This window comes from Cupressus sempervirens, chromosome 8 (assembly GCF_028749045.1).
Source record: "Cupressus sempervirens isolate cs-2001-9-10 chromosome 8, ASM2874904v1, whole genome shotgun sequence".
Lineage (NCBI taxonomy): Eukaryota > Viridiplantae > Streptophyta > Pinopsida > Cupressales > Cupressaceae > Cupressus > Cupressus sempervirens.
The window spans coordinates 819,080,672-819,152,760 of NC_143125.1; the positions used below are offsets into that span (position 1 = coordinate 819,080,672).

General features: G+C 33.1%; 1 pseudogene; it reads left to right on the forward strand.

The window, feature by feature from the left end:
• The first annotated feature begins 33,047 nt into the window (after positions 1-33,047).
• Positions 33,048-35,582, forward strand: LOC149544910 (uncharacterized; annotated as a pseudogene).
• Positions 35,583-72,089: the final 36,507 nt, after the last annotated feature.

Consider the following 72,089-nt stretch of genomic DNA (forward strand, 5'->3'; position numbering starts at 1 on the left):
CATAGAAATCAACAGGGTTACAGATTTATTAAGGAGGATATCAGGTAAGAATGAGATTTAAACTAGACATAGATGTCTATTTACAAGTTGAATAGATAGATCAGATATCTAAATATACAAATAGGTATCAGATATCCATATGTGTTTTGTTGATTCATAGATTTACCCAATGGTTAAGGCACTGATCAGTTTATAGGATTGTTAGGTCTTACTGTTGCATATCTAAGGTTTTGCTAAATTCAACATTATTAATCAAAAATTCTTTCCCTTTCATGTTGAAGAACCTAAATATTTAACCCTCACTCAGCTTATGAATGTCATAAATCTGCATTTAGCTACTGTAGGTCCATGTCATTTCATAAGTCTTTAGGAGAAATAAAGGGTTTTAATCTGCTTAATAGATTCAGGGATATGTTTTTGCACTGGTACGGTATCATTTGAATCTGAGGTCTACCCACCTAGGTTTACGAGAGCCTGAAGTAGAAGAAGGGTCATGCCTTATAGTTAGCTTGTTGTCAAAAATGGCATGTTGAAAATGGTAGTTAGTTGCCCCTATATATGTCAGTTTCTAGTAGGATAATTAAAAACCCTCCAATGTTTTCAAACACCAACAGATCATTTGATGAATCAATAAAACATTTTTTTCTCTCCCTCCTTGATGTTGTTCCTTGTTTTTTTTTTTTTTTCTATATTAAATCTTGTAGGGTGGATTAGATAGTTGGGTGTGCCTTTGGACCTAGTTCTTCTATCTCTTACTACATTAGATTCTTCCCTTTGAGACATAAGCAGGAAAGCCACAAAAAATAAAATTCAAGGACTCATCTCTTGAAATGGATTGCCTTCTTCTCTTTGAACAAACAAAAGATCCATCTACTTCTATAGAATTGGCAAAACCACTTAGGACTTTGATTATATGCTTCACGATGATAAATTGGGTGTTTTCCTTGCTCCTTTCCACTGCATAGTTGTTAAAGAAGGCAAATTGATTTTTTCTACAAGCTAAGGCATATAACGCAAATAATAGAAGGAAGAAGATGAGAAAATTCTATGAATAAGGGAAAAAAATGTCAAGGATATATAGAAGTGAAAATTCAAGCCAGTAATTCATCCAATCACATATCCTAACTAAAGCTGAACATATCATGATAAGTATTTTGGGGATCTTGTTGAAAGAATAGAATATGTACCAACTATCCTCATAGATTTTGTGCATAGATGCTTGCTTTAGTGGATGTCATAGCTATTCTAACTTCAATCAAAGAATCAAACCTTGGCTAGGATGTCTAGGTTTGAAACAAAAAGGTTAGCAATTTTCTTCCTATAGTTGAATAATGTCCTCCACCCAATTCCATAGGCACCCTACCCTACTTGGCTGATGGTGGAGTAGTAGTATAATGCCCCACCAAGGAATCCAAAAGAAATAACGTAAAGTTTTACTAAGTTTGCTAAAAAAAATAATTTAGAGATAATGTTCATAGAACAACAACTATAAAATAGCAGAACAATAACATATAATCATACATAAGCAACACATAACATATTACATTCCTTAAGGATCTGAAGACATTGAATCACATTTAAATTTAAATAATAATAAATAAAATAAACAATATATCCACATGAAAGATTAACTATAAGTTCAAATCCATTTAAATAATATACATTTGTTCTGAATGCCACTTGGCAATAATTGGAATGCACAATCATCCAATATACATGTCACAGTGTATGAAAAGCTCAAAGAATATACATTTATAAAATAGATTACATGATCCCTTTAGGATCCATGAACAAAAATACAATACAATAAGTAAAATCATCCATCATATAGATATAACCATCCATCATAATACACAAAGATAGAATGAAAGGAAATGCAGAACAAGGAACTCCAACCATGGTATCAACAGATAGATCTCAAAGGTAAAAGTAAAAAGCACTACCACCTAACCTCATGGTAACCCAAAAAGGTCAACTCCCACCACACTGAGGAGATAGTCTCAAGTCCCAACCAGGATAACAATCCCAAAAAACAAAAGTAATATCTAGGTCAAGAAAAATCCTAAAAGCAATCTAACTCAAAGGTTCTAAGATAAAATGACATCTAAACCTAGAGGCTATAAAGAAATGTAGGGAATCTATGAAGCTAGTGGGCAAGTGTCATCACATGAGCCAACTTTAGGGTTACTAAGCTAGTCTTTAATCCTCCACCCCCTAGTGACTCTATGCAGCACTAGTATCCTTTTGTATTGACAAGGCATACTAATGATGCACTGTAACAACCAAGCATCCTCTCTACTCCTATCCTAGTCTATAATAGCACTTGAGGCATGGGAAAGGAAAGAAAAAGACTCTTATTACATTCATTTTACTCTCATTTAATGTAGTTTTTTCACTTATTAACTACTTACAATGGGTTACCCGTCAGCCTCTTTAGGGCCTCGGCCTCCAATACAAGCCACTTCCCAACATAACATATAGATAACCTACCCCAAGCATAGAAAAGTAAAATGGATCACAAAAGAGAAAACCCAATGCATTAATTCTCTAAACAAGCAACTAACAAGTATAGAAATCACTTGGTCAAAGTACAACATTACTAATATGATCATCCTAATAGGACTAATCCAAGAAGGTATGCATAAACCAAATCATAACATCATATGTAATCACCAAAACAATACTTCTCGGCCTCTAGCAAACATCCTAGGACTGGTCAACACTTTAATTAACCCCCTATTCTGACATATAAGAAAACACTCAAAAATCAGTATAACTCATAGTTTTTAGATCTATGAGATTTTCACAATCCATGAATATGAGTTTTAGTTTCTGGATTCGATTGTGTGTAGTTTTTTATCATCAACGTTTCAGATCATACTGCATGATCCATCATCAGGATGCCAGAGAAGATGAAGAACAAAAAATGATGATGGATCATGTAGTATGATCTGAAACGTTGATGATAAAAAACTACACACAATCGAATCCAGAAACTAAAACTCAAACTCATAGTTTTGTTTACTTTTGAAGACAACTAGTCTAATTTTATAGTAAGGTTTAAGTTTCCATTTTGTTGTACATTTTTTGGTCTGATAAAGTTTACTATATTCCCCATATAACTTAACCCATTTTCACATTTAAGTATGAATACATCATAACCATAAACTCATAAAATAAACATTATCTCTATAAAGATCTTAAATAATAATTATTAAATAATTAGTTGGCAATTATTTAACATTATTAAATATTAAATAGAGAATTCCCATAATCAATTTCCTTTTATAACATTCTATCAATAATTAATTAATTATGTTTGAATAAATTAATTAAATTAATTGTTTATAGCAATTATTTTGGTAAAACCCTAAATGAATGATCATATTTTAATAATTTAAGAAAATTATTAATAAATATATTAATAAAACCTATTAAAATCTAACTTTTAATTAAATTACGATTTAACTAAATTAAATTTTAAATTTATGAAACTTTATATATTAATTAACTTAATATTTAAATAAATTAAATATAACATAAATTAAAATTTAAATAAATTAAATTTAAAAATTAATTAATAAAACTTAGCTTATTTAAAGGCCTGCCGGTCTGCAAATCCTACGATTGCAGTGTAACTACTATCGCAAGTAGTAGTACAGAGTACTACTACTATGTGCAACAATAAGGCCTGTTGCGCACAACCTTAAAGGTCGTGGGTAGGGGTGAGGTGTGAGGTTTGGTGGCCTCGCCCCCACCATAATTTATTTTATTTTATTTTATATTTAAAATCCCCCCCACCTACATATTAATATGTATTTTTTAAAAAAATTATAAAAAACAAAACAAAACAACATTTCCATAAATTCATTTTTTACTTTTTTTAAAGAAATTTATGAAAATACTTTGATAGGGAAAATCCACATAAACTAGTCAAATTTATATTTTAAAATTTTGATTTCTTTTCAAAACCCTTCCTGATTAAATTATCAAGCTTTTTAATTTCTTTTAAATCCTCACATACAGATAGAATTAGATACGAATATCAATGAAATTCATAATGAAAGGTTCATCATCAACAAAATTTGAAAATTAGATTTAACAAACATGATGTAGACAGGAATTTTGAAGAACACAATTCATTGTGCGAATAGAACACAAGATTCTACCTGAATCTAATACTAATACACAACTATACGAAGAATGTGAGAAAATCCTCTTTCCTCTGAAACCCTTCTTTCTGAAAACCCTTCCTCCAAAATCCTCAGTCCCTGGGAAATGAACTCTCAATCTCTGATAAGGAGTTCTCCCTTAAATTCAGGGCACTAATTGTACAATCATGCGAGGGAACTCATTGATCACAATCTTTTTAATATTTTATTGTTTTTTGGATCTTCATGCACACTTTTCACAATTTACAATATCTTTATTAAATTAATTTCTCTTTCTCTTTTTAATTAAATTTTGAAGCATCTTTTGATATAAAAAATTATTAAGTAATAATAATATTTAGCATTTATTTAAAAATGACCTCCTAAGTATATGGGTATGTCTAGGATCATGGTCAACCAAACTATGCTCTTAAGTCACAATAAAAAATCAAAAAATTAGGGTTATGTCAACTTGACATGCAATTTTCTACTTTTTATTAACTTTATATCAAAATGTTGAGAGAAAATAATCTCTAGAAAATTGAATCTAGTTACCAAACTACAAGAACTTATCTCAAAAAATAAAAATTGATTGGTCAAAATTTTGAATTTTAATGCAATATTACAAAAATTTCAGAACAAAAATAAGAAGTGGACATATGTCTAACTACCTTAACCAAAATCAAATGATAATATTTGTTAATAATATTCTAGATATAAGTAATAGACTCATGCCTTGATGCGACACATATTTTTGAGTATTTTTATTCTAAATAGATAATAATTAATTAATTTTTGACTTTAGTATTTTTAGAATAGAAAAACTCTCATGTTTGACTACCTTAACTAATTCAAAACTCTGCAAAATTCAAATTTTCATTTTTTTTCTTTATAGTAGAAGAAACATAGAACGCGATGCACTTTTTGGATTTAAAAAATGTTGTACCATTTGAAACTTATAGTTGTTTTTCAAGTAGTGCATTAGTCAGCACTTTATATGTAACTCCATTAGAAAATAAATAATAATTACTTACTGAACTCATAATTTTACAAACTTTACATTTATGGAAAGATAAGAACATTCTTAAGAAACTTTTTTTATTTCATCAAATTTTGGTGAAAAAAAAGTCATTAGCTACATGTTTGAAGTAAAAATCACATAAAAACAAGCCAAAAGCACATTTTTGGGATTTTTTTTAATTTGACCGTATAGGTTTGGTATCAAAAGATATAGTAGACCTTATAAAGATATTAATTGTTTTAATTTAGTATTAGGGTGGGTGGGAAAAAAGTTGGAATAGATTTTGAAATGGTTTGAGATATTTCAGATTTATAGATTTTTTAGATTGCCACATTTTAGCACACCATGATCCTGCACATACCCATATTATTATTAAATTAAATTAATATTATTACACTCTATAGTTAGAATTATAAATTTCTCTTTAAACTTAATTCTTGCATTTAATTAATTTCTTAATCAATCAAATATAATTAAATATAGAAATTATCTTAATAATTTTCCATTAAATTAAATCATTAAATATTCTTTTAATTTGATTTAATTAACAAAAAAAATCACCATAGACCCACAAGACAAAATATGAAAACCTATCATAAAATACAAGATACAAGATCAAACTTAAGGTTATAATCATCAATTTAGGTCAGATAACAAATTCAAAAGGGTAACCATCTCATATACTTGTCCTAATTTCTAGGAAAATTCATTTTAAGGTCAAGATATGGACTCAAGAATTTATCTTCTCTCTCTTACCTTTGAGATATTGCAATAGGGTATGCTCATCCTAGCAATTCAGGGAAGTCGATACCTGGTACTTACAATTTGCATAAAATCTACACATGTACAAACACATATATTCTAAATTAAGCAAGCAATTACAGAAAGTGGTGCATGATGTAGATCCCTACTAGCAAGTGACTATGACCTCCTTCCTTAACAACATTAGAAATGTCATATATAAAGAAAACGTACAAGCACACCATACACATGCAAGTATGGGGTAAGTATCCATAGAAAACGTGTACAAATAATCCATCTAACTAACATCATGAAATAATTGGAACCATTATAAATAATCATCATCAAAGTATAATCATGCATACATTAAGTAACTAGTAACAAAGTAGTCTCATCATATAATCAATTATGTATGAAAGTGGTATCTAATCATTTGGAAAATAATGTTACTAACCATCAAGCATAAATCCTAAATTGACTAGTAAAGTACAGGTAGGCTCTACACATGGTCCTCAACATTTATTAATTCTTGTTGTAAGATTAAACTTATCAATCCATTTGATCTATATTTTTTCATTTGACTAAGTTAATAAACTAATAAAATAAAGGTATTAAATCTTAGTACACCCAAACATAATACTTAATGACTAATATTTATTTTTAATAAATTTAAAACATAATTTTTCTGATTTCTCATTGGTGTGAGCAATGAGAAAAAAACATTTTTCTTGAAAAGAAATACAAAATTTATAATAAAATAACAATAAAACTTTACATTATTTCGAAGCTTCCTCTAAATGTTCTAGAACATGTTGTGCTTGACAATGCAAAGAAGTGTTTTAAGCTTTCTGTAGGTGTTTCTAATTTTAGAATTAGATCGATGCTAAAAATTTTTCCCATATTTCAAATAATTTTCAAGTTTATTATCAACTTGTTTCTTCCCTATGAGTGTTTTAATTTTCTATAGGTGTTTTTTATGCATGCTAATGTTGAGTGAAAAGATAGTAGATATCTGGGTAAGAATTCCAAATCCTTCTTTGATAAGAATTTTGAATCCTTCCTTCATATGTCTCTGAGCCCAAATTCTGTATTTTTCAATTTATTTTTTAGCATTTAAAATGAAATACTCACATATGTTCATAAAGGGATTTCATATTCAAAATCTCTTTGAGTGCTAAAAAAAATTATGCCTAAATTTCTTGAAGAAACAAGGATTTCTCAAGCTCAAATTTATGTAGCATGAAAGAACCTTTTTATTTTGAGCTGAACCAACTCGGGATAGTCTTTTGTCAAGCATTTGATAGAAGAAATTCCTAAACTCAAGTAGATTGGGTTGACATATTTGAAAATTAAATAAGTCGACATAATGGGTGATCACCAAGATTTCAAGAAGTGAGCACAAAGATACAAGCTTTTGTAATTTCTCATCAATCAAATCACCAACCCGTAAAAGAAAACAAATCCTTAAAAGATAGGAAACCCTTAAAATCATTGGGTATATTATGTAATCCAGAAATAATATTTTTTCAAAACCCTAAGAATCTCACAAGGAAAAGGATAATATGTACTTTCCTTCTTCTCATTCCCCTATAATGAATAAGAGCTTCCCTTTCATGACACAAATTGATGCTTTAAACGGTTAATGTGAAACTACCTTCAAATGATACTTTTTGTTAGAATATATAGTACACTAATATAACTAAGAGGAGGGGGGTGAATTAGTTATCCAACTATTATCATAAACATCAATCTTAAACTACCTTAATCATATGAGTAATATAAACTAAAACCACAATAAGATACTTATACAAAATTAACACCAGATATATTAACTAGGAAACTCTTGATCGGAGGGAAAACCCCTATGGGGATGGCCCACAAGATGATGTACTAATATAAATATTCCTTATTAAAGAATAGACCCTATTAGGAGTTTGTTACGACATTCAGTGCATATGATTCCCTATTAGGAGAATTTGAATCCTTGTTAGGAGATTCCAACCCTATTAGGAGCTATGCCAACCGTGTTAGGAGTTGTAGAAGATAGCTAGACCCACTACCCAAATAGCTTCAAGGTTTAGACTAATGAAACCATTGTCCAAATGATCTCTATATTATTCCTTGCAGAATAATAGAACTAAAATGTATTTCCTTCCTCTATTCTATCTTTTCAACCAAACTTCTTCTCCTTTAGATCTTCTAGATCTCATACTATGCATCTAATAATCCCTTGGTTCACTTACTCACATTCAATAAGCCTTCTATTCCCTTTTGCACTTTGCAATTGCTTCACAACATACTTGATCCTTTTGATCCAAGATACATTAAAAATAAGGAAAATAACTTTCCTTTATACCATATCTTTGAATGCAATGTAAGGTAGGAGAATCCCTAAAGGAGATGTCCTAGACTCTAGTTATAAAATCACACAAGGAAAACACAACACCAAGAAACAAAAAAGCAAGATCCAATACCAAATTACACTAATATATTCATAAAATATAATTGATTATATGCGATGTGCCAAGTCATAAGGTCTTCTTGGTTATGGCCAAATACAAAGAAAGTAATAGTTCTATAAGATCCCTCAAAATCCAATCCAAACATTAGCTATTCCAGATCCACACTCAAGTAGAAACCCTCAAGGAAGATCTCAACTTGTACTTGCAAGCCCACTAAGCAATCCCCTTGTTTTCCAAGCCATAACTACTAGCTCTTCTCTGAATTCACTCTTCAAGCTCCTCCTCTTCTCCATGGTGGATGAATAATTACCAAAGGCTTCCCCCACAACCCTTACTTATACCAATCTAAGCTACAAGTTGACCCAGAACACAAATTAAAATACAAATACTTAAATTAAATGCCAAAGTCAGCCTCCAACAATAATTAAATGCCCAAAATTGATATCTAAGTAAAATCATGATATCTCCTAGAATAAATGGAATTAGAACTCGTGCCTCAAATCATAGTTATTACTCTACACCCTCTTCAATCTCTAAAATTTTCATCCTCTAACTCATTGTGAAAATTTAGTTACATGGCTTGCAATAGGCACCAAATTGCTAAGCAAGGTCGAGCTCCTCCCAAACCATGCCGAGCAACCAAAGACCATGTTGAGTAACAAAATCATGTTGAGCAACCAAAGACCATGTCAAGTCCTTAGACCATACCAAGAAACCAAAGACAATTTTGAGTAACCAAAGACCATGCCAAGTCCCCAATCCATACCAAGAAACCAAAGACCATGCTGAGCTCCCAATGTATGTCGAAAACCAATATCTACCAAGCTCCACAACACTTAACCAAAATCCCTCCAAACATGCAGGATAGCATGAAAAACCAAGATGCTCCTGCATCAAACACCATAAGTTTGAAAAGATTTTCTGGTAATTGGAAGAACATCTTTTGGGATTCAATAGATAAATTCCAAACTAGTTCTTCACATACATATCCTTTGAGTCTTCAACTTGTACAATGTTTGCCTTGTTTTTCTTCTTCTTCACATCCACCATAGGTGTTCCATAGGCTACTTTCCATGGTGATATCCATCCTTCTCAAAATCTACCAACTCAACTTGGCTACCAATACTTAGGTTCCTACTATTGAGCTATTCATTTTGAACAGGACTCAAGGAAAACTTCCTACCACCTTTCTCAATAGTAAGCACATTCCTAACACAATCATGCACAACCCTACAATCATACTGCCAATGTCTACCAAGTAACACATGACAACTATTCATATCCACAATATCATACAATACTTGATCCTTATACTACCCAATCTGGAAATCAACAAGGCATTGCTCCCTCACTTCCAAAGCATACTCACCTTGAAACCAAAAAATCCTATAAGGATAAGGATGTATAATTCTCTTCAAACCAAGTTTTTGGACCATCTCTTAAAAAACAAGGTTATTAGTACTACCACCATCCATAATCACTTTACAGACTTTACCACTAGACTTACAATGAGTTTTGAACAAACTAGTCCTCTGACAAGAATCCAATGTCCTCTCACCAATAAGTACTCACTAAGCCAAAAAACTTTCTCATTGCTCGTGTTGACTACCTTGGACTTCAACCTCATTCACAATAGTAGTTGTCCTCCCAATTGGACAGTCAAAAGATCTATGTCCTTCTTGGCCACACTTGAAACAATTAACTTTGTATCCACTTCCACCTATCCTTCTTTTGGTTTAGCTTGTGCTAAACTATCTTGCTTCTCCTTCCCTTAGGAACTACCTTGATTCTTCCTCTTTAGCTTCTCCTCTACTCTCAAAGAATATTGATAAGCATCCTCAACTAAAGAAATATTTAGCATACCAACCTCATCCTGAATATTGAATCTCAAACGATTAATATTCGTGCTACCTTCTCCTTTGATAATTCTCTATGCTTAGACCAAATATTCAACTTGTAGAACTCAACTGTATAATCTTTCATAGTCATATCCTTAAATTTTAGATTCTACAACCTCTTAAACAACTCATGTTCATAATCAATAGGAATAAACTTATCCTACAAGTCAGTCACCATCAATTACCATCTAGTGATCGTCATTTCACCTTCCTCTTATCTGTCTCTTTGTAGTTTTTTCCACCAAAGAGTAGCATGTCCCTTCAACTTAGTTTGTGCCAACCTTACTCTAAGTGGATCCTCAATATCCTCAAGCTCAAAGTAGTATTCCAAATCACTAATCCAATCAATTAGGTCTTCAAGATTCAAAGTACCTAAAAAATTAGAAACATCCATGTTATGCTTTAGCTTTAATTGAGATCCATGTCGAGAAAACTAACCAACTCTATTTTCCATAGGTCTCTCCATACAATCAGTTGTAGACTCACCACTTGATTCAAAAAATTCAAAGTCTTCAGCAGCTTCCTCATAACCATCTTTACTACCCACATGTCTATGTACACCACTTAAAGCACTTACAATTTCAACAATCATGTCACTTTTCATCGATGCAATCTCAGATCTAAACTCTTCTCTCATCTTCTCTAAGATACACTCTTCTATAGTATCAATAAGATCAAAAATTTCCCTAGGGTCCAATTTTGTTAGAGGCATCTTCCAAAATTTTAGCAAACACTAAGCAAAAAATCCACCAATAGAAAGATCAATTAGCTACAAAATCAACCTTCGTCAACCCAAGTCTTGGTGCAAACAGCCTCAACTTCAATGATCTATCTACACACTCAAGAACAACCTTTGCTCTGATACCACCTAACATAGTGCAAGGAAGGAGAATCCCCAAAGGAGATGTCCTAGCCCCCAGCTATACAACCACATAGTAGAAACACAACACCAAGAAACAACAAAGCAAGATCTAATACCAAATTACAATAATATATTCATAAAATATAACTGATTACATGAAATGTGTCAAGCTAGAAGACCTTCTTGGTTATGGACAAATACAAAGCAAGTAATAGTTTTGTGAGATCCCTCAAAATCCACACCAAACACTAGCTGGTCTAGATCCACACTCTGGTAGAAACCCTCAAGTAAGATCTCAACTTGTGGTCACAAGCCCACCAAGCAATCCACTTGTTTTCCAAGTTGCAACTACTAGCTCTTCTCCAAATTCACTCTTCAAGCTACTCCTCTTCTCCACAATGGATGAATCATTACCAAAGACTTCCCCCAAAACCCCTACTTATACCAATCTAAGCCACAATTAGGCATAGAACACAAATTAAAATACAAATACATAAAGTAAGTGTCAAAGTTGGCCTCTAACAACAATTAAATACCCAAAATTGATGTCTAAGTAAAATTGTGATATCTCCTAGATCCAATGGAATTAGAACTCATGCCTTGAACCATGGTTAGAAGTCTAGGCCCTCTTCAATCTCTAAAATTTTTATCCTCTAACTCATTGTGAAAAATTAGTAACATGGCTTGCAATAGGCATCAAATTCCTAAGCAAGGCCAAGCTCCTCCTAGACCATGTTGAGCAACCAAAGACCATGTTGAGTAACCAAACCATACTGAGAAACCAAAGAATATGTCAAGTCCTTGGACAATTTTGAGAAACCAAAGACCATGCCAAGTAACTGAAGACCATGTCAAGTCCCCAGTCCATGCTAAGAAACCAAAGACCATGCCAAGCTTCCAGTGTATGTCAAACACTAATATCTACCAAGCTCCACAACACTTAACCAAAATCACTCCAAACATGTAGGATTGCAAGAAAACCCAAGATGCTCCCTACATCATATACCCTAGGTTCAAAAAGATGTTCTAGTAATAGAAAGAAAAACTTCTAGGATTCAACACATAAAATTCAAAACTAGTTCTTCACATACATTTCCTCTGAGTCTTCAACTTGTACACTCTTTCCCTTGTTTTTATTCTTCTTCACATCCACGATAGGTGCTCCATTGGTCTTCTTTCCATGTTAATCTCTATCCTTCTCAAAATCTTCCAACTCAACTCAGCTGCCAATACTTAGGTTCCTCCTACTGAGCTCTTCATTCTGAATAGGAATCAACGAAAACTTCTTGCACCTTTCTCATTAGTAAACACATTATGAACACAATCATGCACAACCTTGCAGTCATAATACCAAGGTCTACCAAGTAATACATGACAACTATTCATATCCACAATATCACACAACACTTGATCCTTATACTACCCAATATGGAAATCAACAAGGCATTTCTCCCTCACTTCCAAAGCATGCTCACCATGCAACTAGCCAATCCTATAAGGATAAGGATGTCTCATTCTCTTCAAACCAAGTTTCTAAACCATCTCTTCAACAACAAGGTTATTAGTACTACCACCATCCACAATCACTTTGTAGACATTACTAGTAGACTTACAATGAGTTTTGAATGAAGTAGTCCTCTGACAAGAATCCAATGTCCTCTCACCAACCAGTACTCGCCAAGCCAACAAACTTTCTCCTTGCTCAGGCTAACTACCTTGGACTTCAACCTCATTCAAAATAGCAACTATCCTCCCAATTTGACATTCAAAAGATATATGTCCTTCTTAGCCACACTTGAAACAATTACTTCTGAATCCACCTCCACCTATCCTTCTTTTTTGTTCAATAGGTTTAGCTTGAGCTGAACTATCTTGCTTCTCCTTCCCTTGGGAACTACCTTGATTCTTCCTCTTTAGCTTCTCCTCTACTCTCAAAGCATACTAATAAGTATCCTCAATTGAAGAAATATTTAGCATACCAATCTCATCTTGAATATTGAATCTCAAACCATTAATATATCATGCTACCTTCTCCTTTGAAAATTCTCTATGCCCAAACCAAATAGTCAACTTGTAGAACTCCTCTATATAATCTTTTATAGTCATATCCTTCTATTTTAGATTTTGCAACCTCTTAAACAACTCAAGTTCATAGTCAAAAGGAATAAACTTAGACTACAACTTAGTCACCATCAATTTCCATCTAGTGATCTTCATTTTACCTTCCTCTTCTCTATCTCTTTATAGTTTTTTCCAACAAAGAGCAGCATGTCCCTTCAACTTAGTTTGTGCCAACCTTATTCTATGTAGATCCTCAATATCCTGAAGCTCAAAGTAGTCTTCCAATTTACCAATCCAATCAATCATGTCTTCAAGATTCAAAGTACCTCAAAAATTAGAAACCTCCATCTTATGCTTTAGCTTCAACTAAGATTTAGGTCAAGTAAACTAACCAACTCTATTTCCCATAGGTCTCTCCATACAATTAGTTCTAGCCTCACTACTTGAACAACTTAAGAACATGTTGAGACCCCAGACCATGCTGAGCAACCAAAGAACATGTTGAGACCCCAAACCATGCCAAGAAACCAAAGACCATGCTAGGTAACCAAAGACCATGCCGAGTCCCCAATCCATGTTGAGAAACCAAAGACCATGTCGAGCTCCCAATGTATGTCAAACATCGATATCTATCAAGCTCCACAAAACTTAACCAAAATCACTCCAAACATTCAATACTACAAGAAAACCCAAGATACTCGTATATCATTTTCATAATAATTTCTTGAGTTAGCCTTGAGGCTTTCCAAATAATTATAATAAGATAATTAATGAAATTACAATTACAATATCACTATTGACTCACATTCTATACAAAAATTCACATGTGTCACACTAGGGCTTGCACACTCACTGACATCACCAGATGACTATCCTTTGTCACTATGTGACTGTGTACTTCTTCATTACATTTTAGATGTAAGATAGCAATCAAACATTAGAACATTGTTTTCTAGTACTCTATTTCTGCACTCCTCTCAGTAAATTAAGTATAACTACCATATTCCATCGACTTAGACTCTGTGCAGTTAACCATGTCATTAAGACATAGTCTGAAACATGTCCTTAATTATGCATCACCAGACAATAAAACCATTTTTAGTACCAGTTAGATCTCTAACTTTTATTCTTTTGGTCTTTACAGAAACCATGCTATGTTGACATCAATGACAAAAATAGTCATGAATGCAACATATCAATACTCTCCAATGCTTAGGATACTCCCCCAATGTAGTATCATTAGAATTCATGCTAACAATCTCCCCCTTTGGCATTGATGGCAACATAGATGAAAAATGTCTAAGTTCTAAGAACACCAAATTGTACTCTACTACTACTATTAGCAATTTCTCAAATCCTCTTCATCAATATGAAATACTGTAGCTACTAGAATTGGTGTTAGTTGTTCACATGCTAAAAGATCTCAACACAATAGATGCAAATCCTCTCTCTTGATAGACATTTATCATTCACTTCACACGAAAAGATCACAATACATCAGATGCACATTAGGTGCATATTCTTTCTTCTTTTACATTAATCTTTCTAAATCTCCCTAAAGAGATATCTCTTCCTCATGCATGCTTATGAGTTCTTCTCCCATATTGCTTAGGAGATGGTTTTCATGCATATGTTCTCCCCCATTGACATCAATGTCAAAGGCCTCCAAACAAATACAAAATATCAATTGTTACATACCAATTGTTATAACTACATCTTCAACTCTTCAATAAACTCAAGTGTCCAAAGACATTGTTCAATACCAAGAGTCCTCAATGACTCAGTGCATACCAATTACTTCCCCATATAGGAAGCATTAGTATTCAGTCCATTCTAACCATAGTGTGTTGTATCACTAGACTGATGCACTTTCTACATCATATACTTGGAAGTAGGCATGGGCAGAACCCCAAGCATACCTCTTAGTTAGTCAAAAATATCTTTAGGCAAAGGCTTCATAAAGTTATTTGCAATTTTATCTTTAATACTTATACTCCAATATTATCTCCTTTTCTACTACCTTATCTCTCAAAATATGATACTTGATAGATATATGCTTTGTCTTAGAATGCAATACATGATCCTTAGACATAGTCACTATACTTGTGTTATCACAATAAATGATAACATGTTTTGTAAACTCAATCCCTATATCCTTCAACATTTTCTTCATCTGCATAACTTGATTATAGTTATTTTCTGTTGCAACATATTCTACTTCAATTGTACTTTGAGAACTACACTCTTGTTTCTTGCTCAACCAAGAAACCAATCTTCCTCCAAGAAAGAGTGCTCCACCACTGGTGCTCTTTCTAGCATCCATACTACCTTCCCAATCTATATCAATATATATGCACAAATTAAATCCCATAATTAGATGTTCCTTTCAACTATCTAAAGATCCTCTTTACTATTGCATAATGATACTCTTTAGGATCAGCTTGGAATCTATCTACAATCCCAACTACACTTGCTATATCTAGTTTGGTGTGATTCAATTATTGAAATCCTCCAATCATAGATCTATAAGGTTTCTCGTCAACTATAGGTGTCTCATCTTTACTAGATAACTTATGACCAGGTATCATAGGTGTACCAACATGTTTGCAACTCTCTAATCTAAATCCTTTCAACAAATCTATCAGATACTTGGCTTGAGAAATGAATATCCCATCTTTGTTCTACACAATCTGCAATCTTGGGAAGAAGTTCATCTCTCCTATCATGCTCATTTCAAACTCATTTTTCTTCTCTTCAACAAACTTATCACTTTCTTTATCATTTCCTCTAAATATTATGTCATCCACAAATATTACAATGTTAAATAAACTATTATCAATTTTTTTGAAATAGAAATCACTATCTATTGTACCTTTAATAAATCCAAGCTTAGTCAAATACCTATCCAACCATGTATACCAGGTTCTAGGTGCTTTATTTAGACCATGCAATGCTTTCTTTAGCCTAAATGTCATCTCTTTTTCTTCTATCAGAGGGAATCCATTAGGTTGCTTAGTGTAGACTTCTTCTTCAAGTTCTCTATTTAGAAAAGCTAACTTGGCATCCATCTAATAAACCTTGAAATTCTTACTCACTACATAAGCCAAGAACATCCTTACTGCTTCCATTGTGGCTAGAATTACATATGTTTCCTCATAACCTATGCCTTATTGTTGTGAGTAGAATTTGTGAACAAGTTTGGTCTTGTTTCTCACAACTTCTACTTATTCATTCATCTTATTCCTAAATACCCACTTGGTTCCTATTACATTCTTATCTTTAGGTCTAGGAACTAATTCCCATGTCTCATTCTTCTCAATCTAATCCAATTCTTCTTTCATTACTTGAATTCAATGATCATCCTTACAAGATTCATTTGCACTTTTAAGTTCCACTTGAACAATAATACACAATTTCTCATTCACTCTATTCCTTATCATCGTACCTTTATCTTTACTCCCAATTATCTACACTGGAGGGTGATTCTTTGTCATATTTGTATTGGAGGTAGGAGTTTGACATTTAGCTTTTATTTCATCTTTAGTTTCAAACCTCTACTCTTCTCTATGCTCAACATATAGCACATCATTCTGCAACTCATTGTTAGTCTCAAAGAAAACTTCAATAATTCTAACAATTCTAGAATTATCCTCTTCATCATAAATATAATCTACCATCTTTTCTTTAATACCAAACTTTTCTTCAATTCTTACATTTTCTTATTCAACTATTGTCTTAGTTCTATAGTTGAAAGATATGTATGTCTTTCTCTTTAATGATTAGCCAAGAAACATACCTTCATCACTTCTAGGATTGAAATTACCAATGTCATCATCTCTCTTAATGTAACATTTTCTCCCAATATTCTAAAATATTTCACTGATCATGAATGACCAAACCATAACTCATAAGGTTTCTTGCTCATACCTTTTTTGATCTGCACTCTATTCAAAATGTACACTACTATGTTAGTTGTTTCTCTCTAGAATTTCTTTGAGACATGATTCTCAAATAACATTGCTCTAGCTTCTTCTACTATTGATTTATTTCTCCTCTAGCAATCCAACTTAGCTCAGGTGTTCTAGGTGTAGACAACTATCTTTTGATTCCATTCTCTTTAGAAAAAATGTTAAACTCTCCTCCTCTATCTAATCTCAAACATTTTATCTTAACACTAGATTCATTCTAAACTCTATTCTTAAATATGTACAACTTCTGAAAAGCTTCATATTTCTCTTTAAGAAATGTTGCCCACATCATTCTAGTGAAATCATCAACAAAAATCATAAAGTACATTTCACCATAGAATCCTATTGCTCTTGAAGGACCACACGAATTTGTGTGAACAATCTCCAACTTCTCTATGGTAGTGAACTTCTTGCTAGGAAAATACTCTTTCTTCTTCTTAGCCAAAATACATTCTTTGCACACAACATTAGTAGGTTTTGTTATCTTAGGCAAGTCTCTAACTACAAATGTGCTACTAACCTTCACAATATTGTCAAAGTTTATATGGAAAACTCTCCTATTCCATAACCAACTGTTATCAAATTTTGCAACCAAACATGTCATTTTAGTAGGATTCAACTAAAATACATTACCTCTAGATCTAGTTACAATTCCAATCATCTTGCCATCCTTATCCTTGATAATTCAATTCTTCTCTATGAACTGCAGTAGATATCCCTTGTCCATTACCTGTCCAATACTCAACAAATTATGTTTCAAACCATCAACAAAATAAACATTGTCAATGTTAGTCTTTCCATCTAAATTAATGTAGCTAATCCATGTAATATGACAGGTTGCATTGTTACCAACCCTAACAATACCTCGATCATAGTTTTCAAATTTAACAAATTTATTCAAATCACCAATCATTTGATATGAAAAACCAGTGTCAATTATCCAATCTGACTTCTTTTCAACCTAGGAAACCAAAGCTCTTTCTTCTCTAATTTCTCTATCTAGATCATCTTCCTTGATAGCCACAAATCGCTCTAACCTCTTTCATCAGATTCTTCATCCTCATTATCATACAAATAATTTATATCTTTATCTCTTCTAGGCTTAAAATTTCTCTTATATTTTTTCTCTCTTTTAGGACACTTAGATGCATAATGACCAAATTCATCACAAGTCCAACATTTTAAGATTTTCTTACCATCTTTCTCTCTTCTTATCAGAAGGGCTATTCCTTCTTCAATATTATTATCTTCATCAGATTTTCTACTACAAGAAAACTCTCCTCTTGTGTTTGCAGTTCTTGACAAATTAGGTTAAAAGTTTAGAGCACTAAAATTTGTCTCAACTCTGGCTAGTTCTCCAAACTGTCTTAGTTCTACTTCTACATACTCTAATGTTCCAAGCAATGCTTCCTTTGAAAAATCTTTGGTGCAGGGCATTACTAGCTGAATCATTTGAGTTATTTTCTTGACTGGTGGTGTCAATCTTTTCAAGACCTTCCATATAACTTCATCATCTTCTTTAGTTCCACCAAGAGACCAAATTCTTGCAACAATTTTTGATATTCTACCAACATAATTTCTTACATATTCATCGTCCATCATCTTAGCATCTTGAAATGTGCAAATCCAATTTTATAATCTCATTCTTTTTGCATAATCATCACCTTCAAAAGTAACTTCTAATGCTTTCCAAATTTTATGAGATGTTTGAAGTAATTTTACTTGATTGTATTCATTCTATGGAAAAGTTGATAGTAGGGCTTCTCTAGCTCTCTTGTTACACATGAATTGATCTCTTTCTCCCTCACTAAATTCCTTTAGCTTACCTTCATCAAAAATTATCTTCTTAGCTTTTTTCAAGAGCCAATATATAGAACTCGTGCATAATAGATGAGTCTTCATCTTTTCCTTCCAACTATCATAGTTGGCCCCATTGAATCTTAGACTATCCTTCCTGAACATATTCGCCATCAATCTCCCAAAGCTGTTAAGGTCATTCTTCAAGGACCTGATGCTTTGATACCAATTTTTAGAATATATAGTCCACTAATACAACTGGGGGGGGATGAATTAGTTATCCAACTATTATCATAAACATCAATCTTAAAGAAACTTAACCACATGAGTAACATATACTGAAACCTTAACAAAATGCTTATACACAATTAACACTAGATATGTTAACTAGGGAAACCCTTGATCAAAGGGAAAACCCTAGTGGGGATGGTACCCACAAGATGATGTACTAATATAAATATTCCTTGTTAGAGGATAGACTCTATGAGGATTTTGTTACAACATTTAGTACATATGAGTCCCTATTAGCAATTATTCCAACCCTATTAGGAGTTGTGGAAGATAGTTGGACCCTCTAGCCAAATAGCTTAACAGTTAAGACCAATGAACCCGCTATCCTGATGATCTCTATATTATTCCTTGTAGAATAATAGAACTAAAATATACTTCCTTCCTCTATCTCTATCTTGTCAACCAAACTTCTCCTCATTCAAATTTTGTAACCAGATCTCATACTATGCATCCAATAATTTTCCCTTGGATTACTTATTCGCATTCAATACACAATTAGCTTTGTTTCACACTTCACAATTACTTCGCATAGTACTTGATCCTTTTGATCCAAAATACATTACAAATAAGGAACAAAATTTTCCTTTATACCATATCTTCATAATAATTCCTTGAGTTGGCCTTGAGACTTTCCCAATTAATTATAATAAGATAATTCATTAAATTATAATTACAATAGCACTATCGGCACATAGTCTATACAAACCTTCACACATGCAAAACCAAGGCTTGCACACTCATTGGTGTCTAAACATGATTTTCCTCTATGACTATGTGACTATGCACTTCTTTATTACATCTCAAATGCAAGATAGAAATCAAACATCAGAACATTATTTTCCAGTACTCTATTTTTGCACTGCTCTCTATAAATCAAGTACAACTATCGTATGCCATTGAATTATACTTTACACACTTAACCACATCATTAGGACAAAGTCTAGCACATGTCCTTAACTACACATTACCAAAAAATTAAACCATTATTCATACTAGTAAGATTGATGACTGTTGTTCTCCTAGTCTTCACGGAAACCATGCTATGTTGACATCAATGACAAATATAGTTATGAATGCAACATATCAATACTCTCCAATGATCAAGATACTCCCCCAATGTAGTATCATCAACATTCATGCTAACACTTTCAACTTCACATGTAAGTAAAAAATGCATTAAGTCCTTCCCATATAACCAATATGTCAAAATCAACTAGACTCATAGAACATTTGGCCTACTAGAAAACAAAAACATGATATTCATACTCAATTCTAACTCTTTTTAGATTCTGAGAACAATTGTGAAAAAATTTGAACTATTGAAACTCTTGGGGCATAAACATTATGTTGGCCCTTATAGTGCCCCAATTAAAATTTTTATCCAACTCCTTTACTTGCATATTGTGCTTCAATAGCCATTTTTCCCTTTAAATTTGCATCTTAAAAAAATGGCTAAATGAAAGCACATGTTGTTGAACCCCTTGAACAAATTCATACAAGTTTATGATTTCAAGGTGGTTTGATAGGTTTAGAGGTTCAAAATGTTCAACACTAAGGAAAATAAAAGGAGTAAGTCCATTAATGAAGGAAAATAATTTTGGGAGAATTCTATAATTTTGAAATTCAATTTCAATAGGTTCAAACATGTTCCTCCTTTTTACAATCCTAGCTCACCCTAATCCTCATGGCCCAGTCATTTGTTTTTATTGTTGTTATTATTTCTCCCTTATTTCTTCTCTTCTTTTGCAATAGATGTCTTGAAAAGGAGTAGGAAGACCGTCTTCAATTCAAGGCAAGCCTTAATCATTCCTCTAATCTCTACACCAATCCAAGATTGTGGGAGAAGGGACTTGATTGCTATCATTGGGATGGCAACATCTATAGTAACACCACCCATCATGTAGTTGTTGTTCTGATCATGCTAGATGAAAATGGAAGTTTTCTATTTAAGAGCTTGTGCACCCTCAATTCTGTTGAAGGCATATACCTCCCTTTCATTAGATTAATATGTACTATTCTTGACTATCTAGCTAAAATCTCTTGCCTTAGAGAATAAAAAATATTCTAGGAATAGTTTGAGTGGGAAGATTCTATTTTCCTTTGGAAGCATTTCTTATCTCACAAAGTTGGATCTTTTTCATAATCAACTCTAATGTAGTGTAAGGTAGGAGAGTCCCCAAAGGAGATTTCCTAGCCCCAAAAAATAAACATATAATAGAAACAATACAAAAATGTAAGATCTTATACCAATTCACAACTCTTTATTCATAAAATAACTGATTACATGTAATGTGTTGGTCTATAAGGCCTTCCCAGTTATGGCCAAATACAAACCAATTACGTAGTTCTTCAAGATCCCTCAAGATCCAACTCAAATCCTAGCTAGCCCAAACCTCTAACATAACAACAATCTAGTAGAAACCTCCAGTGAGATCTCAACATGTGCTCACAAGCCACCAAGCAACCTCCTTGTTTCTAAATTGTAGCCACTAGCTCTTCTCAAACTTTACACAAGATCTAGGTGTAAACTTCCTCACATTTGATGCTCTATCCATGGACTAGGAAAACTTTGCTCATTAAGCTTCTCCATCTTCTTCATACTAGATCAATATCATAATGACTAAACACTCTACCTAGACCCATACATATACCCAACTAAGCCATAAATTAGCCTAGCAAGATACAAATCAAATAAAACCCTTGTATTAGATGCATATTTAAGCCACAAGTCGACTCACAAAAGACATTAAATACAAAAATGTCAACCCTTGTGTTTGCCACAATTAATGCATAATACAACCACATGAAATAACTAAATACTTAGGACAAGCCCCAAGTTTATAATGTATAACTAACTCAAATGACCACATAATATTACGTGAACTTAGAAATAGGTCCATGTACCATACAATGATCCAAATCAAAGAGTGTACACTGCCACTCCCTCAGATCAAAGCTCACAAATGTAATCTCCTAAGTCTACCAATAAATAGTAGCACATTACCAGCAACCACCAAAATAGTTCTAACTCCAAGATGATGACTCCAATATCATGCACATATAGGATAAGATCCACCAATATTCCTCCAACTCATCCCTAGTTGCACAAACCATAACTCCATTAAAATCCAAGCTCAACGCTTCTACATCAAACTCACAAGAAACATTCCCTCCTCTCTCTCTAATCTCTCTTCTTTACAACTCTTACATCTTTCAATGCATTAGTTGAGTGATTGTATTTGTAAATTCTTAGGTGATCTATCTTTATTGCATTACTTGGATCTTTCCAACAATCAATTGAATGTAACTCTTCCCCCAACTTTTTCAAAGTCATCCTCCCTTACACTACTCAATGCTCAGGGGAATGCACTTAGTTTGACTAACTTTTTGACAAAGGTACCCTCTTCCCTCTCCCTCTCTCTCTCTCTCTCTCTCTCTCTCTCTCTCTCTCTCTCTCTCTCTCTCTCTCTCTCTCTCACACACACACACACACACACACACACACACACACACATGCTTTTAATGGTGGTTAGATTATTTTAGAGGTTTTCTTTCACAACCTTAGCAATTTAGAGTATTTGAGTGTGTACAATTGTGTATTCAATTCCACCCCCACCTAGATTTCCTTGTTTCAATTGAAGATCTTACATTTGACATCATGGAAGATGAATGGTCAAATTCCATCATGGATTTCTACTCAGTTCTCTTAAATGGTTGACATTAGCTAAGAAAAATATTGGAGGAGAAATTCCAAATTGGCTACTAGATACAAGGCTCAAGCATACCAATCTCACAATAAATCATCTCCAATGTCACATTTTATTAAAAACTTCCACTTGGATAACTTGTGGGTTTTGGATATGTCAAGCAATGCCTTGAATGGAAAGATGCCATCAACTTGGTCATCTAGTGTACACACTTTATTTCTCAATGACAATTTCAATGATGGAAATATTCCACCAATTTCAATGCTTGGGTAGAGTTATAAGTATTGCATGTTTTTAGTTTGGAAGCTACATATATTCATATTTGAAATATTTTCAAGGTCGTTTCAAAGTTAGGATTTTCAGTAATTAGATGCACATGTTTCACTTGTGTTTGTCATTGGATAGTTATTTCTTTTTTTTTGACTTTCCTACATACAAATATTTTTTCTTTATGGTCATCAGAACATGTTCTCATTCTTTCACTTGTGTTTGTCATTGGATAGTTATTTCTTGTTTTTTGACTTTCCTACATACAAATATTTGTTCTTTATGGTCATCAAAACATGTTCTCATTCTTTTGGCTCTATTTTATTTTTGAGCTCAAGGCCAAGTTGTCTTTTTTTCATGTGTTTCAACCATCTATTTCAAAAGTTTTGTAAAAGAAATTTTTAAAAACATGTTTTGTAAAATTAATGGAAATTTCTACAACTCTTTCCAAACACTCATTTTATTTCCATTGCCTCCTATAACATTAATGAGTGACACCTCTGACATCAATAAAGAGGTGTTAGTTTTGATAATTTTCATTTCAAATTGGACTACACACAATTTTGACAATTTTGGCAATTTCCACTCAATTGAATTTGAACTTCTGTTCAATCCTTTTTTAAACATCCAGTCAAGTATAACCATATCATAGTTATACTTGAGTCAACTGCATAGAAATTCCTAGTTTTCTTCACTTTAGACGTCTTATCTTTCACGGACTGACTTGGCATGTCGCAATTGTCGGTCGCCTCACATTGTTGACTGTTATTGTTGCTCCTCTTTGTTATAATTGTCTTATTAGTTTTTTTCAAAAGTTAGTAATGGCTAGTATCTTGAATGAGATTATTAAATAATTTCTAAAACTAAAATTTAAATATTTAGTTAGGATTATATCTAAGAGTAAATTTAGATTATCTTTAATGATTTTATTATTATTTTAAATACAATTTTTTTATTTATTTTGCTTAAGATTAAATTTGGTTTTAAAAAAATAGTCTAAGTTCTAATTTTTTTAGGTAAGATTACTCTAATATTTATTTAATTATTGTATAATCCAATATTTATTTAATTTCTTATATATTTTTAAAATAACTATTGTATAATCTAATATTTATTTAATTTCTTATATATTTTTTTAAAATATCTTATTATTTCTAACGAATGAGTAATTCAGTTTTACATAAATATATAATTTTATTATTTGTTTTACAAATTGTTTATCAACAAAGTCATGTTATGCTTCAAGTCTAGACTAAGAGAAAGATCTATGGGAATATCTAGCAATAGGAAGATGGAGATATGGAAGGGGGAAGAGTGAGAAAGAAAGAGACAAGCAAACAATGATACAGAGGAAGATGAAGATGAAAATGAAGATGGAGACAAAGATGGAGATGGAGGAGAAAGAAAGTAGAGAAGAAAAGGGATAGATAAAGAGAGATGGATAGATAGAAATGTAGAGATAAATATATGTGTATAGGAGACATAAGGAAATAACTAGAGAGAGAGAGAGAGAGAGAGAGAGAGAGAGAGAGAGAGAGAGAGAGAGAGAGAGAGAGAGAGAGAGAGAGAGAGAGAGAGAGAGGAGTGTGCATGCACACGTGCGCGCACACACACACACAAGGGGGAGGGGGAGATACATAGAGGTAAGAGGGAAGAGGGGGTAGTTTGAGAGAGGGAGAGATGAATGGGTCATATATGTAAGTATTGTATGTATGTGCATAAAGGAAGGGAGAGAGAGAGAGAGATAGAAATAAAAAGAGAGGAGAGAAGTTGAAATACAAAAAGTGGGAGTGAGGGAGGGAGAGAGAGAGAGAGAGAGAGAGAGAGAGAGAGAGAGAGAGAGAGAGAGAGAGAGAGAGAGAGAGATCTCAAAGATGAACCTATTTCTAATGGAGTTAGGATCTTACTATGTGTAGAGGTTTGGTTAAGACACTTTTGGATCCTTTTAAGTGGATGTATAGTTGATTTCAAGCCATCACACACTATGCAAATATATAAATAAATAGATCAAATTTAGTTTTTATCATCAAAATATCTTTGGCATACTTATTGCACGCCAAGTTGTGATTGCTAATTGTTATTACTCCCATGTTTCTTCTCTATCTTTGCAGCGGATGTATTGAGAAGTAACAACAAGCCCTTTTTCAATTCAAGGCAGCCCTAAATTACTCCTCTGATCACTTTCCCTACACCTTTACCAATCTAACATCTTGGGAGGAGGGAGTTGAATGGCATTACCTATAGTAACACCACCCATCATGTACTCTTCGTTGATATTTTTGTAGATGGCAATGGAAGTTTTATATTTGAGAGCTTATGCACCCTCACTTCTGTTGAAATCATAGGCCTCTCTTACAATGGAATAACAGGTACTATTCCTGATTGTCTAGGTAAACTCTCTTCTCTCATAGAAATCGATTTACCTATTAATAGTTTGAGTGGAAACATTCCATTATCTTTTGGAAACATTTCTTCTCTCACAAAACTAGAATTATATAGTAATTGTTTGAGTGGGAACATTCCAATATTCTTTGGAAACATATCTTCACTCACAAAACTATACTTATCAGATAATAGTTTGAGTTGGAACATTCCACTATTTGTCGAAAATATGTCTTCCCTAATGGAGTTGTATCTTTCTATGAATCAACTCCCAAGAACCATTCCCTCTTCTCTCTCTAATCTCTCTTCTTGAAGTTTCTTAGAACTTTTAGAGAATCAGTTGAGTGGCTGTATTCTTGAGTCCTTAAGTGATCTATCTTCATTATTTTCCTTGGATCTTTCTTACAACAAGCTCAATGGAAATCTTCCCCCAACATTGTCAAAGTTATCCTCCCTTAGATGACTCAATGCTAGGGGGAATGCACTATGTTTGAGGAACTCTTTGTCAGAGCTACCCTCTTCACTTGAAATGCTCTCTCTCACTTTCAATGGTGGTCAAATTATTTCAAAGGCTTTCTTTCACAACCTTAGCAAATTAGAGTTTTTATGTTTGTCAAATTGTGTATTTAATTCCAGACCCACCTAGATTCCCTTGTTTTAGTTGATAGGCTTAATGTTCCCAATACCTAGGATTGAAGACCTAATAGACTATTTAGGGTAAGAATGGTAACTTACCAAGATAGATCTCAAAAGTGACTATCACCAAATTAGGATAAGAGAGGGAACTTTGTTTAGATGAAAAAATTTTATGACTTGTATAATGATATTGAGAAAGATCAAATTGATATCTCTACTGTGAGATATATAATAGCCAACAATCTAAAACTTAATGATATTGAAGGCACGGTAAATCAGAAGGTCTATGACAGACTCAAAGAAGAAGGAACTAGCTCAAGAAGAAGACATAGAACTTCAAAAGTCTATGATAAGGACCATATGTAAGACTGATGATGAAGTCAAGAATTTGTTAAGCAGTCTGGAACCTTGCTTAAGGAACAAGGTGAGACCATTTCTTTTTATGATCAGACTAAAGGAAAGAAATTTCTACTCAAAAATGTGCAATTAGAAATGTACAATCTTTGACAGTGATTTGTTGTCTTTGACAGACTGACTTGACTTGGTATGTCTCTATGAAAATTCTATGTTAGTGCTTTGAAATTGTCGGTCACCTCTCATTGTTGACTATTATTTTTGCTCCTTTTTATTCTCTTCCCCTCTCCTTCCCCTCCCAATTCACCCTAGGAAATTGTTGTGGCCCATTCATTTGTGGTTACTCTTCTTCTTGTTAGTAGGCAAGTTGATTATTCCTATCGATGGTTCAGAAGGTCTAAAAAAGTTTAGGTGACCATCCAAATCATCTTCGCCACTCTTCTCATATTACATTTTGAACCTTTTTCTCTTACACGTTTTATTAATCCATCTTCGAGGTGTCCACAACAACATAGTCCTTTGCATCAAATTTTCACGAATAAATCTTAATGTTTTTAGCACAATGACCTCATTCTCAATCTGTTCTTTTCTTGTAGAACACAAATACTATTTACAACTTCATCCACATGAATAAGCTATTTATCAAAATTGACTTCTCCTTTCATCTTTATATTTACAAATTATCTCTTGCGGGTTTGGAGCTTAGCCTTCTTCCTTTTATCAACTCCTTCATAATTTTATAGAGCCTTATCCCACATTTTCATTGCCAAAGTGCAATGGGTCACTTTGGATGATTCAAATTTGGTTAGCTCACTTAGGATTGCATTTGTAGCTTTTTCCTTAGTTTTTAATGCTCTTTTTTTTACCTGATCAATAGGTTGAGTAGATGGCACAACATAGTTGTTCACAACTACTTGTGATATATCAAACCCATAAACCCTCAAATACACATCCAAGATTAAAGAATCCCCAAGGGAGATGTCAAAACTTGTAGCAAGAGTAAGCCAACAATCGAAATTCACAAACAATTTAGAACAAAGCACACAATATAGAATACTATCACCAAATTACCATCAAGTTGGCCTTAAAATGTAGTTCATTAAATCACCATTGTCAATATACAACTTCTACAAGAATCACAGTCGATCATCCCTCAAAATTATGAACCTAACATTCCAATTGCTCCCCATTACATTCAAAAATTTATCACTTTAGTCACACATATTGTTCTATCCATATGACTACTAAATCTAAATCCCAACCCTCCTCATATAAAAGATCTCCAATCACAAGTCAATTTATCTAACTGACAATCACTAAGATAAAAAAAAATTAATTATAAATATATAGGTTATGACCAAAATTAAAAGAATAACCCCCATATGAATACATTGTACCATAAAAGCACACTAGAGGATCAACAAAATATGTTACAAAAAAAAAAAAAAAATGTGTGAGAATGCCTTGCAATTCATGAATCTTCATCGCAAGTTAAATCGTGTCAACCTGTTCGTAAGAAAAAAAAAGCCAAAAATATAAGATCGAACAATTTTAAAGATATATTCATCTGGAAACATCATATGATGATGCAAACCTAGACATAGGAAGTCCATCATGCCTAGATCATGCCATATGGATAACATAATGAAACAAGCCAACTAGATAAATTGCAAGCTAAAATAATAGGAAATTCTCACAATGAATGTTAAAATAGATAAACAAAAAGGAAATATTTTTGGGTGATGCAAGATTGCAAATCACTTAATGATGATCTTGCATTAGACACCTTCGAAAAATACAAGATGTTTCATAAAATGAATTTATGAAAATCTGACAAGGTTAGGAATGTATATTGGTCATATGCAAAGTATGAAGGTGAATCATGAAGAGAAACCGAGCATTGTAGTGAAATAGTAAAGTGCGGAGTTAGTGACAAATCATATTAGAGAATTGATTAGTAACTATATAGAGGAGATTTGTTATCAGTATTGTAGTGAAAACTGAAAGATTGGGTATAGATACATTCTAACAAGTGTTTCGCTATGTAAATTTCTTAATAGAGTGGTTTTAACAAACCTTTGTAAATCTCTTAGTAGAGTACTCACTTAGTTGTGAGATAAAACCCTTTAATCAAGGTAGACTAAATAATTCTTATAAAGATCTTAATAGGATAGACCCCTCATAGTGTAGATCATCAAAAGTAATCAAAATATTAGCCCTAACAAGTGAACTCCATTATCGCAGTAGTGAAGACTTTGTGGGTGTCATCTCCAATGCAGTTGTACCTTCACCTTGGAGGGTTTCTGCATAACCAAATCTTTATGTCATTTGTTATGAGTTATTTATGTGATGTGAGTTTTATTCATAAAATTAGATATAAGATCTAATAATGTATTGTAGTGAATGTTTGATTTGGTTTATAGTAATATTGAGATAAGGGTTAATGGTGAAGTTATAAGATATGATTCATGTTTTGAAATGTTATAGTGATAAAGGGATCTTGATTCAACCCACCCCCCTAACTTGCCCTCACTTCCCCCTCTCAGTACTTACTTTCCCATTAGATTTCCAATAGTTTACATTATCTTGGCAAACATAGTTCTTATTGGAGTTAGATTTTAATACCTTGTAGATTGTTTTGTCTTTTCTTTATACAGTTATATCTACTCTTATTTTTGTTAGTAGTATTTACCTAGATCTCTCTCTTTCATCAATTTTATGATATTAAGTATGTCCTTATGTTTTATTGAAGAAATCAAATATTAATTGGATCTTGCATACATTTAAATGACACCATGATTAGTTAGGTCTGCTCTATATGCACTTATTTTTTTCTCATGTTACAGAAATCATTTAAAGAATTCTCCAAACATCATTATGTTATCTGTGACATAAAGTGTCATCCTACTATCAACTTAGATTTATCATATGATCTTCCTCTTTATGGAGATGAGTGACAAATTGATATTGGTTGTTCTCCTAATACATGCCTTGACTATGGGGATACATTGGTTGAGGGTGGTCCTATATCTTCTTTTAATCATTTCCTCTTTATGGACCTTACTTTAACTAATGATCATTCTTCTTCTATGACACACTTTATTGAACCTCTAAACAATGATGTTGACTATTCTCTTCCTTACAAAAAAAGATAACATGATGATTAATACCCTTTCTCTTCAACATAACAATCTTGATATTTATTCTTCTCAAAATACATATCCTCCTCATAAGGATACTTTAGAGAAAGAGAAGAAATTACAAACACTTTTATCAATATGACCTTTCCTTTATTTGATGCTCTCAGTAGTGAGGAAGCATTAATGGAAATTGAAAATCTATATTCTATGCATAATGAAAATCTCCTTAATGTTGTCGCATTTAGTGATGAGTCTATGGAGGAGCAAGATATTAATCAAGTTAATGTTTCTCAACCTATTCTCACTCTCAGAGGTCACCTCCATCAAATAATCATCTTTTCACCCTTAAGGGTTTTCTTTCCATAACTCTTAAGGGAGAACCTAGTGATTCTTTAGACCATCATGTAGTATCACACCTATAATACAAGAAATAATCCTCATCCTACTACTTATCTCCCACCTTCTCAACTCTTTCTTCCTCTTCCACCTTATCTTTCTCAAGATCTTGGGTTGAAATATGGTTTGGTATTGCAATTACGTAATACCCCCACCAAGATTTCTATTTGGAAAATTCTTTAAAAAACCTCCTATATATCATGAAGCCTTGAAAAAATATTTAGCCACTCTTCCAACTCGACATCCTAATGAAGATAATATTAATGCTTTTTTACAATGCATGAGTATTACACCTATTCCACCTCAAATTGTGTTTAAACTCATGGTGATTTGTGTCCTTAGGAAGAGATTCAAGATTGTTGTGATTCTCTAATGATAGCTTTCCTTAACAATGGTAACCTTATTTGATAATGGTTTTGCATGGAAAGAAGGCCAAGGCATGGAAAGAAACTCACAGAGCAATCACTCTAATTTCAGATAAGAGGCTTTGGAAGGAGCCCAATAGGAAGAATAATAAACATGAGTAGCCGCCAGGACCTTTGAGCAAATCTGAAATTTTCCCACAAGAGAAAGGGGTTTAGTAAGCCAATAATCAAGCTTTTTTGCAATCTTGACAAGCACAGAGTTCTACAAATCAATTGGCGAAGCTTGAAAGGCAAAAGGAATGCCCAAAAAGTGATAAATCTCCCCATGTGTGACCTATTATCATTAAAACTGGTCAAACCAAAGCGAAGTTGGCAAAAAAATATGTTGATAACAGAGCATTTTGTGTCTTTGAATAGTTGAGCTAATGGCTTGATAAAAGGTGCCTAGGCATTGCAAGGCATTAGTGATGTTTTCCTCATCCTCTAAAAGAGTGAGGAAGGAATCATCAACAAAGTTTCCATTGACCAACTAGGAAGAGGAATCTGGCAAGGAAATGCCATGAACCAAACCAGAAGAAATGGAGTGGAGTAGCAAGTAACCAAACACTTCAACAACAAGAACATATAAAGTTAGAGCCAGAGGGAAACCTTTTCGGATGGAATGAAAGAGCCTAAAGGCTTCATATTGAGAGCTATTGATAGTGATACAAGCATTAGAATCTCCAAAAAGCATCTCCACATATTGAAGAAAATTGGGATCGAAACCAAGAGCTTGTTGCATAGCCAATATGAAAGGTCATTCAATCTAGTGATAAGCTTTGGCAAAATCAATTTTCAAAAACATAGACGGGGATTTGTGAGCCTGTTGCATGCCTTCCTAGACAACAATGATGTTTTCAAGAATATAACTGAACTTAATAAAGCCAGTTTGATCTGGCTACACAATTAGAGGTAGAAGATGGCCACACAATAATCTTTGTTTTAGTTTAACTAAAGTATCTTTAAAATACATAGACCACAAAAAACATCGACTTAGAGTTCTGAGAGAATCCTTTATTTTTTATTGGTTAATAAACAAATACTTTAAAACATAGAAAATAAAATTAGATATAAGAACATTACAAATACACCTTAATATTTATTTATCTTTTTTATATGATTATTTTTTCTTCATTAAATATATTTTATTAAATTAGATTAAGTTTATGCATCTCACTCTTAACATTTAATAGGTTTTTAATAATTTATGTTAACATAGAATAAAATGTATTATTTAAATAAATAGAAGTATAATTATTCATCATGGAATATCATTTATCTTTAGTACTTTTGGTTTCAATTGTGTTTCTTTTGATCACACTCTATCGTCATATCAGAACTTTAAAAGGTGATTCGTCATCATATCATCTTTATTTAAAAATTATTTATAAAATATAAATAATTAATTTATATAAAAATTTAATCACTTTAATATATAAATTCAATATTTAATTTATCTTTAAAAATAATATAAAATTTTACATGAAATTTATTTTAAAAAAAAGAAAAAAAAAAAAAACAATTACAAGGAATGCATTTATTAGTTCTTGTCATGGCAGGAATACTTATGCATTCATGTTAGTGCTAATATGACATTAACTTGACCAATCAAATCAAATAATTTAAAAGTTTATATGCAACTTACAATGTGTATATCTATTTTTCATTTTTCATTATTTTATAAATGACATTTTGTCCTCATTCTATTGGTCCATACTATTTTTGGTCCATACTACTTTGAATTGAAGAAGATTATTTAACTATTATTTTTAAATAATTGATTACATTTGTACACATTTCGTGATTCATTCAATAAGATGTTACAACACCAAAAACAAAATGTCAAAAGATGAAGATTCAGTGAGTGATTGTGAGGCATGTAACATTTTTAGACAAATATTCATTTCTATTTATAAATATTTATTATCATTATCTCCCTTTTCAATCTCTTTTCATATATATAAATCTCCATTTTCCTTCTCAAATATATCTCATTTAACTTTCCCTTCATATATTTAACTTTGACGCAATGTGTTTTTTTTGTTAAATCAGTACAATAGCGTAAAGTAAACGGTTAAGAAATTCTACTCAAGTTGTAATCTTTTATGGAGACCACATGCTTTTAACTTAATTGGACATCTGGTCAATCCTTTTTTATCGTTCAAGACTCGCCATTTTCTACTTGTAACATATTTCCACAATTTGCAGTACTTGTGTCACATCAACTGGTATTTCCAGCATGACAACGAAAAATGTCAAAATTCAAGTCTGGGGGGCTGTACTCACACAACTTCAACAAATTAATGTGAACTAAAGAAATAAATGTCTGCTGAGATAGTGCAATTATAATCAGAATTTTATAATCTTTTTATGGTGACGACTTGTATTTCACGGACTGCCTTGACTTCGCGTGTTTCTACGATAATTCTGTGTTGTGCATCGAAATTGTTGGTCTCCCTCCTTTTTAATCTCTTCCCCTCTCCTCACCCCGCCAATTCACTCTCATCATCATGGCTCATTCATATTCATTTCTGTTTGCTCTTGTTACTCTCCCCCTCTTTCTTCTCTGTTTCTGCAGCGGATGTACTCACCGGGAGCGACAAGCCCTTCTCCAATTCAAGACAGGCCTCAATTACTCCTCTCATTCCTACCCTTTCATTACCAATCTGACATCGTGGGAGGAGGGAGTCGATTGCTGCCACTGGGCTGGCATTACGTGCTCCAACACCACCCATCATGTACTCTCTGTTGAGTTTTACTATGGCAATGGAGGTTTCATATCCGAGAGCTTGTGCACCCTCGCTTCTCTTGAAATCATACACCTCCACGACAGTGGATTAACAGGTACCATTCCTGACTGCCTAGGCAAACTCTCTTCTCTGAAACTACTAGATTTATCTTGGAATAAGTTGATGGGGACCATTCCATTGTCCTTTGGAAACATGTCTTCTCTCACAGAACTTGATTTAACTGGTAATAATTTGAGTGGGAATATTCCACTGTCCTTTGGAAACATGTCTTCTCTCACACAACTATATTTATCTGGTAATAGTTTGAGTGGAAATATCCCACTGGTCTTTGGAAACATGTCTGCTCTCACAGAGTTGCATCTTTCTTATAATCAACTCACAGGAAGCATTCCCCCTTCTCTCTCTAATCTCTCTTCTTTACAATTCCTAGAACTTTTAGTAAATCAGTTGAGCGGTTGTACTCCGGAGTCTTTAGGTGATCTATCTTCACTGCGTTACTTGGATCTTTCTTACAACAAGTTAAATGGAACTCTTCCCTTAACATTTTCAAAGTTGTCCTCCCTTACACAATTCAATGTTCAGGGGAACGCACTCAGTTTTAGGAACTCTTTGCCAGAGCTACCCTCTTCACTTCAATCGCTCTCTCTCAATCTCAATGGTGGTCAGATTATTTCAGAGGTTTTCTTTCACAACCTTAGCAGATTAGAGTATTTGAGTCTGTCCAATTGTGTATTTAATTCCAGCCCCACCTGGATTCCCTTGTTTCAGTTGAAGTACTTATTTCTGACATCGTGCAAGATGGATGGTCGAATTCCGTCCTGGATATCTACTCAGGTCTCACTTCAATGGTTGGAATTAGCTGACAACAATCTTGTTGGAGAAATTCCAAGTTGGCTATTGGATACAAGGCTTGAGTACATCTATCTCACGACAAATCATCTCCAAGGTCACCTTTTGTTAAATGCTTCAGCTTGGAATAACTTGTGGGTCTTGGATGTGTCGAACAATGCCTTCTATGGACAGATGCCATCAACTTGGCCATCTGGTCTGCGCACTTTGTTGCTCAATAACAATTCAACGACGGGAAATATTCCTCCACTGCAGAGTGATTGTGCACTGGAAATATTAAATCTGGCAAATAACCATTTGAATGGAATCATCCCTCCAAGTATAGCCCATTGTTCACAGCTTCAAGTCTTGAATGTGGGGGATAATAATTTGACGGGAAGGATGCCATCCGAATTAGGTAGTCTAACTCTGTTGCAGTCACTGGTGATAAGGAATAACAAGGTCAGTGGATCATTCCCCCCCTCCATATCAAACTGTTCACAATTGATTATTTTGGATGTTGGCCAGAATTTGTTGACAGGTCGGATACCAAAGTCAATAGGAAATATTTTAGAGCTGAGAGTGCTAGCAATGAGGAGGAATAATTTTGAAGGTGGTATTCCTGATGAAATTGTGCGGCTAGAATTCCTTCAAATTTTGGACCTGTCCTCAAATCAGCTATCAGGGTTTATGCCACGTGGCATTTTCAATTTAAAAGCAATGATGGTAGAACCACACCAAGAATTTAGCTTGATTCCAATTGATTCACGTGGCATTCCAATTGGCCCACCCCGTGACAATTTAGTAAATTATGCCTTGTACATGTATAAGAATGGATTGAAAATGGATTCTAAAGGCAGAGATGAGGACTACGAATATATCTTTTCCAATATGGCATCCATTGATCTCTCAAACAACCAATTGAATCGGGATATTCCTTTTGCTTTGGGAAAGCTGAAGGGCTTGAAGCTGCTCAATCTTTCTATGAACAATCTTAATGGTACAATTCCAAATACTATTGTACAACTGAGCTGGTTGGAATCATTAGACTTTTCAAGAAATAACTTTTCAGAACACATTCCAGACCTTGGATTTTTGAGTTATTTGGGAGCTCTCAACTTTTCCAACAACAATCTTTCAAGGAGTATACCACAAGGAGGGCACATGGCAACATTCACTAATTTTTCATATTCAAATAATCCAAATTTATGGGGATGCCCACTTGCAAACAAATGTCAGTGGCCAGAATTTGTTCCAGGTCCTCATATTTCTACTTTTATCAATGAAGAAAAGGATATCAAAGAAAGCGTGTGGTATTGGATTGGAGTTGGATTGTCCTACGAGCAGGTTTTGCAATAGTGGTTTTACTTATTGTATTGAAATGGAAATGGGGACATACTTACTTCAAGGGAGTTGACTTGGTCTTGAAATTCCTTTTCCCTCAACTTCACAATTTGACAATATGAAAGTTTATATTTTTATTGATGTTGATCAATACAAATATATTGTAATTTTTTGAAGGTATTCAACTGATTATTCCAAATTATATACTTGTATATATCTATTTGTTTTGTTGTTTTGTAGATTTTAAAACTATTGTAGGAATTAAATCCATGCATACCAACAATTTTTTGATTTGATTAAAGTAATTTACAAAGTGGTGTCAGGGCTATGCTTTTAGATGGTTTGTAATGGAAGTGCATGAAATCAATACAAATTTCTTAGTGTTGTCACTTTTCTTCTTTTTATGATTGATGCATATCATGTTTGTTGTAGAAAAATGGAGATCATTATAATATACTTGTATAGTTTTTGAATTAGATTGTGTGAATATTTTTAATATCAATATTTCAGATCACACTCTATGATCCATCACATAATAAAAATAAATAAAAGACAACTCCCTATAGTTGAATACAGTAACTGTTGACCATTCGTATAGTTGGCAAAATGCAAATAAAGAAACATTAAAAGGTGGCAATCAAAGCTAAGGCAAAAGGCAAGTTTGAAATGTGAAACATGGCAAAAATAAATAAAGACAAGTTGAAAGAAAACATTAAATATTGTTTCAGTGGTAGTATTAAAAAAGAGACCATAAACCACTATCATAGTCAGGTCGTGTCATTTAATGTTTACCTGCATACTTCACCAAGTGTAAAGAATTTATGGTGGATTTGAAAAGGTTTTATGTTTTAATTTTGTTTGTGGGTATTTTGGAAGACTTGCGGATACTATTATGAAGTTTTGCTTTTCTCTCTGCAAAGTTGTAAATCATCAATATGGAAAGAATTTCTTTGGTTTACTGTATGGGTTTTGGCATGTGAATTGAACATCTTTGACTGCGAAGTGTTTGTGAAGTCCTACATAAAAATTACAATGTGATTCTTTGGCTTTGAAAAAGGAAAAAACTTTGCATTTTGTAAAATGTTTGAATAGCTATTTCATTAACAGTGAAATGGTGCAAGGATTATGATGTTGTTTCATTTTAAATGATACTCACCTATTCTTTTTCTATGTGCATAAACAAACAAGGTGAAAATGGACTTTTGGTTTAAAATAAAGGATAGATTTTTCGAGGCAAGATGGAAGTCTTCAAATGCAAAAAGAAAGGTTCTGGAAACAATGGAGGTAAATAAAGAAAAAAAAGTTCCAGGTATGCATGCTTGACATTTTTTTTCAAACATATAGGTGTGAAATATGGGTTTCATTTTACTGAAAGAATTTTATTTTTTTCTTTTTCCAGTTTCAGAAAGGAATGAAAAATATAGTCAGATTTTTGAAAAAGAAAGAGGAAAAACAAAGGTTTTTGAACACAAAATTTTTGTTTCTTGGTTGCTAAGAAAACTATAAAAATCCAGTACCATTTCTTGAAAATATTTTTTGAATTTGATATTATTTCTTTCTAGATTCAAAATAAAATTTTCTGATGTTCAAAGGAAAATTATTTTGTGAATAATGAAGTTTCTTTAAACCCTAATGGTTTGGAATAAAGTTTTAAAAACATGGATTTCTATTTTCATAACCTAGATGACAGTTCTTGAAAGATTTTCATTTGTTCAAAGAGAAATTTTGTAAAGTGATTTCATTTGTTTAAAATGGGAATTGTTTTGAAAAGTTGAAAAGAAAATTTTTAGGTTTATGACTGATTGTGAGCAATACGATTCCAGTTTTAAAATGAAAGGTCAAGGATGAATAGGGTCATTGGTTTGAACCCTTAAATAGCAATTTTTGAAGATTGATATTGCTGGTATGGACAAATGCAAAACTTAACTGATACAAGTTGGTTTTAACAACAATATTTTTCAAAGGGGTGTTGTAAAATGACCCTAACTGGTTTAGTTGGTTTTTTCATAATTGATTCATTTTGAATTTCATCTCTATTTATAGAGATCATTTGTAAATTCTAAAAGAGATATGTGTAAGAAGATCATTGAAGAAGAGACACAAATATGTTTGAGAAAACTTGTGAAGACTTGTAATTTGAAAGCTATATCATAAAGTTACCTACATGTATAGATGTAGCATATACATGTATATGTGTGTGTGACATTATAAAAATAGCAAAAGATATAAAGGGTTGAATACCCTGAGTAGTTATTGCTGCTAATTGTAAAGGAGTTGATGCTCATTAAAGATTACAGGTTGATGGAGTGATTTTTCTCCCTATGATGAATCCTTTTTGAGGAATTTTGAGGGTTTCCCACTCAGAAAAATATGTGTCTCTATATTTTGTGAGTTGATATTTCTTTTTGTTCATGGTGAATGTTTATTTTTTCAACACAACTTTACATTTAGTTATGAATTGTTAAAGGATTGTAATCAGTTTTGAATTAAATTCATATAGTTCTAATTCACCCCCTCTCTCAAAACTCTGATACTTCCAACAAGTGGTATTAGAATGTAGGATTCATTTTTAGGAATTGTTCTAGGTATATTATTTGGAAGTTATGGCACAAGCTAAATGAGCTTCTCTGAATAGGGCTCCACTATTTGATGGAAACGATTATGTTTTTTGGAAAGTAATGATGGAAGCCTTTATACACTCTTTATATGTAAGAATGTGGGATGTTGTTATTACAAAGTATACTGTCCCACCAATAGTCCCTACTGATGCAAATGATAAACTAACATTTGAGTTGGATAAGAAGGCAAGCTCTTTCCTTCTTTGTGGTCTCACAAAAGATGTTTTTGCTAAAGTTGTCTATTGCAAGTCAGCAAATGACATTTGGGTCAAACTTGAAACAATCTATCAAGGAGATGAAAAAGTAAAAGAATCCAAACTACTAACTCTCAAAACACAATTTGATAATCTGAAAATGAATGAAGATGAAACCATTGCAGCATACTTCTTAAGAATTGATGAGGTAGTAAATGCTAGAAAGGGCCTAGGTGAACATATTGATGAACATAATATAGTTTCAAAATTTATTAGGTTAGTATTACCTAAATTTGAAACTAAAATATCTACATTAGAAGAAAATAAAATCTCTTCTAAAATGACTCTACATCAATTGCAAGGAACACTAACTGCATATGAAATGAGGATTAGCAATCAAGCTAGTTCCTCATCAAAAGAAATAACTTTTAAGGCTCAAAAACATGATGAGAGTGATTCAGGCCTAACACATGCTTTAGAAGCATTGCTGGTTAGAAGAATGAGAAAGAAGTATAAAGAAAAACCTTAATGTTTCAGCTATAGTTAGTTAGGACATTTTGCTGCAAAATGTCCAAATGTTGAACTTGAAGACTATGATGAGAAAATTGAGAAGGTTTCTAAAAAGAAGCCTTGCAATAAAAAAAAAAGATTCAAGGACTATAAAAAGAAAAGTCTTCTATCAAAAGAAGATTCTAATGAAGAATCTAGTGGTGCTAATGAAGAAGGGAAAAGACCATTGATGGTTGAAATAGTCCACACCCCTAAACCTGAATCTAGTGAATCTGAATCTTCATCTAATTTAGATGAAGAAATAGATCTCAAAGAACTTCTAAAATCTTTGCAAGAACTTAAAAGATTAAAGAAGTTAATTTCAAATCATGAAATTGAAAACCAAAAACTTCAAGAAGAGTTAAAAGAAGCAAATTTGATTATAGAAAATAAAAAATTCTTACTTGAAGAAAAGGACAAGAAATTAAATGTTCTACAAAGTTCATCTGAAGAATCTTCTAATCAATAAAAAAAAAAAATTTCTATGGTTATTGTTTCAACTGCAATGTCTTTGGGCACAAGGTTATTTTTTGTGAAAACAACACCAATCAAAAGAAGAATTATTAGGTGCTTTAAATGTTTTCACTATGGCCATTATGCAAATCAATGTAAATTGAATTTGAGACCTAAACAAATCTAGAAGAAAGTAAAGACAACTAAAAGGTCTTTAATTACTAAAACAACCCTATTTGCTCAAAAACCTGCAACATTGGTTTTAAATAGTGGCTGCTCACACCATATGACTGGGTGTAAAAGAAAATTCAAAACCCTTGAAGATTTTGATGGAGGGATTGTACGATTTGGTGATAATTCAGGAGCCTACATAATAGGAAGGGGCTCAATAATTTTGAACAAGGATACACCAATTCATGATGTATACTTTGTTGAAGGTTTAAAACATAACCTTTTAAGTGTTAGTCAAATTTGTGACAGTGGATACTCTATTTCTTTTAATGCAAAATGATTCTATATCAAAAATGGAAGAGATAGAGTCATTGCTAGTGGGTTAAGAATAGGTGGAAATCTTTATAACCTAACTGATTCTACTATTCAAGAAACTTCATTGGTTAATACTTGTCTTATGATTCAAGTAGAAGAGAAATGGCTATGGCATAAGAGATTCCAACATCTAAACTTTGATAATCTTGCTAGAATTGGTAAGAATAAAAAGGTCAGAGGATTACCACAAATAACCAAACCAACAAATATTTGTGAAGAATGTGTAAAAGGAAAATAAATGAGAGTATCTTTTAAAATAAAAGAATATTCATCAAATAGACCACTTGATCTAGTGCATACTAATCTATGTGGTCTAACTAAAACTGCTTCATTAAATGGTGAAATATATTTCATGCTATTCATAGATGATTATTCAAGGATGGCTTGGGTAACATTTTTGAAACATAAATCAAAAGCCTTCCATCATTTTAAAGTTTTTAGAAAAATGGTAGAAAAAGAAATGAGATCAGAAAAGGGAGGAGAATTTACCTCTCAAGAATTCATTGAGTATTGTGAAGAACATGGCATAAAAAGACAATACTCTACTGCTAGGACACTACAACAAAATGGTGTTGTAGAAAGAAAAAATAGAACTGTAAAAGAAATGACTAGGACCATGCTTAATGAAGCAAAACTTCCTAATAAATTATGGAAAGAAGTTGTTCATATAGCTGTCAACATCCTAAATAAAGCACAAATCAGAGTTAGAATAGCTTATACTCCATATGAATTATGGAATGGAAAAAATGCAAATATAAATTTTTAAAAGATTTTTGGCTATGAATGTTTTATCAAAATGAATGATGATTCTTTAGAGAACTTCAATTCAAGATCTGATGAAGGGGTTTTCCTTGGATACTCTACATATAGCAAAGCCTATAAATGCTATAATAAAAGGCTAAATAAAATTGTAGAAGACATTAATGTTGTATTTCATGAAAATTCGGTGTGCTACACTAATAAAGAGGATCATGAAGATACATCATTTTAAAAATCAAAATATTTACATGATGAACATTCTGAAAAAGTTGAAACTGAACTTGCTAATGAAATTGTACCAGAAAACTGTTTCAAGTTCCAAAGCAATAAGTATTGGTTCAAAAATAAAAACATCTTCTAGAATAATTGGTATGAGACATCCTGAGTCTCAAGTTATTGGGAATGTAGAAAAAGGGATCTTAACTAGAAGAAAAGCCAAAACAGATGAACAAACAAGCATTGCTAAACATGTTTGCTTGATATCATATTTTGAACCAAAGGGTGTTACTAAAGCCTTATCATACTCTTGTTGAGAAAATGCTATGAAGGAAGAAATAAATAGAATAGAGAAAGACAAGACTTGGGAACTTGTTCCTAGATGTAATGACAAGAATGTCATAAGTGGAAAATGAGTATTTCGTAACAAACTAAATGAAGATGGCAAAGTGATTAGGAATAAAGGTTATGCTCAGCAAAAAGGAGTTGATTTTGGTGAAACCTTTGCACCAATTACAATGATGGAATCAATCAAAATTTTCCTTGAATATGCCAGTTATAAAAAATTCACTATTTACTAGATTGATGTCAAAATTACATTCTTGAATGGGTATCTTGAAGAGGAAGTCTATATGGAACAGCCAGAAGGCTTTGAATCTTCTGACAAACTTGACTATGTTTGCCGACTGAAAAAGGCTTTATATAACTTAAAACAAGCTCCTAGAGCTTGGTATTCCAAGTTGGATAAACATTTAACTACAAATGGATTTTCTCATGGAAAAGTAGATAGCACTTTGTATATCAAAGTTATAAATGATGATATTTTCACAGTAGAAATCTATGTGGATGATATTATTCTCGAGTCTACTAATGATGAATTAACAAAACATTTTTCAAAAATCATGGGTATGTGCAGGATCATGGTGTGCCAAAAAGTGGCGATCTGAAAAATTTGTAGTTTTGAAATATCTCAAACCATTTCAAAATCTATTCCAACTTTTTTCCCACCCACCCTGATATTAAATGAACAAAAAAAAAAAATCTTTGTAAGGTCTATTATATTTTTTGATACCAAACCTATGTTGTCAACTTTAAAAAATCTTTAAAATATGCTTTTGGCCTGTTTTTATGTGAATTTTACTTCAAACATGTAGCTGATGACTTTTTTTCCACCAAAAATTGATGAAATGAAAAGGGTTTTATACAAATGTTCTTATCTTTCCATAAACGTAAGGTTTTTCAAATTATGAGTTTAGTAAGTAATTATTACTTATTTTCTAATGGAGTTATGCATAAAGAGTTGACTGACACACTACTTGTAAAACAACTATAACTTTCAAATGATACAACATTTTTTAAATCCAAAAGATGCATCACATTTTATGTTTTTTCTACTATAAGGAAAAAAAATAAAAAATAAAATTTTGTAGAGTTTTGAATTAGTGTAGGTGGTCAGACACGAGAATTTTTTTATTCCAAAAATACTAAAGTCTAAAATTAATTAATAATTATTTATTTAGAATAAAAATACCCAAAAATATGTGTCACATCTAGGCATGAGTCTACTACTTATATCTAGAATATTATTAAAATATATTATCATTTGATTTTGGTTTAAGGTGGTTAGACATACATCTACTTCTTATTTTTATTTTAAAATTTTTGTAATATTGCATTAAAATTCAGAATTTTGACCAATCAATTTTTTTTTTAGATAAGTCCCAGTAGTTTAGAAACTAGATGCAATTTGCTAGAGATTCTTTTCTCTCAACTTTTTGATATAAAGTTAATAACAAGTAGAAAATTGCATGTCAATTTGACATAATCCTAATTTTCTGATTTTTTATTGCCACTTAAGAGCATAGTTTGGTTGGCCATGATCTTGCACATACCCTCATGGAATCTGAGTTTGAAATGTCACTATTGGGTGTGCTCACATTTTTCCTTGGTTTGCAAATCTCATAGCTTGAACATGGACTATTTCTTTCTCAAACTAAATATGCAAAAGAAATGTTGAGAAAGTTTAATATGGCTGAATGTAACCCAATAAGTACTGCTATGGAGACATGCTACAAACTAATAAAGAATGATGACTCACCTTCTGTAAATCAAACTCTTTATAGATCCTTGATTGGAAGTTTGTTATATCTAACTACATTTAGACCTGATATAATGCAAGTAGCATGTATGGTGTCAAGATTTCAATCTAATCTAAAACAATCTCATCTAAATGCAGTAAATAGAATATTAAAATACATTCAAGGTACACTTGATTATGGTTTATGATATTCTCACAAAAATGATTTTACACTTTCTAGTTATACTAATGCAGATTGGGGTGGATCTGATGATAAAAAGAGCACTAGTGGTGTAGCTTTCTTTCTTGGTGATTGTTTACTTGCCTAGCATAGTAAGAAACAAGATTGTGACATCTTGTCTACTTGTCAATCTGAATATGTTTTTGCTACAACATGTTGTACTCAATTGATTTGGATGGATTATTAGTTATCTGATTTGGGCATTCAAGTTTCAAAACCCATTTCTATCATGTGTGATAATATGAGTGCTATTCAATTAAGAAAAAAATCTAGTAATGCACTCATGCAAAAAATATGTAGCCATTAAACTTTATTTCTTAAGAGATAAAGTTCTTAATAATGAATTCAAACTAATTTATGTGCCAACTAAAGGGTAAGTAGTAGACATTTTTACCAAAGCTCTACCTCGAGAATTGTTTGAACAATTAAGAATACAATTGGGAGTTTTCTTTCAATCAATGTTGATATAAGATTCTTGCTAGTAAACATTCTATGTTAGGTTTATGCTCTTTTCACAATTTTTTTTTAAGAAAAGCAGATGTTCAAATTTTTTGATGCAAAAATTATGGGGGAGAAATCAAAGTTGTGCTCATGTAATCAAAATTGGTTTTGATAATCAACTTTGTATTTTTTGATGGGTTTCAACATTATCCTATATAGTTCTCAAAGTGTTTGATGATTCTCAGTATTTTTGTGGTTTCAACACATTAGTATTTTTGTGGTTTTAGCACATCATGAAATATGAAATAATCAACATTTATATGATCTACATTCTTTGTTCATTATCTTGTATATATGAGATGAAACTTGTATTCAAATTTTTATATGTTTCACCTTATATATATTAGATGGTGAAAATTTTTGTCTCAAAAAATAGGGGAGACTGTTGACCATTTGCATAGTTGGCAAAATGCAAATAAAGAAATTTTAAAAGGTGGCAATCAAAGCTAAGGAAAAAGGCAAGTTTGAAATGTGAAATGTGGAAAAAAAAAATAAAGGCAAGTTGAAAGAAAATATTAAATATTGTTTCAGCAGCAATATTAAAAAGAGACCGTAAACCATTGTTTGCATTGTGTAAAATGTTTGAATAGCTATTTCATTAACAGCGAAATGGTGCAAGGATTATGATGCTATTTCATTTAAAATGATACTCACCTTCTTTTCCTATGTGCATAAAAAAAAGGTGAAAATGGAGTTTTGGTTTAAAATAAAGGAAGGGTTTCTTGAGGAAAAATGAAAGTCTTCAAATGCAAAACAATGTTCTAGAAAAAATGGAGGTAAATAAAGAAAAAATAGTTCCAAGTATGCATGCTCGGCATTTCTTTTTAGACATAAAGGTGTGAAATATGGGTTTCATTTTATTCATAGAAGATTTTTTCTTTTTCTTTTTCTAGTTTTGAAAAGGAATGAAAAATACAATTAGATTTTTGACAAAGAAAGAGGAAAAACAAAGGTTTTTGAAGACAAAAATTTTGTTTCTTGGTTGTTGAGAAAACTATAAAAATCCGGTACCATTTCTTGAAAAGATTTTTTGAATTTGATATTATTTCTTTCTGGATACAAAATAAGATTTGGTGTTGTTCAAAGGAAAATTGTTTTGTGAATAATGAAGTTTCTTCAAACCTTAATGGTTTGGAATAAAGTTTTAAAATTTTGGGTTTCTGTTTTCATACCCTAGATGACAGTTCTTGAAAGATTTTCATTTGTTCAAAGATAAATTTTTTGAAGGGATTTCATTTGTTTAAAATGAGAATTGTTTTGAAAAGTTGAAAAGAAAAGTTTCAGGTTTATGACTGATTGTGAGAAATATAGTTCCAGTTTTAAAATGAAAGGTCAAGGATGAATAGGGTCATTGGTTTGAACCCTTAAATGGAAATTTTTGAAGATTTATATTGCTGATATGGACAAATCTGAGACTTAACTAATACAAGTTGGTTTTAGCAACAACATTTTTCAAAAGGGTTTTGTAAAACCACCCTAACTGGTTTAGTTGGTTTTTTCATAACTGATTCATTTCAAATTTCATCTCTATTTATAGAGATCATTTGTAAATTTATAAAGAGATATGTCTAAAAAGATCATTGAAGAAGAGACACAAATATGTTTGAGAAAACCTATGAAGAATTGTAATCTGAAAGCTATATCATAAACTTACCTACATGTATAGATGTAGCATATACATGTATATGTGTAGGTGAGATTGTAAAAGTAGTAAAAGATATAAAGGGTTGAACACCTTGAATAGTTATTGCTATTGATTGTAAAGGAGTTGAAGCTCGATAAAGATTACAAGTTCATGGAGTGGTTTTTCTCCATATGATGAATTCTTTTTGAGGAATTTTGAGGGTTTCTCACTTGGAAAAATATGTGTCTCTATATTTTGTGAGTTGATATTTCTTTCTATTCATGGTGAATGTTTATATTTTTCAGCATAGCTTTACATTTAGTTATGAATTGTTAAAGGATTGTAATCAGTTTTTAAATTAAATTCATATAGTTTTGATTCACTCACCCTTTCAGAACTCTAACACTTCCAATAGTAACTACCAGTAAAAGCAATTTAGATTTTCTTTGAATTGAAGATAGGGATAACTTTAAGGAACACCCCCCTCCCAAAATTTATAAAATTGTGGCGAATCATATGTCATTTGGGTGAAAAAAAAAATAGTGTTGGCAAATTATGTGTCAATCGATGGATATTTGGTGGCGAATTTTTAAATAGTTTAGACAATTTTTATAAAATAATGGCGATTATAATTTAAAAAAAAAATAAAATTATTAATATTGATGGCGAATTATGTTTTGAAATATAATTATGTTAAATGTATTATTTGAGAACTCAGACCGTCTGATGATCCAAGATCAATGGCTGAGGTTTAATTTCGGGCAACATTTCTTGAAGGAAGAAGAATTGTCGAGGTAGTCACCGGAATGTTGACACGTATCAAGGTAAGTTGTCTGTGCAGTACAATGTCACTCATAAAAAAAAAAATTCACATACGAAAATGGGAATTTGGCGAATGATGATCGTCGAAAGAGACACTCAATTAATTCCATGGCGAATAAGAGTAAACATTAAAGAGAAATATGGGTGAAGAACCCGACTACCAAACTGAATTACGTAATAATAGTGGCGAACCTTCCGACCACTATATGAGTATTTTATAAAATCTAGGCGAACCGGTCAACTAGTATACAATATTTTTTTTAGCCAATTTCTATAGCCCAATCAGGACATATTAGCCAATTGGCGAATAATAGCCACTAAAAAAATTCCTGATTGAAGAAGATTATTTAATTACTATTTTAAATAATTAGTTACATTTGTACACATTCCAGAATTGATTCAAAAAACACAGCAACATGAAAATCGTTAAATGATGAAGATTTAGTGAGCAATTGTAAGGCATGCCTGTAATATTTATGATTATTATGGGTCTCTACTACAATTTCCACTGGTGATTGGCCTTGTACCCATGTCTCTAATAAAGAAATAGTAACGAATTTGATATTACCACAATTTACAGTATTTTCTTGAATTAAGACAAAGGAAAAAATTGAATTTGAAATCTGCGAGTATATATGGTAGTCAAAATTTGTATAATTAATCAGCAATAGTGTGACCCAAATAAAGAAATGACTATATAGGTAATGCAATCTTTTATGGTGATTAGTTGTTTTTCTTTGAAAGTTTTGTGGTAGCGCATCAAAATTGTCGATTTCATCACATTTTTTAAAATTCTGTGTTAGCATATCAAAATTATTGGTTTCCTCTCATTTTTTTTAGCCCCACTCAGTCAATGGTCCTTTATGGCTCCTAAATCCTTCAAACCATAATGGCTCCATTTCCTCATTATGTTGAACCTTTACAATGTTCCAACAATTTATGTTCTACTTCTTTAGTGCTTTCTGATTTTTAACACCAACAATTTCTGTTCTAAATTATCAGTGTTTTCAGTTTTCTAGAATTCGATATACACTTTCAGTTTTTAGAGTACCATATACACTTTGAATTATTGTACCATCAGCCTATTTTATTGTCAATGTTATTTATAAGCTTTATAGAATTTATTGGAACTACTAAGTCCTTCATCCGATTCTGGAGTCAAGTGCACATTGAATTAAGGATGGTATTCTAAATTTCTCCCATTAACTTTGGGAGTTAATGGGTTTTACTATAGGTTTTAAGGTAGGGAACTATAGGGTTTTGGGCAATTTATAAATGAAAATAAAAAATAAAAAATGCCATTAAAGCCAACTGTCAATGTGTGTGACTTTGGTGTGCCTGGTAAGTGGACAACAGAAAGATAAGAATGAGTTGAATGCACTTAGCATGACCATGTAGCAGTAGCCTGTAGGTAGGTGCAGTTTGGATTATTTGATTATTCTGAGGGCTTGAAAAAAGGCTGCATGTGATCAGATTGGGTGACTCAAGCTCTTCCCCTTTAGAAAAACCTTTATTTTAGAGTGTTAAATATTTTGCACAAAGATTAGTGCTTTTGTGTTTGCAATTCATGGAAATAACTCTGCATTTCTATTTTAAAATAACTGATTACCTTTCCTGTAAACAATTGCTTATTTTTTCTATTTTTTGTTGTATAGCGTAAAGGTCTTTGTGCGAACGTTTTTTACCAGGAAAAGGTAGAAACTATGTCATTTCAACTTGCCCTTTCTTCTCTACTCGAGTGCCCTTTTACATTTTCTTCAATAAAATTGTTGTCAAAGAAATTGTAGGTCTCATTCTTCAGTATCCAAAGGTGGCGATTCTGCCGTCTGTGTAGGTGCAACCCAATTTCTGCATATACTGAGTTGGTCTGGTTTAGCAGCTATTTTAATTGATGCTTGAGTGGAGTTTAAGGTTTGATCTGGACGTGAGAGAATTGTGGATGTTTAATTTTCTTGTAAATAAATGTCGTTGCTGAATTCGGATAAAGCATATTTGATTTCAACCGTAGAGTATGTTTGATCAATTTAGTAATAGAACGTATAGGGCTTCTCTTTCCAGATTGAGACTAGATCTAAACTTTGGAATTAGACATTAATGTGGAGGAATGTCACCAGTTGAGGTCATTTCCCTGCTTATTTTGAAACTGAGGTCATTTTGTGGTCATTTTGTTGTTTTATTTGAAACCAAACTCTTTTCACATGCTGAATTTTTACAGTTTGAAATAGTTCTCTGTTTCAAGTGCACAGAGGGAAGTAATTACAATTTGCAAAGGTTGAATGCCATTGTGATATTATTATTAGTAGCATCGCTTATTGTTTTCAAGGCTTTCTATTGTTTTTGAATTGTTACTTCCTATTCATTCTTTAGGTGTATTTTTTCTTTCAAGCTGAGTGCTAGAGGAAGCTGGACAAAAAAGGAAATTGTATTTTATGAATTGCTCATATCTCATATTAAGATCTTAGGAAATAACTGCATATGAATATGACAATGTAGTTGTATTTTGGCTTCTAACTGAAAATGTCCTCCTTACTGTGAAATGACATTTCAAACGTGAGTATTTTAACTTTTGCAATTTATAGCTATGGCATAAGACATATTTTCTTTTGCTAATATGTAGCCTGATGCTTATTGACTTTCGTTTAGTTGCACCTTTCTCAAGTATTTCACTTGTTCACTGGATATAGCATCGTGTTGCTTTGTTTAGTTGATTCAGACCTCAATTTCAACACTGCCTGAGGACCTAACTGTCATTACTTTCTCCAGACCAGAATTTGTTTTAGAATATTTTAATAGCTACATGACGAGATTGTGCCTGATATTGGTGACAAATTCCTTGCGTCTATGAAATGCAGTTTTCTTCTAAGGTTGAACAAATTTTTGTCTCGTATCCTTGCCTTGTATAGTTGGAGGGTAAAGGAAAATGTGAATATCCTCTTGCTTTTAGGTTCTTTCACATTTTTTGTGCTTAGTTTAAGCAATCAGAACATAAAGTACATAATTAATGTTAAAGTTATATGGGTAGTTTCTATGTAAAATTGAAAAAAATAAATGCACAATGAATGTTGAACTACATTTTGATCTCTATATTAGTTTGATTTAGCTTGAGTTGCATTATAGTCAACAATAAATATTTTTTTGTTGATGTTGACTTTGACATGGAGTTGAATGCAAGACTTGAAAGAAGACATTACTCTCAAGTCTAGCAATGTCTTATTTTTTAATTGGTACATACCTAATTCTTTGCCTTTCACTGTGTGCTTAGGTATGCTTTAAAAGGTGAAAACATAAGTACATGATTATATATATTTTAAGCCTCAAATCTAATGGTAGAGAACATATTACAACGTAGTACTGAGTTCGGATAAGGCATCTATTAACAAACTGTGATCAAAATTAACCACATTACATTTATGTTTCAGCTAATTAGGAACTCCTGCTCTCCAGAGCCCTTGTTCAAAGAGAACTGAATATGAAACCCATGTAAACTACATTTGACACTAAAGAAAAGGTTCTAAAGAAAAGATTCCCATGCTTCTTAATTTGATCATTTTGTATGGAACAAAGTGTGTCACACTGTTGATATATGATGAAGACACCAGCTATGTCAAATATTGGCTCAAGTTAAAACTAAATTCAAGTTCAACTAGGGGTATTCCAAAAAAATTTAATAAATGAAGCAATGGATATCAAAAATCTTCCAAAGTGGGAACTTTATTTTATTCAAAAGGTAGGATTTGTTTTCTTTGGGACTAAGACAAACAATGAAGCTAAATACATTTGCTATTAAATGATAATGTGTCCAATGACAACATTCCTCCGAGACTAGGTAGTTTAAATCATTAGATAATTTCCTAAGAAAGCATGACCAAATGCTCTTTTATATTGAAGAAATTGAAGGGAGGAGAATGCAGTAAGCTAACTAATTTATAATCGTTACCTCCTTCAATTGATAACGCAGTCAAACATGGCATTATGAGGCACATATTTACTCATTTGTTATACATGTCCATGAGGCTATTATGCACAATAATGTCATTCTCATATGTGATAATATAGTACATGCCTTTAGAATGTTAGTGATTAGATCTATATGTATATTCATGCACTCAATTATAAATAGAAAGAGATGTGGGGAGAGAAAGATACATGATAAATTATGCAAGGGTAGTAAAAGACGAGGATTTTATTCAATATGAGATTTATATTATGACATGGCTGTAAATATTAGTTCATAATTATATAAAGTTATTTTTGTAAATCTAGAATACAAGATTGAGTATTGTCTTTTAAGTTGTAAAGATGATTGAAGTGTATTTGTGCTAAGTTGTAATTTTTGTGAATGTAAAATACACTATTGAGCATTGCCTTCAAGTTGTAGACATGGTTTAAGTGTACTTATGTAAAAGGAAAAAATAATAGTCTTTGAGAAGATAAAATCTAATTCTTGATTTAAAAACAATGAGTAGATAGGAAATCAATTTTTAAGTTGGGATTGTACATATGTAAAGAACTTTTATTTTTAGCGATAAATGTTGATTGATTAAGTTTGATGTGGTGAATGGATAAAAAGAGGCTATCAATCTTTTTTTCAATGCATAAAACTCCAAAATATTACAATTGTAGTAAGAAAAATATCTATAGAAGTTGTGAAAACATGTCCACAATTTATAGGGGAAAAAAAATGTTTTTTTTTTTCCTATTCCCCATTTATTCTTCATTTTCACAACAAACATTCAACTCTACTAAGAGAGTAACACTGATAATTTAGTGTCACCTAAAATATTAATGTTCATAGTTTAGTTTTACACAATCAAATCAAGAAGCATAAAATAGACATGAGAGTAACAACTAATATAATTTCTAAAACATGGTTGTCATATGAATTAATGAACTTGCAATGTGTTGTAGATATCTAATGTGTGGACCACTATAAGAAATAAGGTTTATTTTTGTCCTTAGATGAACAAACACATATCCAATTAGCTTGAAGCAAGGTAAGAAGACAACTAGATCATATTTCTAGGTTTAACAAAGAGCTAAATAGCATATTATAAAAATAAAATAATTGGACATAGAATTAGAAGTTCTAATCACACTAGCATTTAACCTTAGTTTAGGAATTAGCCTTGAATTGAAATAAAGATAGAATGCTTGCAAGTAGTAATGATGGATCTAACATAAAAGAAATGTAAATCCATGAATATGTTCTTGAATTTGGCATGCTATCAACTATGTTGATGTAATAGCCTTTGACTCAACTTCAAAACCCTAGAAAGGAAATCAAAGTGACATCAAAACCTTCATCAATGAATGTGCTTAAAACTATCCTTGGGAATGCATGTAGATGAATGTAGAAGATGCAACAAAAGATTTTGAATGTATGAAGGGGGATTTTGAACATTGGAATGAAAGATGTTGCATAAAATCCTTCAATAGCTTGAATACATGAATCCTTAATCATCAATGGAGAGATGTTTAAATGTCTTGAATGCTTGAAGAATGCTTGAGAACTTGGGAACTTGAGCACATGAATGCTTGAGCTTGTGGATGTAATTGTGACACAAGTAGGATATGAAAATCTAGGGCTAAAGGCACACCTAACTATCCAATCACCTTTTTGGATAAACACAACAAAAGCAAGAAACATAGAGAACAACACCAAGGAGAGAAGGAAAACCAATATACTTTATTATTTCATCAAATCAGCATACATGCCTGGTTATGAGGCCTTCTGGGTTATGACCAACATTATTTACAAAATTTCAGACATAGAGTTTTTATAGGTCATTAATTCAGACTTCCATCTTTCTCAACTTTGCGCTCCCCTAGCCTCTAAGCCTACCTAACCTAACCTAAAAACCCCTATTTAGACTTACCAAAATGGCTTACAGAAGATTCTAGATCATTACATAATAGAATTTCATCCTTAAAATGGTCTGTACACATCCTAAGATAAGATCATTAATTACATTAAATTCACGATCCAAATTAAATACAATAGTTGGCTCATACTAGGAACCAATCAGAGAAAAACTTAGTCAAAGAAGAAACTAAGCATCAATAGACATTAAATTCAATTGGTGCATGAAGAAATGCTTAAACACCAAAGTACTCAATCAATATTGGGTAACTTCTCCAACACTAAATAACTCAATCAACACCAAACTCAGTAGCAATTGCATCTCAACAACCACTAGAACTTGACACTAACAGGCAAAATGAACGAAGATGAGGAGGATAACAAGGTGTTGGTTAACAATTTTTCTTCCTTATTTCTATGGTTTATAGCTTGACTCTTAGAGTTCCCAATGGAAAATGGAAAATGAAGTAGCTAACAACAGAATGGGTCAGTGTAGTAATCTATCAAAGACCCCTAACTTGAAAGGTACAACTCTCTTTTAAATGCAAGATTTGGAATGAATTTGTTTTTTAGTTTTTGGGGGTATGTTCTTAACCAAAGAGAAGAAGAGGCCAACAACCATATTGTTTAACACTTCAAACATCCCAAGTAATTTTCAAAATGGAGACTAACACCTAATATGCAACTTATTCTAACTCAAATGCAAGAATGGAAACATGCAAGACTAGCTACAACAACATGAGAGGGAGAAGGAATGACTAGATGGGAAATTCCCAAATTGTTGAACTAACTAAGATTTGACAATCCCTAGATTGTTCTATTTTCAACTACTTCATTAATCAAATTCTGGAGTTCTCATACAATTAGGTAAGCACACATAAACTAACATACACAACGCAAGGGAAAAGAATAATACTTATGCTAAGAAAAGTAAAGCCTACAATCCACTAAGATGAAAGAAGTAAAACCAAGTTTATTTGTGATAATTCATGTTTTAGTTACAACACATTCATCCCAAATATCGTACAATAACTAAATGAACAAAAAATTGAAATGTAGACTCAAAGTCACACATAGTAGTCCTAGCTAGAGGGGATCACCCACAAAATAATTTGTCAATCTTATTAACTTCTCAAAAAGTTACAAACATAGGCCTGTTCAAAGTGGCCATTTACATTCAATGATTACATTGTAGAGAATCACTGAATGGAAGGAGCTACAAATAGGACTTGACTAAGTCATTAGTCATTATAGAATCTAAGCTTATAGAGGAAATACCAAAAATGGCTACAAAAGAGAAATGAAAGAGAAGAGAGACAATGATAGATGCCTAAGAGAATATCATAGCATCATGTTTTCTTTGGAGTCATTGCCTTAGCTCTATAAGCCTTCATTACATCTGTTACTTTATCTAATTCATTGACACCTAGGATTATGATGTTGTTAGCTTGAATCATCCAGTAGTCATGCATCTCTATCAACTCGTCCACTCTCGTGACCTTCGATTGGAAATTTTTTGATGATCACCTTAGGATGGAATCCTCTAATGAAAGCTTCTGGATCTTTGACATTTAGAATTTAACTAGATCAATGGCTTCATCAACAAATGCTAGGAATTTGCCTTTCATTCGCTCAATGTCTACCAATCATCCATTGTTGGATACATATGATTATGTGTGCAACACTTTTAAGTATTGAAAAATATTCTCTATGACCTTCTACATTAGGTTGTGTACATCTTTGAGATCATTTCTAGATTTTATAGAGCTTTTCACTATGAACTCCAAAGATTTTTCCAATGAAACAATGGCTCTTGGCCTGTTTTGAGGATCTCATGGGAAATGGAAATGTTGGTTTTCATATCAACCACCTCTTTCAATAGTGTCAATTGCTCCATCAATTTTTCATATGGATTGTGCATGATAGTCTGATGACTAGAAGCTGCCTCACTCAACTTTTCAACATCTAATAAAAGACTTCCCAAATTATTGATGAGTGGGGGACTTTGTGCCTTCATTTGATTAATCCATGATCTACCAATTTAACCAAATTCTCTTTCCTACTACAACTTTAAAAGAAAGTTATTATTCTCTTCTACATTTGGATCAAATGTGTTGGATGAAGTGCTTCCAAGTGTAGTTCTAATGTAATCCATTAGTTCTTTGTTCAAGACCTTGAGTACCTCTCTCTCCACCCTTAATTCCTCTAGTATTTCTTCTATATTTTCATTGGTAGACTTCCATATATTAACCATGGAATCATGGACATCAATACCAATGTCTATAGTTTTGATTTGAAAGTCATCAATAGTGAGCTCATGGAACTTTCCCTCCTTCTAAGGCTCTACTATCTCCATCACCATGTGGGCAATAAAGGGATCAGTGGCCAATAGTTTTATGGATTTATGCTTCTCTATATTATTTTATGGTGGCTAAGAAGAAGTTTCATGTGTGATGAGGTCTTTGGATGGGGTGGGTTCCTCATTTCTTTGCTTCTTCCAATCGATGGTCTCCTCCAACCATGGCTCAATTGAGAGCATATTGATCATTGATTACAAGGTAGTGGGATCAAAGAGCTTCCTTGCCACTAGGGGAGTCTTCTTGCTCTAAGAAATAGTGGGAAAATAAGTGACTTTGGTAACTAAGAGGGCCAAAGTATTCTTGACCATCCATGGGCTTGGTGTCACCATTAAGATTGATGAATTGGATAGGGGAGGAAGACTTAACTATTGACTTCTCTTGCTCCTACTCTTTTTCTTTCTCCTTTTCCCCAACTTTTCTTGTATCTAGAAGAGATCCTCCTCCACAAGTTTGGGTAATTGGAACATTATTCTTCAAAGGTTGATCTCCTCCTTGGCTAATAGACTAGTTTGGGCCCATAGATGTTGAAGTGGCAGTAGTAGAGGAGGTCAATGTAGTTGATTGAGAAGTTCTAGAAGTCACTCTAGCAGTAGAGCTTGTGCTTCTCGTTCTTTTCTTCCTCACTTTGGTCCACTCCACCCATTTTTCTATCCTATTATTGATCCCCTACATTAGAAACTCTATTGTATCGATGATAGGACCTACAGGAAGGGTAGACACAATGGGAGTTCCGTTAATCTTCTCGTAAGATGAAGAAAACATATAGGATTTGTCAAGTTAGAAACATCATTAGAGTCATTGTACAATTTGATTTCATCAATTATCAGTTGGGACCAATACTTCTCCCAGGTTTGATATTCATTGAGACATCCAACACAAAAATATTCAATGCCTAGAAATTGATCTTACTTTCAAAACTCTTGACTAGATTTTGAGCATCAGATCTAGAGGTACATGAATAGGGACCACTATTGGGAAGGAAATCATGAGTATCTTCTTCACATTTGAACACAAGGTGTACACTTCTAGTATTTGTCAACACAATTCAACAAGAACAACCCTATCCTCTAGGTACCTAGGAAGTCTTTCGGGGAAAACCATCAAAAGCATCAATTTGTAGGTAGGAAAAACTTGGGAATTGGATGAAAGAGAATCCAAAAAAGCTAATAGTCAAAATTTCTTTAGGTGAGAATCTTCATTCAGGGTAGGCTTGCAATTCCTGGCACAACTTCATAGTGAATGCATCATTCACTTTCACATACTCTTCAAAGCTCCTCTGCAGTTGAAGGTGTGGGTAGAGTTTGTACACCATTGTATTTTTATTATAGTCTTCAATGCTAGGAAGACTCATCCATTGGTGATGTGCAGCCAAGGAATAGATCAAATATGAAGACATGTAAAATTTCTTGAATCCCTTAGTTGAATTCAACCATGAGACAAGCTCATTGCATATGATTTGGGCCCAGTCGATCTATAGTCCTTCGCCACATATGGCTTGTACTAGGAAGAAATGATTCGTAATGAATTCAAGAATTTCTTCTTTTCCTTTTAATCTCAGAAGTAATGTCAAGATGTCAATTATTTCTCTCTTGAAATTGGTCGCCAAGAGAGTGTTTTGGCATCTTGCTCTTCTTTGAATGAGGTGTTTGAAACCAAGTTCTCTACATATCTTCCCTTCTCAAGGATTTCTTCTCATTAAGCATAGATGTGGAGGACTCAAAATCAATGTCACAATATTCTTTCTTCACTAGCATGCCAAATGTAGACTACATCAAGGCCTTGTTTATCGAGAGAAGGATTGATTGATTGAGAAGAAAGATTTAATTCATCTCTAGATTATATCTTTCAAGGCATTCTCTAACTAGTCTAGAGCTTGTACAACCATGGGAAATATGATAGCTTCGATCAATCCACTCCCTTTCAGTTTTTGGGTGATCAGATGAATGGGTTGAGAATTAATCCTTCAGTGAAGATCACCTAAGTGGTAGAACTTGAATGAAGTATTAGTAAGATCCTTTAATTCACTTTCATAACTTGCTGCTTTGATTTCCACTTTCTATGATTTCAACTAGGAAGAAATTCTTGATAAATAGTTGTTAAAAATAACGAGGAAACAATTTTGAGGTAATTCTGATGAAATAGATGCAAAAATTGAAACATTTGCACCATAGGAATGAAATCAAGCACAACCAATGATCATAATGGTAAGATTTGGAATAAATTTGATAATCAATGACTATTTAAAACTTTTCAATTCTATTCACATAAAGCTTCATAAATCCAAAAGCCATATTACTTCACTTAAAATGAAGTGGTATCATAAAAAGCCACTTACCGAAATAAAGGTTTTTAGTTTACCATATAGTACCTTGGTTACTTTAGGATCTAGAATAAGGATTCATATGATAACACAATATGTGAGAAGGAGAAAGTGTAGATCCATTTTTTTGTAAGCTTATATTTCCTTTGATTTGGGATCATAGTGAGAGGAATGATCCTTTGATACCCAAGGCACTTCATTTCCTATTTCTCTGCATGGAGCATTTAACACTTGATTTTCCTTATCTCAGGTTTGCACCTCTATAGCTAACTTTATCGAAAGCATCTTTTGGGCATCTCCATAGAATATTCTCATATTATTGTCAGTTAGCTCTTAATCTTTTTAATATTTAGAGAAGTAGCCTTTTGTATTTCCTTAGGATGGAAAACTCATTTGGGAGCAACTTTTTTCAGGGTAAGAAACATTCTAAAGCATTTTCCTCTTATTTTAATCAAATACCTTGAGATGAGATTTGGAGCTTGGATTCACCATTATGGACTTGGACTAATTCTTTTCAACATGACTCCTAGGTCTCATTAATGCATAAAAACTATGAGTAGAGGAAAAACCATGTTGGCTTCATAAACATGACATAACACTTACATTTCCATTGGAGAGTAGCTAAAAACTTGAAGACCCTTTCCTCTCCATAGAAATGGATTTTTACCTCATATTTATGACTTGGGACCTTCTTGGCTCAAACTTGAACTTTTCTAGCTCTTTACCTTGTAGGTCAAGCAAGTGTACATCTATTAATACTATCAAGACTTTGTTCTTTAGGTACATGCTTGATGAACTTCACCAAGTTAGATACTTGGTCAAATTACTCAGAATGTGAAAGAAATGAGAATGATAGAGTAAGAAAGAAGTTATAAAAGCAAGGAAGACTCACTTCTCATTGGGAAGATGGTTAAAACATATCACAACCAAGTCTAAATCACCTAAACCTTGAATGCATTAAAATGACAAGAAACCCGCATGGAGGGACATGGAATGATAAAGCAAGGGAGGTCTAGAAAACATGCAAAGTTGGAGTCTTGGGAACTTGATGAGAAGTGAGTCACCTAAAGGCTACCTTAACAAGCAATCTTGAACAAAATATTAATGAATACCAACAACTATTGACTTACAAGGGAAAAATTGAAAGTTGGGAACACAAGGCAACCCAAGATGTCCTAACTCAAATTTCTTTTTATGATTATGGATGCTTGTATATGAAAAATAGAGAAAATGGAAGGATTTATATAGGGCTCAAAATTAACTAACTCCTACAAGCCAACAAACTAAAGAGTTAATAATTGAACATTGAAAAACATGGGACCCAAAGAAAGGAGCCAAAATTTAGAACCTCATCATGAGTGCATTGCACCCTGATTGGCCCATCAAGGGCAGACTTCACCCATGATTGGTCAAGGGCATATTGCAACCCTGATGATCAAGTGCACAAATCATTAGGGTTGTCTTGGGGCTCCAAAATAGGTCTCGATATCCATAAATCATGTCTAGATTATGAGGAAATCTTATTTAAGTGTGAGGAGTAGACTCAAAGTGGATAGATGAAAACATAGGAGAACCTAGCGAAAATAGATCTTGCCTCAAGCTTAACATCATGAAAATAGGGGTTTAAAGAGGATCTACTACATTTTACCCTAATTCTATGTGAGGGGAGGATGAAAAAGGAAAGAAGAGATGAAACAGAGGAGATTGATGATCTTGTATTAAATAGGTGTTAAAGCTTCATTAAATTCAAGTGCTTACAATTTAAGAAAATACATTTATCCCCCACTTTAACAAAAGGGTGGATCAATTTATGCTTGCGCTAAAGTAGAGAGAAGAAGAAGAAGAAATTAATTTGACAAATCACAACAAGATAGAACATCACTTGGTGAAAGGAAACAAGCCACCAAGACCAAGGGTCCTTTCTCCACATTCATACACTAGGTTGTTAGGAAAGATAAAAGGAAATAACAAGGGGTTAGTACCAAAAGAAACCCAAATAAACTAGTGAGAGATACCTCAGCTAAAGGGTATGTGTGAGATCATGGTCAACCAGACTATGGCCTTAAGTGGCAGTGAAAAACTAGCAAATCAGGGTTATGTTAACTTGAAACTTAATTTTAAAGTGGTTATGTACTTTATATCAAAAAGTTGTAAGAAAATAATCTATATAAAATTGAATGTAGTTTCTAAACTACTAGGCCTTATCTAGAGAAAAAAAAATTGACTGGTCAAAAGTTTGGATTTTAATGTAGTACTACAAAAATTTAAGGGCAAAAATAAAAAGTAGGTGTATGTCTAACCACCTTAATCAAATCAAATGATAATATTTTTAAAATATAATTATCGATATAAAAAGTAGACTCATGCCCAGATGTGGCACACATTTTTGGGTATTTTTATTCCAAATAAATAATTAAATATGAATTTTCTACTAAAAGTTTTTAAGAAAAAAAAACTCTCGTGTTTGACCACCTTAACTAATAGAAAATTTTACCGAATTTTTAAGAAATTTTTTTTTTCTTATACTAGGCAAAGCATAGAATGTGATGCAACTTTTGAATTTAAAAAATGTTATACTGTTTAAAAGTTATAGCTATTTTTCAATCAGTATGTCAATCAACACTTTACAATAATCTTCATTGAAAATTAACTAATAAATACTTATCGAACCCAAAATTTGACAGCAATTATATCGACGGAATCTCGAGAGTGATATAAAAAAACCCTTTTCCTTTCATTCAACTTTTATAAAAATAACATTGTCAAATGGCTATCCAAACTATGAGTGTCAATGAAACCTTTCTCAAACACATTTTTTGGGTTGACCGAATAGGCTTGGTAAATACCGAGCCTAAATGAATATCCAATTTTAGATTGATAACTACCAGGAATTTTCAACCCCACTTTGGTGGAAAATTTGAGAGGAGAGATTTTTTTAAATTTTAAATTTGGAGAGAAATTTGAGAGAAAATAAATTTAAGAGGAAAACATTAGATTTTTTTAGAGGGAAATTTATTTTAGGAAAGTGTGGACATTGATATTATTATTATATATTATTATAATTATTATTATATTATAGTAATAAGTATGATTATTATTATTAAATATAATATAGTTATAAATATAATAATAATAATTATTATAACTAGATATAATATAGTAATATATATGATATATATTATTATTATTAAATATATATACTAATATTATATGACTAAATTATTATATATAATAATATGTATGGTTATTATTATTATTAAATCTATAATCTAGTAACATATATGATTATTATTGTTATATAATCTAATAATATATTATTATTATATTAAAATATACAATATTATATAATTATTAAATATAATATTGTCATAAAATGCATCATTTCGACGCATTTCATAACAACATATGTCCCTAGGGCCCCTAGTGACCCCTTTCAATGCATTCCAAATGGGTCCCTAGGGGTCCTAGGGACATATGTAGTCATGGAATGTGTCAAAAGGGGACCTATAACCCACTTTGACCCATAAAAATGATTCTAATATGTTCCTCAGGGTCTTAGGACCCCTAGGGACATATGTCATCATGGAATGTTTCAAAAGGGGTCAAAGGTCATCCTATGACCCCCTTCAACCCATATAAATAATTATAATATGTCCCTAAGGGTTGTAGGACCCCTAGGGACATATGTCATCATGGACTATGTCGAAAAGGGTTAGAGGTCATCCTATGACTCATTTTGACCAATATAAATGATTCTAATATGTCCCTAGGGGTCATAGGACCCTTAGGGACATATGTCGTCATGGAATATGTTGAAAGGGGTCATAGGTCATCCTATGACCCCCTTCAACCCATATAAACGATTGTAATATGTCCCTAGGGGTCCTAGGAACCCTAGAGACATATGCCATCATGGAATGTGTGGAAACAAGTCACAAGTCATCCTATGACCCCTTTCAACCCATATAAATGATTCTAATATGTCCCTAGGGGTCGTAGCACCCCTGGGGACATATGTCATTATAGAATGTGTCAAATGGCATCATAGGTTATCCTATGACCCCTTTCGACCCATATAAACAATTTTAATATATCTTTAGGGGTCCTAGGATCCCTAGAGACATATGTCATCATAAAATGTACCAAAAGGGTTAGAGGTCATCGTTTGACCCCCTTCGACCCATATAAATGATTCTAATATGTGCCTAGGGTTCCTAGAACCTCTAGGGACATATGTCATCATAAAATATTTTGAAAGGGGTCATAAGTCATCCTATGATCCCCTTTGACCCATATAAATGATTTTAATATGTCCCTAGGGGTCCTAGGACCCCTAAGGACATATGTTGTCATAGAATGTGTCAAAAGGGGTCATAGGTCATCCTGTGAGCCCTTTCAACCCATATAAATGATTATAATATGTCCTTCGGGGTCCTAGGACCCCTATGGACATATGTCATCATGGAATGTGTCGAAAAGGGTCATAGGTCATCCTATGACCCCCTTTGACCCATATAAATGATTTTAATATATCCCTAGGCATCCTAGGACCCCTAGGGACATATGTTATCATGGAATGTGTTTAACGGGGTCATAGGTCATCCTATAACCCTGTTCGACTCATATAAATAATTCTAATATGTCCCTATAGGTCCTAGGACCCCTAGGGACATGTGTCATCATGAAATGTGTTATAAGGGTTGATAGGTCATCCTATGACCCCGATTGACCCATATAATTGATTATAATATGTCCCTAGCAGTCGTAGGACCCCTAGGGACATATCTCATCATGGAATGTGTCGAAATGACCTATGAACCCTTTGGACCCATATAAACAATTATAATATGTCCCTAGGGGTCCTAGGGACATATGTCATTGTGGAATGTTTCGAAAGGGGTCATAGGTTATCCTATGACGCCTTTCAACCCATACAAACAATTTTAATATGTCTGTAGGGGTCCTAGGATCCCTAGAGACATATGTCATCATGGAATGTGTCAAAAGTGGTCATAGGTCATCTTGTGACCCCATTCGACCCATATAAATGATTATATTGTGTCCCTAGGGATCATAGGACCCCTAGAGACACATGTTGATATGGAATGTGTCGAAAGGTGTCATAGGTCATCCTGTGGCCCCCTTTGACCCATATAAATGATTCTAATGTATCCTTAGGTTTCTTAGGATCCCTAGGGATATATGTCATCATAGAATGTATTAAAAGGGGTCATAGGTCATCCTATGACCCCCTTCAACTCATATAAATTATTATAATACGTCCTTAGGGGTCTTAGGACTTGTAGGGACATATGTCCTCATTGAATGTGTTGAAAAGGGTCATAGGTCATCCTATGACCCCCTTTGACCCATATAAATGATTATAATATGTCCCTAGTGTTCCTATGAACCCTAGGCACATATGTCATCATGAAATGTGTCGAAAGGTGTCATAGGATTACCTATGACCCCCTTCAACCCATATAAATGATTCTAATATGTCCTTAGGGGTCCTAAGACCCTTAGGGACAAATTTTATCATGGAATGTGTCAATAGGGGTCATAGATCATCCTATGACCCCCTTCGACCCATATAAATGATTATAATATGTTCTAAGGGGTCCTGGGACCCTTGGGGACATATGTTGTCATAGAATGTGTCAAAAGGGGTCATAGGTCATCCTATGACCTCCTTTGACCCATATAAATGATTGTAATATGTCCCTAAGGGTCCTAGGACCCCTAGAGACATATGTCATCATGGAGTGTGTCTAAAGGGGTCATAGGTCATCTTATGATCCCCTTCAACCCATATAAATGATTCTAATATGTTTCCTATGAGTCGTAGGACCCCTAGGGACATATGCCATAATGGAATGTGTTGAAAGGGGTCATAGGTCATCCTATGACCCCATTCAACCTATATAAATGATTGCAATATGTCCCTAGGGGTCTTAGGACCCCTAGTGACATATGCCATCATGAAATGTGTCGAAGGGGGTCATAGGTCATCCTATGACTCTCTTCGACCCATATAAACAATTCTAATATAAATAATGTAGTAATATATTAAAAATAATAATAATATAGTATAATAATCATATATATATATATATATAATATTCATAGATTATAATAATAATAGTAACATAATATATAATTATATATTATATGTTTACATTATGTTATTATATATATTATATATTATCTAATATAATATTATTTATAATAGTTACGTTATTATATTATATATTTATAGATTATATATTATATCTTTACATATTTCATAACTCAAATTAGTCATACAACTCACAAATTCATTTTTCCCTCCAATTTTTTTGCCACTAGTATTAGATATCCTATTTGATATTAGATATCTAATATGAAATCAGATATCTGATCTCAAATTGGATATCTGATTTTATTGGCATGATTTTCCCCAAATATTCCCTATCACTACAAACCCAAAAACATTGTTTTTTGTTGGTCTTTTTCATGGGTTTTATAAAAAGTCACATTTTGGTGCGCAACCAATCGAAAAAAGTTTGATAGTATAACCCTAGGTGTCTAATATTGTCATCTAAATGGGGAGCAACAGTTGTCAAAAGGCTAAATGCAAAAGAAAGGTATCCAATGAAGACATTGCGACATATAGTGAAAGGGACAAAATGGAACTCTGAAGGAAAAGATGAGGTATGTTAAATGTTACTCAAGTTGTCAATGAATTAGTTGAAGGTGAAATCATAGAGTCAAATAATGAATATGTTCAGTTGGGGAATGAAAATGTACCAATTGAAAATGATAATGTCGGAATTGAAAATTTAGAGAATACAAATTTAGAGGAAAAAATGCTACCAAGTCATAATGTAAATTGCATAATTGACCATGTCGAACATGACAATGCATAGGAAACTAATGCACAAGAATCTTACATATCTCCTAATTATAATTGACATGAAGGTTCTTGAACACCAAAATGGATAATTGAAATTGATGAAACGATTATTACCAATTTGGAAGGGAAAAAAATCAGAAAGAACCATTTGGTTATGGGCTTCAAGACTATATAAGATGTTTTTCGGCAACAAGACAGTGGTGGAGCAATGTCAACTTTTCATGCACTTATTAAAGATACAAAAGATGAGACCTATGCTTTCCAAATTGAAGATTTGTGTTAATAAAAAATTGGAAAGAAATGCCATTATTGTGAAGAATCTTTTCAATGCTCTCAATAGCATTGGAAAAAATAGTAGGGAGAAGGATAATAGAGTTACTTGAAGGGTTACTCCAACCTCTTTGGTAAGTCATCATTTGTGAAAGGGTAGATATATGAGACAAACTTGTATTTATTTGAACCTAAATCATACTCCTTTTGTGAAGAGCACTTAGTCAATGAGAGAGAATTGATGACCCTCCTCAAAATGAAACATGGGCATTTGGTGGGAGACTTCCACATTTTGATAAGAAGCTATCCGATGATGTGAAGGAAGAAATTACACAATTTTGGCACTCTAGCTCACAAGTATCACCCAATACTAAAGATGTGTTAAAGTTGAGAATTCGCATCAAAGACCACATGCCACATCTTAAACACTATTTAGAGGTAATTCAAACTATGTTGTTCAAATAATTTAGAGAGAGTCATCCAAGTCTTCATATATCACAAAGGGTTTTTGAATCTTTGAAGCCATTTTATTGTGTGCCACTCAAAATTTGAAATATATGTTGTTGCGAATATCATATTGAGTTTTCTATGCACCATGAACTATTATGCTCCATCTATTCTACTTTGCATAGTAAAAAAATGCTGGAGGATTGTGGTGCAAGTGGGCTTCCAAAATCATCAAGAGACTTGCTAGAACAATTTTTATATTGTAGAGTTGATGTTTGTTTCTTTTATAGAAATGCTTTCTTAAATGAGGTGTGTTCAGAATGTGGTGGCTTATCCAAGTTTGACACATGTTTCCATAAGGGGTGCAAACAAGATCTTGGAGAGACAATAGTAAAAAAAAAGTATACAAAATAGTGAAATACACATTGAAGAGTGGGGGTGAGAGCTCTAGATGTGAATTGGTTGGAAAAGATATTAGTGTGGCTAGTTATATTTTAGATTTCAAGGCAAATCTTTTCTACAAGTATGTAAGACATAGTCACAGGTCTCAGTGGTTGGATCAACAATTTAGAATGTGTAAGGAGACTTTTCCCATTGACACTATTATATTAGTTGTTGATTTTACTGAGAACTACACATTGCAACCTCAAAATGAGACACAATCTTAGTTTTACAACTCCATTCAGATTGCTATTTTTGTTCACATAACATATAGGCATGCCCCTGATGGTGTGGAAGATAATAAGAAGATAATTAGAGAGTATCATTTTTATATGAGTGATGATAGATCTGACTCTCACGAGTTTGTGCAACATTGTTTCAAGAATTATTTTAATTTTTTACATGAGCATGCAATTGCTATGGATAGACATATCATTTAGTTAGATAACTATACAGGTCAATTCAAGAATGCTCGCATGTTTTATTGGTTGTGTAGGATGCATGTAGAGAGGGGGGTGCCTCATATTTGGAATTTTTTTGAGTCTGGTCATGGAAAAGGGGAACATGATGGAGTAGGGGTATGAGTGAAGAGAGCTCTAATTAAGAAGTAACTAAAGATTTCAACAGTAGAGCTTCTTGATGCTCATAGCATTGTTGATTGGTGTAGTTTAGCATTATCATAGGGGGGGACTCTTGATTCAATGGTACACAGGTTCATTTTTTTGGTTGAGGAAGGGTCCATAGGTGATAGATCAGATTGTGCTACAATGAGAGACTCATCAAAAATACATTCATTTCAAAGCTCTGATTCTAGTACACGGACCATTTGGACATGATAGCTAGCTTGCTTTTGTCCTAGTTATTTTTAGTGCGATTAGGATCACTATGAGTCGAGTGAGTGGGTGGACACATGGGATCCAAATTATCTTACTCCATTGTCTATCATACACTCTATTAGAAATGATGACATGGAAATTTCACTTGAGCATAACCATCTATTAGATCTATTTTAGCCAGAACATGTCTTTGCATTGGTTGCACCATAGGGGAATGATGAAAAATCCGATTACTGGTTAGCACATTGTGTAAGAGGTAAACAAAAGCTTGCATAACTGATCATAGATGATGATGGATTCATATATCCTACTAGTTCAATGGTTGTCGCTAGAACATGGCTATGGACATACCTGTTTAGAAGGATTGGAATTCCTGCATTTGAAGACTATCAGAAGCATAAAATAATTCTCATGTATTCGAATCTTTTTATAGCAAAAAATGTAAAGTTATTGAAGCATCAAGGAAGACCAAAAGTAAAAGAACTTTTTACTATTAATAATGCTGATCATGAAGCCCTGTTGGAGACCCTAAAATAGAGAGAGGACCCTACTAGAACACTCGACTAGGTATATTTACTTTTTATGTTATTTTCTTCAAAATGATTCAGTGAACCACTGATTATCTTGTTTGATACAATAAGTTACTAATTTTTTTTATGATATTGGAATGTAGGTACATCATGAAGAGTTGGGGGGGGGGGGGGGGTGTGTTGGGGAGAATTCCTAAGAATTATGATGTAAACTGTGAAGTTTTTTTCTATATGGTTTTTGTAATTATGAAAAAGATAAGTTATTTAAAATAACACATACACATCCAAATACATGCAAAATATTTGAATTATTCTATTTTTATTTATGATGAGTGGTCTAAATTACATAAAAAGAAACTTAGTTGAGGAGGTAGGCCTCCAAAGAAAAGTCCAATGGATTTTTGAAAGGAACCTAAAAAATTGTAGGGTTTTGAAAAGTATACCAAACATTCAATGATTTTTCTAAGGATCCTAAATGTTCCAAGTCTACCAAAATTGCCATGTCTTCCCAACCAAAGAAAACATATATCTAGAAAATGTTCTTTTAAACTATCAACCAATGTTAGTAAAACTAGAGAAAAACCAAAAATAACTATATCCACCCATACAAAGGAAATATTTCTCGCTTTTATAGTAACCCAAAAGGGAAACAAGTCATATTGAGAAACAAACCCCCTAAACATAAAAACATACAAAGAGAAAATAATAGAAAATAACTTTAAAGCTCAAAAATTGGGAGTGAACAATCATTCCATAAGGAAATAACAAGTATTTTTAACTCTAGACACATCACAAAAATAATCCCTATCATCTTCAAAACCAATAATTGATCCCCAAAGAGAAGTTATACCATCACTCAACGAGAAGCACAAAAACCTCATTATTTCTCTTCTTTGAGCCAATTTCCTAGTGCAAACATCATAGCATGGAAAAAAAAATGATCTTCAACCATACAACCTCTAGATATCAAAAAAAATGCTACTAAGTAAATAGAACACTTCCCACCCTTTAGAGGGGAGATCTCCACCATGTAAGATGATCCACCAAAAACAACCATAAGAAATTTAGTCTTTTGAGAAGGATGAAAAATAGAGACACTATAGAAGAAATGAAGAGTGCTCATAGAGAATCCCCAAAAAAATCTCAACATTTGGATGGAGAAAAACCAAATGGAGGAGAAAGACACGTACTACTATGCCATACTTACTATTAAAGTTGCATCCCAACTACCACAAACATAGATTTTAAAAAAGAATAAACCTTGAAGCACAGAGGGTATTCAAATATCATCACCAAGATAAAGAGAGAGGGGGCCAAAGAAACTACATATAATCTTGATCTCTCACAAATTGCCTAATATTACTCTCACATATCAACATAGCCATTCACCATAGGTAAGAAAAGAGAATAATCATGAGTAAGAGAGAATAAAGTCACCACTAAGATAAGAAGCAACAGATTGAACATAGAGCTAGGTTGTATTGAGAAACATAAAACTTATCTCAAGCACTCCAACATGAAGACACCCTCCAAGCTAGAAACCTTAACCCTATACAAAAAAATTGTGTCACTTAGATAAGCCAAGACCCCAACCTAGTGAACATTGGTGTAACCCAACCTAGCCAAGACCCATGATGGTTCTGAAGAGAACTTGATCACAAAGCTAGGGTTGATGTTGACATAAATTAAATGTATGAAATATTCTTTTTTTTCCTTCTTATAACTCCATGCTTTTGTAGCCACATGTTATACAACTTTCTCTCTAAATGATTAATGTATGTGATTACTTGTTATAGAATATGTTTATTGCAAGTAACAATCTCAAGATTTTGTTCGGGCAAATTATAGAATCTTTCTTGTAGTATCACAAGAGATTGATGCAATGCATACATTTTTTTTAAAGAATTTACAATAAAACATAGTGTGCACAAGCTTCATTAAATAAGATCCTCCATTTTTACTCAAAATTGTTGGCTTTGAATGTTCTTTAACAATAAAAGGGGCATTCATCAAAAGAAACATCTAGAATTCACAAAACATTTGTAGGTATCCAATTATATATTAAAAAAAAAAAAAATTAAACTTTTTAATATTAAACATTAGATAATATTAATATTATTAAATCTTTAATTAAAGAGTTGAATTGTTGTCATCAAATTACACTTCTGATGTTTTCTTCATTTCACAAGTAGTTCAAGAAATGGGCATGTGGGAAATGTTTATTCTCTTCATGAAGAAAACTAAGCATAGTAAATTTCCCTTCATAAGTTGTTATAGCCACTGTCTTTATCAATACACACAACTAAAGAGATCTATACACCCATCTAAAGATATCTATAATATAATATTGAACTAACTAGACTACCTAAGGATTAGATTCATAATTATGAGTCTCTATCTTTTAGACATGAGACATTAGTTTCCATGCTTTTGAATTATTCAATTTGCAAAAGTTATTCAATTTCCAAATACACATCCATAAAAGTGCATATAAAAAAAAATTCTAACATTAAAGGATCACTAGAGCACAAATTTGAAATGGTTGATCTTGGCATTGAATCATTAGCGCCATTAGCTCCCAATGGGTGGGTGAACCCTAGTGACACCCTTGTTTCAGCCATGAAGATCATTCATCATCTGCAACCACCCTATACCGAGGACTCCCCAATGTGCTCTAAGTGAATTTCAAGGTCGATCTTCTGAGGGTCATAACTCATAGCTCATGAGGGCTATCGATGAAACATCAAATTCTATAGGACGGTGATACCAAGGCCTAAAATAACTGATCTCATTTTCAAGAGATCACATTACATTTGGATTTGGCATAGTGTGCCTCAATTCATAGGTGCACTAGAGCATAAATTTGAAACTGCTAATCTTGGCATTGAATCATCAGTGCCATGAGCTCTAGGTGGGTGGGTGAACCCTAGTGACACCCTTCTTTTGGCCATGAAGACCATCCATTTTCCATGACCGCCCCATACCGAGGAGTCTCCAAGGTTTTCTAAGTGCATTATGAGGTCAATATTTTGAGGGTCATAGCTCGGAGCTCATGAGGGCTATCGATGAAACGTCAAATTCTATAGGACAGTGATGTCAAGGCCTAAAATAACCTACCTCATTTTTGAGAGATCACCTTCCATTTGGATTTGGCACAGTGATCTTTCTCGATGCCAAAACTCGTAGTGTGCCTCAATTCATAGGTGTGCTAGAGCATAACTTTGAAACCACTGATCTTGGTATTGAATCGTTAGCACCATTAGCTCCAAGTGGATGGGTGAACCCTAGTGACACCCTTGTTCTAGCCATGGAGACCATCCATCATCTGCGACCACCCTATACCAAGGAGTCTCCAAGGTGCTCTAAGTGCATTTTGAGGTCAACCTTCTGAGCATCATAACTTAGAGCTCATCAAGGCTATTGATGAACTATTAAATGCTACAAGATAGTGATGCTAAGACCTAAAATAAACTATCTCAATTTTGAGAGATCACATTATTTTTGCATTTGGCACAACAATTTCACTCAATGCCAAAACTCACAGTGTGCCTTAGTTCATAAGTGCACCACAATGTAACTTTGAAATTGTTGATCTTGGCATCAAATCGTTAGCACCAATAGATTTGGGTGGGAAGGTGAACCCTATTGACACCCTTGTTCTGGCCACAAAGACCATCCATCATCCACAACCACCCCATACTGTGGACTCTCCAAGGTGCTCTAAGTGTGTTTCAAGATTGATCTTCTGAGGGTCATAACTAGGAGCTCATGAAGGCTATTGATGAACTATAAATTGCTACAAGATAGTGATGTTGAGACCTAAAATAACCTATTCATTTTTTAGTGATCACATTCTATTTAGATTCAACATAGTGATCTCGCTCGATGCCAAAACTTGTAGTGTGCCTCAATTCATAGGTGCACCAGAGTGTAACTTTGAAACCACTTATCTTGGCATCGAATCATCAGTGTCATTAGCTCTGGGTGGGTAGGTGAACCCTAGTGACACCCTTGTTCTGGCCATGGAGACCATCCATTGTCTACGGCCACCCTGTACCGAGGAGTCTCTAAGTGCATTTTGAGGTCGATCTTCCAAGGGTCATAACTCAGAGTTCATGAGGGATATTGATGAATTGTTGAATGCTACAAGATGGTGATGCTGAGACCTAAAATAAACTATCTCATTTTTGAGATATCACATTCTATTTGGATTCAACACAATGATCTCTCTCGATGTCAAAACTCGTAGTGTGCCTTGGTTCATAGGTGCACCACAATGTAACTTTGAAACCACTAATCTTGGCATTGAATCAGCAGTGCCATTAGCTCTATTTGTGTAGGTGAACCCTAGTGATACCCTTGTTCTAGCCACGGAGACCATCCATCATCCGCGACCACCCCATACCAAGGAGTCCCCAAGGTGCTCTAAGTGCCTTTCGAGGTCGATCTTCTGAGGGTCATAACTTGAAGCTCATGAGAGATATCAATGAACTATCAAATGCTACAAGATGGTGATGTTGAGTCTAAAATAACCTATCTCATTTTTGAGTGATCACATTCTATTTGGATTTGGCATAGCGATCTCACTTGATGCCAAAACTTGTAGTGTGCCTTAGTTCATAGGTGCACCACAACGTAACTTTGAAACTATTGATCTTGGTATCAAATCATTAGCTCCATTAGCTCTAGTTTTTCAAGTGAATGCTAGTGACAACCTTGTTTTATCCATGGAAATCATCCATCATCTGCAGCAACCCCATACTGAGGAGTCTTCAAGGTGCTCTATGTGTGTTTCAAGGTCGATCTTCCGAGGGTCATAATTCAAAGCTTGTGAGGGCTATCAATGAACTATCAAATGCTACAATATGGTGATTCTAAGACCTAAAATAACATATCTCATTTTCAAGAGATCACATTCTATTTGGATTTGGCACAATTATCTCACTCGATGCCAAAACTCGCAATGTGCCTTAGTTGATTGGTGCACCTCAGCATAACTTTGAAACCATTGACCTTGGCATTGAATTGTTAGTGCCATTAGCTTTGAGTGGGTGGGTGAACCCTAGTGAGACTCTTGTTCCAGCCATGGAGACCATCCATCATCCACGGACACCTTGTACCGAGGAGTCTCCAAGGTGCTCTAAGTGCATTTCGAGGTTAATCTTCTAAGGGTCATAACTTGGAGCTTGTGAGGGCTATCAATGAAATATCAAATGCTATAGAATGATGATGATAAGACCTAAAATAACCTATCTCATTTTTGAGAAATAACATTCTATTTGGATTTAGCACAGCAATCTCACTCGATGCCAAAACTCCCAATGTGCCTCAGTTCATAGGTGCACTACAACATAACTTTGAAATCGCTCATCTTGGCATTGAATCTACAGTGCCATTAGCTCTGGGTGGGTAGGTGAACCCTAGTGACACCCTTATTCCATCCATGGAGACCATCCATCATCCATAGCCATCCTATACCAAGGGGTCTCCAAGGTGCTCTAAGTGCATTTCGAGGTCGATCTTCCATGGGTCATAACTCAAAGCTCATGAGGGATATCAATGAACTATAAAATGATGCAAGATAGTAATGCTAAGACCTAAAATAAAAAATCTTATTTTTGAGCAATCACATTCCTTTTGGATTCAACATAGCAATCTTGCTTGATGCCAAAACTCGTAGTGTGCCTAAGTTCATAGGTGCACCACAATATAACTTTGAAACTACTAATCTTAGCATCAAATCATCATCACCATTAGCTTTAGGTGGGTAGGTTAACCCTAGTGACACCCTTTTTTTAGCCACAAAGATCATCCATCATCCGCGGCCACCCCATACCGAGGAGTCTCCAAGGTGCTCTAAATGCATTTCGAGGTCAATCTTCTGAAGGTCATAACTAAGAGCTCATGAGGGCTATCGATGAACTGTTAAATGCTACAAGATGGTGATGCTAAAACCTAAAATAACCTATCTCATTTTTGATGGATCACATTTCATTTGGATTCAGCACAACAATCTGCCTCCATGCCAAAACTTGCAATGTGCCTTAGTTCATTGGTGCACCACAACGAA